The sequence below is a fragment of the Coregonus lavaretus genome, assembly GCF_964263955.1.
Source record: "Coregonus lavaretus genome assembly, chromosome: 10".
NCBI classification, from domain to species: domain Eukaryota; kingdom Metazoa; phylum Chordata; class Actinopteri; order Salmoniformes; family Salmonidae; genus Coregonus; species Coregonus lavaretus.
Window position 1 is genome coordinate 28,229,776 of NC_139997.1, and position 72,089 is coordinate 28,301,864.

Below are 72,089 nucleotides of genomic sequence, written 5' to 3' on the forward strand. Positions count from 1 at the left end.
TTCAAATAGCCACCCTTTGCCTTGATGACAGCTTTGCACACTTGGCATTCTCTCAACCAGCTTCATGAGGTAGTCACCTGGAATGCATTTCAATTAACGGGTGTGCCTTGTTAAAAGTTAATTTGTGGAATTTATTTTCTTCTTAATGAGTTTGAGCCAATCAGTTGTGTTGTGACAAGGTAGGAGGGGGTATACAGAAGATAGCCCTATTTGGTAAAAGACCAAGTCCATATTATGGCAAGAACAGCTCAAATAAGCAAAGAGAAACGACAGTCCATCATTACTTTAAGACATGAAGGTCAGTCAATACGGAAACTTTTACAGTTTCTTCAAGTGCAGTCGCAAAAACCATCAAGCGCTATGATGAAACTGGCTCTCATGAGGACCGCCACAGGAATGGAAGACCCAGAGTTACCTCTGCTGCAGAGTATAAGTTCAATAGAGTTACAAGCCTCAGAAATTGCAGCCCAAATAAATGCTCAAGTAACAGACACATCTCAACATCAACTGTTCAGAGGAGACTGTGTGAATCAGGCCTTCATGGTTGAATTACTGCAAAGAAACAACTACTAAAGGACACCAATAAGAAGAAGAGACTTGCTTGGGCCAAGAAACACGAGCAATGGACATTAGACCGGTGGAAATTTGGTCTGGAGGAAACTTGGTTCCAACCGCCGTGTCTTTGTGAGATGTGTATTTCCCACCGTAAAGCATGGAGGAGGTGTTATGGTGTAGGGGTGCTTTGCTGGTGACACTGTCTGTGATTTGTTTAGAATTCAAGGCACACTTAACCAGCATGGCTACCACAGCATTCTGCAGCGATACGTCATCCCATCTGGTTTGGGCTTAGGTGGACTATCATATGTTTTTCAACAGGACAATGACCCAACACACCTTCAGGCTGAGTAAGGGCTATTGTACCAATAAGGAGAGTGATGGAGTGCTGCATCAGATGACCTGGCCTCCACAATCCCCAGACCTCAACCAAATTGAGATGGTTTGGGTTGAGTCGAACCACAGAGTGAAGGAAAAGCAGCCAACAAGTGCTCAGCATATGTGGGAACTCCTTCAAGACTGTTAGAAAAGCATTCCAGGTGAAGCTGGTTGAGAGAATGTGAAGTGTGCAATGCTGTCATCAAGGCAAAGGGTGGCTATTTGAAGAATCTCAAATATATTTTGATTTGTTTAACCCTTTTTTGGTTACTACATGATTCCATATGTGTTATTTCATAGTTTTGATGTCTTCACTATTATTCTACAATGTAGAAAATATAAAAAATTAAGAAAAACCCTTGAACTGCTGCTACTGTTTATCTTGTTGCCTAGTCACTTTATTCCTAGTTATATGTACATACAGTATCTACCTCGTTCTCCTGCACATCGACTCGGTACTGGTACCCCGTGTATGTAGCCATGTTATTGTTACTCATTTTGTATATACTACTTTCCTATTTTCTTTCTCTGTTGCAAAAGGCCCGTAAGCATTTCACTGTTAGTCTTCAACTGTTGTTTACGAAGCATGTGACGAACAAAATTGGATTTGAGGTACACCCGCTTTTCTGGTGATATGATATATTGCCTGGGTATCATAAGCTTTAAAATAACACATTGTACAGTTAGTTGACTATCATATAACAAAAACTGTATGGTGAAAATACACCACCTGCCCTCCATCGCAGTACTGCAGGGCAAGGAAGTGTGCAAGAAAGATTATCGCTGACCCCTCCCACCCCCATAATAAATACAAATACCCTGGTCACCCCCTCTTCCAAAAACTCTCCTCTGGCAGGCGGTTCAGGTCAATCATGACCAAAACCACCCACCACCTGAACAGTTTATTTCTCTGTGCTTTGGCCCTCAACCGGCAATCTGGCACATAAACTAAAGGACTATGCATTCTGCTGCACCTCAAGCCAAACTGAACACAAAATAACTGCACTTGCACTCTGTTAATCATTATGCATTTAGATCTATTTATACTGATACTGTAAACTTGTACATCCACTATAGGCTATATCAACTGCATAGCCACTGTTCATTCCGTTATAGCTCTATGCTCACTACCTAGCTGTATATATTGTACAGTATGCACACTCCGCTATCTGTATTGTCGCTACGTGTTCCATCACTAGCAGCACCATATCACATAATTAAATTCTGAGTATGTGTAAATGTACTTGGTGAATAAAGGTGATTCTGATGAGTAAGCACTGCCTGGCTACAAGCACATCTCAGCTGTATCTCTATCAGACATGGGCGAGAACATTTACAGAGCAACAGCACCCTCTCATGGTTACATATAGGTCAGGCAAATATGGCATGGCAGAAGTGACAGGACATAATAATATAATATGCCATTTAGCAGACGCTTTTATCCAAAGCGACTTACAGTCGTGCGTGCATACATTTTTGTGTATGGGTGGTCCCGGGGATCGAACCCACTACCTTGGCGTTACAAGCGCCGTGCTCTACCAGCTGAGCTACAGAGGACCACGTAATGTATTTAAGCCTGAACCTCCTTAGAATCACATAGGATGACATCCTTAAATACACTGAATATTGAAAAATAATATGGAAAGCTATTTTCAGATACACATCTTAACATTGAGCAGGTATTGTCCATAAAGTTATTGACTCTTACTTTCCTGATTCCATTTGAAAAGTACATGAAAGGGGACACAGATTGCTTAAGTAAAAGAATCAGTCAACGTTTAGTTTAAATTTAATGTTTACATAGGTAATGCCTGAACGGTAACAAGCTGAAAACATGGGTATCCATCTGTACAACCAAAATGTTTATAGGTTATCTGGGTTAAGGGTTTTGTGGTTGGCTGTGGTAGATATCTCCATTGGAAAAAAGATAGCAGTGTCAGTCCATTATTCTTCTACCTCCCTCCATGGTTTAGGCTGGACCTTGCCGACTGGAGACAGATTCCATGTGATGCCGGTTTGTGTCAGTACCTAAAAAACGAGGAGAGACTTTGAGCATCACAAAACAACTGGTGTGTACATAGCAAGTGAAATAAATCCTCAAGTGAGGATTTCTGTATAAGCACTTTGTGACAACTGCTGATGTAAAAAGGGCTTTATAAATACATTTGATGTTGATGCATAGCTTGTGGGGAAGGAATAATACACACAACACTATACAAATCTATACATTGTTCTATATCACAAGGTGTTATACTAGAAAAGTGCACAAAGATTAAAACAAACGTACAAATCCCCAGACAGACACACAGAACGCGACTCCTCCGATCATCAGGCCAGTGCCATACTTGGCATGGAAGTCAGGGGCGTGCGTCGAACTGAGCCTCACTTGGCGGGCACCTTGTCCTGCTTTGAATATATAAAACAAATAGGAAGGGAACAACATCCACACATTGAGTTATCAGTGATTCAGAGGTTATGAGCCCTTGGTTATACTGTTTAACACAGGCGTAAGACAAGGGTTATGGAATGCAAACTTGTTAGCACCCCAGGACTTCTCATCTTATCCAAAGAGTGGTGGGATGGAATGTCAATTTGACTTCTGCACTGACTATCACATTGTCATGTTGGATTGTTCCCCTCTAATCTGGTGCCCTCTAACCTGTATCTTTAGTATCAGACTTAAACTGATGTATTTGTAAGATTTGTATACTAAACTGGTGCAATACCCAACCTAACACCTGCTCTGCGGATGAGGTGACGTGAGACTAGGTAGGAGGCAAGTTGACATTGGAAATTACCGTCTGATTGTGCCCCTCACTGCCTGTAAATGAGTGTCAAGGCAAGTTAAGCTAACAATGACAAAAGTTACAGAATAAAACAGACATGACCAATCAAGGTAAAGTAAAAAAAATATATATAAAAAAACGTAAGCAGCTAGCTAGTCAACTAGTAGCTCGGCTGCTACATTCACTCAGTCAAAATTACAAGCGCTAAAGTAATGTGCTAGGTAGGCTAGCGAGCTAGCTTCTTCAGACAGCTAGCCATGTTGCTAGCAAGGCTAAGCACAGTCACACAATAACTGCTCGTTTATAGAAATGTTCAAACGGACACAATATGAAGGACCAGACTTCTATAATTTTTTTAACGATCTCTTACCGGAGACGTTCAGAGCTGCTTTAACAAACCGAAACATGTTGGCTCAACTGTAGATTTGTGGATACCCTTGAAGAACAAAATGGAAGAACGTTCGTGATAAAATACCGGAAGCTGTTTAAAAAGCACTCCTACGCGCATGCGCAGAACTAAAATCATGCTAACCGTAATGAGCATTTTTGTTTTGTTTTTTTACTGTCGATTTTGGTCCGTAATGGCACTATATTGTAAATAAACATTCAACAATTTATGTAGTTAATAATGCGCAAAATAATAATTAGCTGAAATTATTAATGTGTCTACTCTTCAAATAATACTGTTTTTCCACTCTCAACATCAGTGTCAGGATGGCCGAGTGGTCTAAGGCGCCAGACTCAAGGATCAGCTCCTTCCGGATCAACGGGAATTCTGGTCTCCGAATGGAGGCGTGGGTTCAAATCCCACTTCTGACAGATGTTTTGTCACAATCTAAAATCTAAAACATGCAGGTTCTGTAATTACGTGATAAAAAAATTACGCACTGCAGAGAACTAGGACATTGTGATGTTAAAATACTTTGAAGTACTACTTAAGTAGCTTTTTGGGGTATGTGTACTTTACTATTTATATTTTTGACAACTTTTACTTTTACTTCACTACATTCCAAAAGAAAATAATGTACTTTTTACTCCATACATTTTTCTTGACACCCAAAATGTATCGTTACATTTGGAAATATATAGCTGGACAATAAAATGGTCCAATTCAGGCACATATCAGAGAACATCCCTGGTCATGACTCACTAAACACATGTGCTTCCCTTATTTTTTTATTTTTTATTTAACTAGGCAAGTCAGTTAAGAACAAATTCTTATTTACAATGACGGCCTACACCGGCCAAACCCGGAGGACGCTGGGCCAATTGTGCGAGTGTTGGAGTGTGCCTCTTGCTATCCATAAATATAAAAATAAAAAACATTGTGCCGTCTGGTTTGCTTAATTTAAGGAATTTGAAATGATTTATACTTTTACTTTGGATACTTAAGTATATTTTAGCAATTGCATTTACTTTTGATACTTACAGTGCATTCGGAAAGTATTTAGACCCCTTGACCTTTTCCACATTTTGTTACATTACAGCCTTATTCTAAAATGTATTAAATAAATAAAAAATTCCTCATCAATCTACACACAATACCCCATAATGACAACATGAAAACAGTATTTTTTTGTATTCAGACCACCTGTGGTAAATTCAATTGATTGATTGGACATGATTAGGAAAGGCACACACCTGTCTATTCAGTGAATTCGAAAGTATTCAGACCCTTTGACTATCCACATTTTGTTACTTTGCAGCCTTATTCTAAAATGGATTAAATATCCCCCCCCCCCCCCCCCCATCAATATACACCCAATACCCCATAATGACAAAGCAAATTTGTGCAAATGTATAAAATATAATAAATACGTAAGTATTCAGAGTGCCTTTACTCAGTACTTTGTTGAAGCACCTTTGGCAGCTATTAAAGCCTTGAGTGTTCTTGGGTATGATGCTACAAGCTTGGCACATCTGTATTTCTTCTCTACAGATCTACAGATCTCTACAGATCCTCTCAAGCTCTGCACAGCTATTTTCAGGTCTCTCCAGAGATGTTCGATCGGGTTCAAGTCCGGGCTCTGGCTGGGCCACTCAAGGACATTCAGAGACTTGTCCCGTAGCCACTTCTGCGTTGTCTTGGCTGTATGCTTAGGGTTGTTGTCCTGTTGGAAGGTGAACCTTCACCCCAGTCTGAGGCCCGGAGCGCTCTGGAGCAGGTTTTCATCAAGGATCTCTCTGTACTTTGCTCCGTTCATCTTTCCCTCGATCCTGTATAGTCTCCCAGTCCCTGCGGCTGAAAAACATCCCCACAGCATGATGCTGCCACCACCTGAAAATAGCTGTGCAGCGACACTCCCCATCCAACCTGACAGAGCTTGAGAGGATCTGCAGAGAAAAATGGGAGAAACTCCCCAAATACAGATGTGCCAAGCTTGTAGCGTCATACCCAAGAAGACTCAAGGCTGTAATCGCTGCCAAAGGTGCTTCAACAAAGTACTGAGTAAAGGTTCTGAATACTTACGTAAATGTGATGTTATTTTTTTATACATTTGCAAAAATGTCTCAACATTTGTTTTTGCTTTGTCATTATGGGATATACAGTGTATAGATTAGGGGAAAAAACTATTTAATCAATGTTAGAACAAGGCTGTAACGTAACAAAATGTGGAAAAAGTCAAGGGGTGTGAATACTTTCCGAATGCACTGTAAGTGTATTTAAAACCAAACACTTTTAGACTTTTACTCAAGTAGTGTTTTACTGGGTGACTTTCACTTGTACATGAGTAATTTTCTATTAAAGGCATCTTTACTTTTACTCAAGTATGACAATTACAATTTGAAAATACTTTTTCCACCACTGAGTAAATACTGTTCAGAATTGTAGACTAAAAACCACATATTATTTCAGATGAGCTCCATGCACACGATCATGCCCATCATCAATCAAGATCTTTGTAACTAGTGTGTACTGAATATATCATGCCCAGGCCCAACATTCACACACACAAAAAATAAACACTGACAAACACAGGTTGATTAAACATTTGGGTAGATTTATTTATCATATCAAAACATCAGTGTCATGATCACACAAACTTGGACATTCCTTTGTAATGCATTTTGTAGAGTTCCCTTCCTGTGTTTACCAGTATGTGAGTCCAGGTTCTGGCCAATTCCAGGGAGTATTTGCCATGGCATACATAAATGGGTACCGGCAGCACCTTAGTTCACTTGACATTTTTAATATTTTGTGCTACAGTATGAACATCCTAAAACCTACTTCATCCAGTGCAAGCCCTACACTAGTAGTGTGTGAAATTATCAGACCAATTGTGTTATTATTACAAAGGTATGCTGAAAGTGAATGCTAGAGTGAGTATATCAAGCATGATCTTCTCTAACACATTTGAGAAACACTAACTGCAGTTCAGTCAGACAGAGTATGTGATTTTTAGCTATGCTTAGTGATGGATAACTCAGAATGGCCAAGTCAGATATTTTTATGGATACTCTAACACCAGGGCCAAAAAACAAACTAAAAGATTTGTGATGGAATGTTATCAGCTTCTGTGTTGAAAATCTGTGGTCATCTCATGATTACAAAAAATGAAATAAGTTCATCTCAAGCTACAGTAATAGATCCTCCAACAGCATCTACATGACAACTAATACTACCTGTATAACTTTACAAAGACACCACAGAATTCAATAATTATTTTAACCTTAACCTAAAATCTGCTAGATTTTGGTAAATTAAGGTATGTGGCATATGAAATTAGCACAAGAGGTGATGGTCCATGAAAATGTGATAATACAAAAACCATACAGGAGAAAGCATTTTGCTCAAATGCAGCAACACAAGGCAATATCCATCACATTATCCTGACAAAATTAAGGCATCTGAATTTCCCTTGTGTACTTCTGAGTTCTAGTCCTTCTTTTTGTCCTTGACCTCCTCGTCATCTGTGTACTCGGTTGCTTCTTCTCCAGGTTTCAGAAGTTTGCCAACGTAGTCATACTTTTCTGTGAAAGGCAGGAAGAAGAAGAAAATGACATCGAGTCCCTCAGAGACCTTCGCCAGACACAACATCAGAGCCATTATCAAGGACATGGTAATCACTGGGTGGAGAACAGCCTTGGCCCAGAAAGACTCCCATGTGTGGGTTTAAATTCACAGCACTACTCAATGTAATGTTGATGAAAGTGTATCAAACAGATTCATTTTGATGCAAAGTACTATTACATTATGCCCTGGCATGGTCCTATACTATTGCTTGTGATGTAGCCAACTCTTCTATCATTGCCAAGCCATCCAACTGAGGAACACAGAGGAGTTGACTAAAGCACAAAAAGACTGGACCACCCCAACACTAGTTATGCCCTGAGGCACAATACAGAAATGCATTTTAAACACCAATCATTCTAAGTCATCAAAGCTGTTTGGTGCATTAACAACTTGCACTGTTGAGTGGAGAGTGTGTGTGTGTGTGATGTTCACTGCAAGAGGTCCATTCCGCTTGAAGTAGAAGTAGAAAATACAGTATCAGAATTTAGACCAGTGTTTTGTAGCCACTTCTATCAACTTCTGCATCAACTCACGAGTGAACTGGGTCTCCCATTCGTTGAGGCTCTCCTGCTGCATGGCGTTGAGGTCCGAGAGGTCGTCGTGGGTGTCTTTCAGGGCCTCCTTCTCCAGACAAAACGTGGCCAGGCCCCTGGAGGCATCTTTACCAGCAAACACTCCATAGGGACCCTCTGGAAACCATCACACAGACAGTTTGATTTGAAATTCAGCCAAGTATTTTATTAACTACAATGTGTTTGTGAATAGACAGGTTCTAACAAACTATTTATCAGGGTGTATACATTGGCTGATGACTACCATTTTATGAAAGTATGCAGTTTTTATTGTGCAAATTAAATTCCACATGCTCTCTAACAGACATAGCTTAATGTATTATATGACAGCTTCAGAGATAGCCACAACAGCAACCCCTTTTTTCTAGATGTTGAGGCTGAAAGAAGGGACAGCCTGAATGCTTGAAATGAGAACTAGCATTGCTCTCCAATAGGCCTCAACAAGCCTTACTTTGTGCAACCATCTGGTCTGGCTGAATTTAACTTTGAACCTTTGTGCAAGGCATTCACCTGTGTCAAACTATTCATTTTGAAATGGCATGAAGGCAACTGAAACAACCTCATAAACAAGGAGCAGCAATAAGGGACATAGCCTATAATAGACTAAAAAAATGCAATTTCTACAGATTTTCAGGGAGGGCGTTCCTCAGGAGGGGTTGCCTGACAGCGCAGGATCAATCAACTTGGTGAGAGGTTACATGCCAACTCGGCTGACCACGCCACTAGCAGCTCACGTGTTGTGAAATTCAAACGTGGGCAGATGATTCATGAATAAGAGAGAGGGGGTGTGGCGTTTTAGAATGGTCACAGTTACAATGTAACAACTTACTAATACACACACACACATATATATATATATACAGTGGTGTAAAGTACTTAAGAAAAAATAATTTTACTTAAGTCGTTTTTTGGGGTATCTGTACTTTACCTTACTATTTATATTTTTTGACAAGTTTTACTCCACTACATTCCTAAAGAAAACAATGTACTTTTTACTCCATACATTTCCCTGACACCTAAAAGTACTCGTTACGTTTAGAATGCTCAAGCAGGATAGAATTATGGCACCTATCAATTTAACGCTTTGTCATCCCTACTGCCTCTGATCTGGCGGACTCACAAAACACAAATACTGTGTTTGTAAATGTCTGAGTGTTGGAGTGTGCCCCTGTCTGTCCGTAGTTAAAAATAATACGTGCCGTCTGGTTTGCTTAATATAAGGAATTTGATGTATAGCATTTACTTTTACTTTGTACTTTTACTCAAGTATGACAATTGAGTACTTTTTCTACCACTGTACTTAAGTACATTTATAACCAGATACTTTAAGACTTTTACTCAAGTAGTATTTACTGGGTTACTTTTACTTTTACTTGAGTCATTTTCTGTTAAGGTATCTTTACTTTTACTCATATATGACACTTGAGTACTTTTTCCACCACTGTATATAATTAACAAATGTAGGAATAAAGTTGACAGACCAGCAACCACTTGGCTACAGTAGCGCCAACCATTCTTTTGACCGGAAATAGCCAAGTCGTTGCTCGACGGACAGCACATGAAAACAAATGTGAGACAACTTATTTTACCTGGCCCGTAGAACTTCTTTCCTCTGGTTACATCGAACACCTTAAAATTGACAGCCATGAGAATTCTTGGATTTTGCAGCCCATCGTACGGTTGCAGCTCCTCTAAAGTGAAATCTCTTTTCTTGAGTTTAGGCAGAGGTTCCTCGACCTCGCCCATATCTGCAGGCTTGTCTCCGCGGAAGATTTTGTACAAAAGAAATATGCAGAGGCCAAGCAGACTCAAATTCAACGGCGAAGTAAAAATTTCGTGCAAAATTCCTGGATGAATTTCCTCGGCTCCCTCTGTATCAGCCATGTTTGTTTCTCTATGCTTGGTTGGGACTGTACTGGTATATGAGGCTTATCGAGGGTGGGATCAATGCACCAATCACAGAGACCAAAAACACATTGTTATGCAGTTTTAACCAATGGGCTTCGGGTTGGAACTGTAGTTTTGACAAATGTATTACTTAAGCAATAATGCCTGAGAACCTGGGAATTATCGTCTGACAACTCCCGAGTCCCGACACAACCCAGTATCTCATTAACTATGTAATTTATGGACAAATAAGCAGAATGTTTTTATGTAGGCCTACTAATAGCACAAACTCATGGCACATCGAACGTTGCGACAAGGGATGTTCTGATGCCCGCCAGGATACAGCCCTGGGGGGGAGTTGTCACACGATAATACCTGCTTTCGAGGGCATTCTTGCTTTTATACACCGTTATTGCCATTACAAAAAGAGATTGCAGTTTTGAAACTGCAGTAAAAGTGCAGTAACTGCACTCGACTGTGGTATTTTGGACACAGTAATTGCAGAATAACTGCAGTTACACTGCAAAATTACTGTAGTAAAAAAACGGAGTTATTTTGGACGTAGTATTTGCAACATACTGCAGTTAGACTGCACTTTAACTGCAGTTATACTGCATTGTACTGCAGTTATACTGCTCTCTGACTGAAATCTTTTTTCGTAAGGGTGGTAGCTAACTCAGCCTGCACTCTTTTAAAAGAGGGCTGGTCGTTAGTTATTTTGTCATGTTTTGAGCAAGTCCTTAATTCTAATAATTCTATTCATTCGACGTTGCTATTCTAAACAAATCATTGACATGTAGCTAGCAAGCAGGTTAAACGACGATGAGAGACAATAACTACAATAAATACTGACCAATGGGCTTTGTGTTGGAACTGTAGTTTTGAGAAATGTATTACATCAATTTGATGCATATTTCAGATATTCATCTATTTTATATAAAATGTTCAAAGCATAAATACATTCAAATCGGAATTTTGGGAGCAACTCATATGACCGTAATTCATTGAAGAATGATAATCTTGCCTGGAGAGTAGGGCATGTATTTTATTTAATTTTTATCAAACAACAACATCAAACTGTAATTAAAATGACTTGAACTATTTTGGGTAAAAAAAAAAAATGGACTTTGATAACGACGTCATCGTAATGCTGATTAATGACATCACATCCTGTAGAATGTCTCTCCTCTAAGTACTTCCTCTTTTAAAAATGCTTCATACTTTAGTTCCCAATAACAAAGCCTCTTGGAATTTTGTGTTTAGCTTGCTTGCTAGCTAACGAATGAGGCTGAGCCTGCCAGAAATGCAAATCGAGTAAGATTTGCCATACGACCAGCAATGGCATATACAATATACATGTTAGGGATATTTCTGTAGCTTGTATGTAATTTTAGTTTGTAGTACAATTGACGTTGCGTAATCTGACAACAACAACAGCAACCCCGAGTGGCTCAAACACTGGCTAGCCAGCTAGTTAGATAGCTAACGTTAACTGTAACGAAATGTTCATATAAGAGCTAGCTATTAAATTTAGCTCAGTATAATCCGACTCGGTTCTCATTCTTCAATTTGAACACATTTCGCTGAATTTGCCAAGCAGGTAAGTGTTTTGGCTTTAGCAAACGTTACGTAGCAAGTCATCATTAGCTAATGTAACGTTGATGGCAAGCTAGCAAACGTTGGCTAGCTAGCTAATAATATTGCCACTGTCAAGCTAGCTAGCGAAAAGTTAATTCGCATTTTGTGTAATCTTTCAGGTCTGCTAATTGTGTGTACCATTTTGTTGATTGTTGAGCTCTCTAACGTTAGTTTATTGGTAACATTACGTGTATGTTAACTACCTAGCTACACACCAATGCCCATTTGAACTTCTTAGAAATTGTTGGCAGGAGCCACAAATGTAATGACATGAAATGTATGCTGCCATACTGCTCTCTTGGGACACATTCTGCTGTAGCGATTTGTGATACAGTTGCCGAGTTCACGTAGTAGTCGGAAGTAAGAAACTCGGAAATGTCTGACTTGCTAACTGCTTGAACGTGTATAACTACAACCAGTTAGTAAATCGGAAATTTCAGTTTCCTAGTTCCGACTAGCAGATGAACCCGTCATTCTGTTGGTACTGTGGGTGGCTGCCACCCATTTAAATTGAGTGTCACTTCTAATAATTTTTTTAAGTTATTTTCAATTGGAGATTACATTAAGTACCAAGCTTGAACAGACAGTTTGATACCACATCTTAAAAAAAAAAAAATCTTTATTTTAACATGGAAAAACAGACTGAGACCTGGATCTCTTTTACGGCTGTGCCCTGTGTAAACATGTTGACATGTACAGTTTTAGACATACAGACAAGAACATTTCAAACATGCAAAACAAAAACACAATTCAACAGAAACAATCACAGACAACATCATATTGATCCTCCATAACATTTTTTAAATGGGCAAGGGACACCAGAGTGTCTAACTTAAGTTGTATCTGCAGTTTGTTCCATAAATAAGGTGCAAAGGAAGTGAAGGCAGTCCTTCACTTAGTTGCTGACTAGAGAACAAGGCAACTTATTCCACAATTTTGTTTCTTCACACAGCATGGGTTTACAGTGCCCGACTTAATCATACTAGCTACTTGCTGCTGAATAAAATACGAATCGTTTTGTATTTTTCATCTGTTGCACAGCTTTTCAGCATCCTGGTCTACTCTTCTCCTGCTCCTCCTGTCCTTTCTCATCTTGGTCCTGTGCGCTATGACAATGCGTGTGGATGCCAAAGTAGTTATGCTTGGGAAGGAGAGTGTAGGAAAGACCAGCCTTGTAGAGAGATATGTCCACCACCGCTTTCTAGTTGGCCCCTACCAGAACGTGAGTATCAGTTAATTTCCTAGGGCAGTGTGTGATTCCAACTTGATGTGTGGGATGCTCTCTCTGCTTGTGTGTGAAGGCTCTTTCTCAATATTTGACTTGCTACATTTTTTTCTTGCAATCTGTCTTTCTTTGATAGACTATTGGTGCTGCATTCGTTGCCAAACCAATCCAGGTGGGAGAAAAGGTGGTTACCCTGGGAATATGGGTGAGTGAAGACGACTGATGTCATCCTATGTAAAATACAATGGGAAATACATTTTCATGAGTCTCTATACTCCTTATTGCATTGTCTGGTTAATTATAATCCCTGGGAAATAAATAAATGAATTAATGAATCCATTGTAGCCTGATATGGGGTAGCTACTGGCTATGTGTGCATAGACTATAAGTGATTCCTTCTCTGCAACCCAGGACACGGCTGGATCAGAGCGCTATGAGGCTATGAGTAGAATCTACTACAGAGGAGCCAGGGCTGCCATTGTCTGCTATGGTAAGTCCTTATCCCCATGGAATGACACTATCAATAGCACTCTGTCTAGGTTTATTATTGTCTATGTTTTTGACATTGTCTACAGTTTTGTTTTGCTACTATGGAGTTCTTATATCCTAAATGTTTAATTGAGGAAATTTTTGTTGAGAGCAATTAACGTTTCTGCATGTTGTGAATTGTGCTCACGTGTCCTGCACTCATATTTCCCTCATTGGGGGAATTTTCATAGTTTGGAAAATATCTGATGAGGCATTTACCACAGTTGATGACTAAATTTTCTTTTTTAGTTTTAGCTGGTTCTGTTTTTAGTGTGGTTTTTATGGGCTGATTTACATTGCAACAGTACTATTTAGTAATAGTAATACAGAATATTCTAGGTCGAATACACTTTTATAACTGTGAAAACATACATAATGTTTTAGTTTTGAGTCAAGTTTTGTGTTGTCATTGATCTTTATTTGTGTGACTTTCGCTCCTGTAGATTTGACAGACACCAGCAGTTTCCAGCGAGCTAGATTCTGGGTGAAGGAGGTGCAAAACTGTGAAGAGGTTAGAGACCCTTTCATAAAAACACAACTCACTTGCCATGATGGGTATTGCCCTATATATTATCCTATGTAACTGCTCACAATGACACTGATTTCCTCTATGATCTCCATTGAAGCACTGCAAGATATACCTGTGTGGCACAAAGATTGACCTGATTGAGAGTGACCGGGGCCTGCGGCAAGTAGACTACCATGATGTTCAGGATTTTGCTGATGGTAAATTGCTATGATAATCCTCATCACTAACTCCCACTTAATCTTACCAGACATCAATCAATCAAATCTATTTATAAAGCCATTTTTACACCAGCAGATTAGTATAAGGACTGGCTGTTTTAGAGTCATTTATGTTTATTATTTTTTCATTCTCATCTACAGAGATTGGGGCTCAGCATTTTGAAACATCCAGTAAAACAGGCAACAACGTGGGTAAGTGACACCTCATGGTCAGTTCATTTCAAATCTAGGTTGTAGTCTCATAAAACTACATTTCCCGAAAAATGCAGCAGTAGACTCATATTCTCTTTTAACCGCATTCCAGATGAGCTGTTTCAAAAAGTTGCAGAGGACTTCAACAGCATCTCCTTCCAATTCATGACCGGTGAGACTTTGGCTCTCTTCTTAGATATTGCTTCTATAGTTTACAGTTGAAGTCGGAAGTTTACATACACTTAGGTTGGAGTCATTAAAACTCGTTTTTCAACCACTCCACAAATTTCTTGTTAACAAACTATAGTTTTGGCAAGTCGGTTAGGACATCTACTTTGTGCATACTTTTTCCAACAATTGTTTACAGACAGATTATTTAACTTATAATTCACTGTATAACAATTCCAGTGGGTCAGAAGTTTACATACACTAAATTGACTGTGCCTTTAAACAGCTTGGAAATTTCCAGAAAATGATGTCATGGCTTTAGAAGCTTCTGATAGGCTAATTTACATCATTTGAGTCAATTGGAGGTGTACTTTACACTTTACACTTTAGTCATTTAGCAGACGCTCTTATCCAGAGCGACTTACAGTTAGTGAATACATATTTTTAATTTTAATTTTAATTTTAATTTTTGTATTTTTTTATACTGGCCCCCCGTATGTATTTCAAGGCCTACCTTCAGACTCAGTGCCTCTTTGCTTGACATCATTGGAAAATCAAAAGAAATCAGCCAAGACCTCAGAAGAAAAATTGTAGACCTCCACAAGTCTGGTTCATCCGTGGGAGCAATTTCCAAACGCCTGAAGGTACCGCGTTCATCTGTACAAACAATAGTACGCGGACCACGCAGCCGTCATACCGCTCAGGAAGGAGACGCGTTCTGTCTCCTAGAGATGAACGTACTTTGGTGCGAAAAGTGCAAATCAATCCCAGAACAACAGCAAAGGACCTTGTGAAAATGCTGGAGGAAACAGGTACAAAAGTATCTATATCCACAGTAAAACGATTCCTATATCGACATAACCTGAAAGGCCACTCAGCAAGGAAGAAATCACTGCTCCAAAACCGCCATAAAAAAGCCAGACTACGGTTTGCAACTGCACATTGGGACAAAGATCGTACTTTTTGGAGAAATGTCCTCTGGTCTGATGAAACAAAAATAGAACTGTTTGGCCATAATGACCATCGTTATGTTTGGAGGAAAAAGTGGGTGGCTTGCAAGCCGAAGAACACCATCCCAACCGTGAAGCACGGGGGTGGCAGCATCATGCTGTGGGGGTGCTTTGCTGCAGGAGGGACTGTTGCACTTCACAAAATAGATGGCATCATGAGGAAGGAAAATTATGTGGATATATTGAAGCAACATCTCAAGACCTCAGTCAGGAAGTTAAAGCTTGGTCACAAATGGGTCTTCCAAATGGACAATGACCCCAAGCATACTTCCAAAGTTGTGGGAAAATGGCTTAAGGACGACAGTCAAGGTATTGGAGTGGCCATCACAAAGCCCTGACCTCAATCCTATAGAAAATTGGGGGGCAGAACTGAAAAAGCGTGTGCGAGCAAGGAGGCCTACAAACCTGACTCAGTTACCCCAGCTCTGTCAGGAGGAATGGGCCAAAATTCACCCAACTTATTGTGGGAAGCTTGTGGAAGGCTACCCAAAACGTTTGGCCGAAGTTAAACAATTTAAAGGAAGTGCAACCAAATACTAATTGAGTGTATGTAAACTTCTGACCCACTGGGAATGTGATGAAATAAATAAAAGCTGAAATAAATCATTCTCTCTACTATTATTCTGACATTTCACATTCTTAAAATAAAGTGGTGATCCTAACTGACCTAAGACAGGGATTTTTTTACTAGGATTAAATGTCAGGAATTGTGAAACTGAGTTTAAATGTATTTGGCTAAGGTGTATGTAAACTTCTGACTTCAACTGTAGCTGTCAGTGCACATTTAGTCTGCAATGGTAGTATTACTATTATGAATTGTCACTCTCAATTGCCACTGTGGTGAATTATTGCTTTCCTGAATGGGTATGTTTGACACTTCTCTGCTCTCTTTACAGAAGAGACAGGTATTGACTTGGGTCAGAAGAAGGACTCTTATTTCTATTCCTGCTGCCACAGTTAAGCCTTTACTGGTAGACAGCGGTCACTTGCCCTAAAACCAACCTGGAAATGTTGAATGGATGCTACACATCCCACCTGGAGCCGTTCATTTAAAATCAGAGAAAGAAAGAGAGGAGTCCAAGCAGTACTGTGTTTTTTTTGGTTGCTTTTTTCAGTTGTGCCATAGAAGGCTAAATGCCTACTGCATTTAAAGGAGAGTTCATAATGATTGGACTTCCCCTCTCCCAGGACAAAAGACCTGCCAAGGGTGATATCGGAATGAAGCAGACAAGGAAATAGCACGTCAACCCCACTTAAAAAAAAAAAAAAGTTATTTTCCTCAGTGTCTATCAAACCACCTTAAGGCCGCTACACACTTCATGGAAACAGAGCGACGGAGCGTCGTATACAATCCATTCCCACATTTTTGCCACACAAAAGTACGTAGAACTATGTGTGAAAACGACTCTGTCGCTGCGTTTATGTAGTTGGCGTGAAGTTTGTAGGGCCCTTTAGGGACAGTTCAAAGTTTACTTGGGGGGGTAGGGTGTCCAACTCGAGGTCTCATAAAATAAAGTAAGTCCACAAATAACAAGAACTGTTTATAAATGTGGATGTCGACTTTGCCACTTCAGCATGCTTTTGTGGCACATACGATGCCACGCAGGGCTACAGGGGCAAGAAGGTTGAGGTACAACACATTTTCCACCAACAGGTTTCTGTGCCAATGCACCATAAGCAAAGCATACACATTTCAGGCGCTTCAACATCATGGTTTGCGTTTTCAACACCACAATGAAATATACTGTCAAACCCGCCCTACCCTGCAGGCCTACCCAGTATCAAAGGCTTGGCTTGATAATCTCCAAATGTCATTATGCTTTTTGTTGTTACACTTTTTGATGTTAAACAGATGTCTCTTTCCTTTCATCAAATGGCTGCTGCACAGTTTGGATGCTGGAATTATATTTTGGATGAACGTGCGCAGGTAGCCTACAGGATACTTTTGATTAAAACATTGTGACTGGTTGTGTTTATGCCACACATACAATTCAATACATTTTAAAAGTTAAATGACAAATATTTAAGCTATATTGAAGCGTTAGGTTCTAGGTGCGTGAGGAATAGCCGCTCTGATGGATCTCTCAAGGCAGAGCACGCGTTAAGCTTTCCTGAATAACTGGGCCTGCTGGGAGCATATGTGGCCACATTATTATTATTATTGTTATTATTATTATTATTATTATTATTATTATTATTATTTTAGAACGACTTGGGAGAATGATGATCCGCAACAGACAATGCATGTCAGTATGAGAACTTAAAATACAGCCAGACTGGCCTGTTACTCTGCCTTTCTAGACCTTATAAACTGTCAAGTAGACCCACAACTGATCCAAATGTAATGAAACATTTGAATCACAGGGCTTTTGCACCATTATTCAAATAACAGTTTCACTGCAGTTTACAGCCTAGAGTAGAATTTTGTACTTACTTGAAAACAATAATGCAATTATTCATTGCATTGTGGTGTTGTAGGCTAGTCTAGGTAGGATAATTTAAATTGTCCCTGAAGGAGATAAATACGGGAGCTTTTTGAGCTGCGCATCTCATTTCTTCACTGTTCTTTCATGTGCGATTACGCACCTGGCCTCCTGTTGATATTGAAAATTGGTGCAACTTTGAATGATTTTATGTGTGGTATGATGCTAGTTGGCCTATTGTAGATCTTGACAAATGATCCACCTAGCGCTATTGTCACTATGAGTGATGGATAGAGGGCAGGATAGACTGGTAGACTAAATTGACCTGTGGTATAGTAAGTGCGCGGAAAAAGCGTAGTGCATAAGAGAAGTACCAAAGCAACTTGATATAGGGGAGGAGCATTGAAGCAGATGAGGACTTTTGGCTAGGATGGAAGAAATGATATAGTAAAACCTGCAAAGGGGCGAATGTAAACCAGGGAAAAAACACACTACCCTCCCCAAAGAAAAAAAAAACAAAAGACAGACAACCCTCCCCTATTTTGGACCACCTCACCCCAGTACACATTTCGAACTGTCCCTTTTATATAAATTCATTATGCCAATGACATGTATGGCTTTTATCCCATAATCAAATGCCTTGAGTGAGTGTGCTTTTTAAGTACTTGATTTCAATTATTATTCTGTGGGTTTTGGGGCCTTGAACACTATTTTCAGTGTCTACTCTTTAGGTTGAAATGGACTTGCCATACTATGTACCTGCACATTTATTGTCATGTAACATATATTTTCTTTGGGTCATAAGCTCTGATACAGTTGAAAGTATGGAATGCAACTACAAAGATTGCACCAACACAGGAAACAGTTTATGGGTAAATGTTGTAAAAAGACAGTTATGTCGCCATGGCTAAAAGTACCAGATAATGCTGTTGCAGTAAGAAACCCTATATACAGACAGCTATGTGTAGCTAATGTACAATGTAATATCCAGCAAGTCACTAATTTAATGTTTTACGGACACTTCATCACACTGTGGCTGACCATTGTCATTACTTCACACACAATTGGAAGTTTAAGCTCCTGTGAATGTATTGTTAATGTTTACACCTTTGACCTTTCGAGAGAGTCTGGCTAATGGCTGATTTTTACTTGATTTTACTTGACCTCACTGAGGTTTTTTGTCAGTCCCACTGAAGTTGTGCCTGTATGAGACTAGTAGTAAGCAGCAGCAATGGGCCCACAGGCTGGTTTTCCCTTGAGTAATGAATCACAAATCCATCATTAGCGGTGTATAGCAGGCTCCATTATTGTTTACACACGCGGCATCTTCTATGTTGTCACTCCCCAAGGACGCAGACCTGGTGCCTGAGAAAGAGGGATAGTTCACATAGTTCATTTTATGAATGTTTTACAGGACTCCGTTATTAGAAGGTGCAAGGGGTACAAGCACCAAGCCAGAGGTTGTTTGCAGTCCCACATCTGTCTGAGGCCTTGTAGATAACATGCATATATTTCCAACACTACAGGTCCACAGAGTCCGCTGATATGATCATTCATTGTGTGGACTCCAGTGACCATGTTTTCTAGCATGTTGTAAATTGGAAAAATAAAGATTTGATTTCTGCAAGTCTCTTTGTTAGTGTGTCTGTGACACCTACAGTACATTAGCCTGGTCAACCAGACTGACCGCTGCACTCAATACTGTTTCACTTCACTATATCATAAATGTGAAGTGAAACAGTGGTGAGCACAGCGGTCAGTTTTATTAACAAGGCTAACAGTACACTGAGCAACTGTTAATGCCAGTTGCTATAACATAAGCACCTCTAAAGTGGACTATTATCTACCCCAGCCCAATGCAATCGTCTGTTAACTGTTATTACAGTAAGATGGCTTTTAACTTAAATATTCAGTCGGAAAAATAGCAATACAACCTCTGTCCCAAATCAAAATGCCCAAAACAGTTGAAGAAAAACATTCAGATCATGTATTTGCAACTTAGCTTTTTCTTTATTATGTACAAAGAAATACACCTTTCAATCTCCTCACAAGGCAGAAGGATATTCCTGAACTCTCAATAGTTACATTTTGAACAGATGAATTACACAAGGCTGAATAAGGCAGAGAGGGAAAGGAGTCAAAGCTAAGAAGCATGACAGCAACAAAAAAAAGAAGCTTTGTTACATGTGTAGGAATGTATGTATAAAAACAGTGATACAGCCTCCCAACTCTTCCTTTGTGACATATCAGAGAACCCTTCAAAGAGGACGGAGGGGTAACTGACAATGTAGAAACAGAAAATATTAAAGCAAAAAGATATACGGCTCATTATCGTATCACAAGTTCCAAAGTACTGTAGTGATAGTTGGGAGTTTCATCTCCCGACTCCCTACTCGTCATGTGACCAGAAATGACCCTCGACCTCCTCATACTGTGTGCTATCATAGCCTACTATTATCTGGTTGATGACTGTGATATTGTTACATCAATATAAAGTGTTATTCACCACATCTGTTGACAGCAACTCAACCGTATACAACACACAATTTTGTGTATTAAAGTTGAAGTGATCCTGTTTGTTGGACAGGTTGATGACCGAGCTGAGACCAGAGAACGCATATCCTCTGGCTCTAGACTTATTTTTGAAATTCTAGTTTTTTTCCATTCATCATATATAGCTTTTATATACAAATGTTATGTATATACATATTACATACGATTTTGGAAGGACAGGCACAAATATTATTCCAACAGATGTATTAATCAGTTAAGATCTTCTATCTGTGTTGTTAAAATTCGTAGACGTTTTAGTGCTATTAATATACAATTATGAGTTACTGTATAACTCCTGGGTGAAGATGTTCAAGTAAGATAAATATTTACTATTGGTGGCCATGATGATGGTGTCTGTATCTGTATATTGGAGCAACAGCAGGGGGCCCCATGGCAACTTTCACAGTACAGTATATGGACAAGAAGGGACAGGTCCGTTTCATCCATTTTTTAAATCATTAAATAACAGGTTGGCTTTCTATTCAAATGTAAGAAATTGCACATATCTTTTCATGGGCCTCATCTCATGCATGATGAATTAAAACTAAGCCAGTTAAGTTTTAATACATAAAGGCTGCTAGAGATACTTTGACATGACTAAAGTGACACAATTGGGCGATATTAAGCACTACAAATATTGCTTATTGTGCAGATTTATGGTAAAGGCATGATACAAGCTTCAGAAATGGAAACACAACATTCCCATAACTGGGAAATGGCAAATCCACTTAATTCTGTTCTCTGGCCAATCAACTTTACCTCCCTTCTTTCACAGAAACCCCAACACTGATTGACTCAATTGAAAAGGCATAAGCAGAGATTAAAAACTGACACAACAAAGACAGCGAGACAGAGACAAGTTTAAAGAGGGACAAAACATACAGCAGAGACATACATACTGTAGTGCAAGCATTTTAGTAGGGGAACAGACCAGATCTGTCCTTTGTAGTGCTAGACTAAAGCCTTTCAAATGGAAAGTATGAATGATATAAAGAGACACAGCAATGCCACTACTATAAGTCAGTCCCATCTTAATTTGTGCGTTATAAAAGTCAACATAAATACGTCATAGAGAATATAATTCACACACAAGAGCTAGCTATCTTAGTGATAAGGTTACATCAAGCAGCTTACTCAACAGCTGAGTACACTGGCACTTTCACATTGAAGGTTCAGTTTCTAGGCAAAGCTCCACCATGTGAGGAAGCTTGTGTTCAAATACCTACAGTACAGCCAACTGCACTCAAACAGATATCAGTACAGAAGAGCTAATGGCGATACAATGCCAGGGTTAGGGGAGAGCGCAAAGTGCTGTCATGGATTAGGATATGGGCATGTTCAATATCAAGTCATCTCCTTGATGTACTACCCAGATGTACTAACTAAGCCATTTGATTGTATGTGTATTGTCTACGTGTCTGTATCATTTATTGTGGTAAGGCAGAGGGCAGCAGAGACAGTAGATTAATCATCATCATCAAACCGGTATGGATAGACTGCACTGCACACCAATGACAATAATGAAATGACTGGTTGATAGTGTGACTAACAATTTCCATGGCTGACGTACTCATTTCACAGCATTACTCATTTGTGCCATGTAGGAGAGTTGCTACAGAGAGAAACAGTTTGACAGGCTCATCTAACACACTATAGGCTACTTGCTCATGAGGGGATATCCGTGCCTTTGACAGCACTGTCCCGCTTCTCTTCAGTCTCCCCTTTGAAAAAGATGAACCTTCAGATAAGTTAGTTGCTGTGTCCTCCAAGAGGAGGTGCAGAAGTGTAAACATGTTCTAAAACAAAAACCACAAACCAGCAGCTTTGACAATGAACCATGAAGAGATCCAAATGGGCCTAGCTATATGAATACAGTTCCCATCATACTCCATTGTGCCCTTAGGCACAGATCCAGGATCAGTGTACCCATCCCAAACCGTAACCTTGACTATTAGGGGGAAAACGCTAGACTTAACCATAAATCAGTGTCCAGGGGCAACTCCATCCTACTGCGTTTCGACACACCAGCTCCAGACCCCATTGTAACATCATGCTATTTCTCGGGAGTCTGACTGAACAAGGCGGTGTGCAAATGCACAGATCTATAAATCCTCTGGACATGAACAGATCCTTATATAGAAAGATGAGTGAATCTACATGATGCTGAGCTCAGGCCCACCCTCAAGAACAAGCAGGTAGCCCTTCTCCCCCTATGGTAGGCCTTCAGGACAATCACATGCTCACTGGACAATAAGAACAGTGATTGACAGGGCTATTCTGTGGTTTGGCTGATCATTGTCCGTGTTTTCTCCCCCTGTATGGACTGTGTGGAATGATAAGCCACCATGCAGAGAGTTGTTGAAAAATGATGTCTTTACTCCTCTTCTTCTTCTTCATGCTGCTCCTCCTCCTCTTCTTCTACTTCTTCCTCCTCCTCTTCATCTTTCAACTCAAGGCCCTCCATCTCTCCATCCTCCAACTCTCCCTCCATCCCCTCTCTATCCCCCTCTTCATCACCCAAAGGATCCTCCATTTCTTCTTTCTCATCTTCATAGGAAGAGATGGGTGAGTATTGGGGAAGGAATAGGTGAGAGCTATCGGCGGCCTCAGAGCTGGGTAGAGGGGTGCTGATGGGGCCAGAGATGGGGCTAGAGAAGGGGCCAGAGAAGGGGCCAGAGATGGGGAGAGGGGGGAAAGACTCAGGGCCAGGGCTAGGCTGGGGGTCCCCTGTCCCTGTGGTAGTGACTGTAGCAGCAGCACCAGCCACAGCATCACCAGGGATTACTACGCCAGCCCCCAGGCCCGGTGAGAGAGCACAGATGTCAGGTAGGTGCTCCCTGATCTCCCCTGGCTCCAGGGGGTCTGGTCCACAGGGGTCGTGTTCGCTGCAGGACAGCCGTCCGTCCAGCTTGGAGATGAAGAGCATGCCGTCACAGTGTAGTGTGCAGTAAGAGCTGGGACACATCTCACAAAAGGAGGCTGCCTCCTTACCACACAGGTCACACTGGTGCCACGGGCACTCCCACCGACCTGCAGCACAGAGCATGGAGATAGATACAGTATATCAGACAAGGCCAGTCAGACACAACTGCATCAGCAGTAACACAGAGAAGTAATCAGCACACTGAGACTGCTAACCAGGGATTTGCATGAAAATGCATGAAATACGTCATGTACACTACCGGTCAAAAGATTTAGAAAACCTACTCATTCAAGGGTTTTTCTTTATTTTTACTATTTTCTACATTGTAGAATAATAGTGAAGACATCAAAACTATGAAATAAGACATATGGAATCATGTAGTAACCAAAAAAGTGCTAGACAAATCAAAATATTTTATATTTGAGATTCTTCAAATAGCCACCCTTTGCCTTGATGACAGCTTTGCACACGCTTGGTATTCTCTCAACCAGCTTCATGAGGTAGTCACCTGGAATGCATTTCAATTAACAATGTTTTCCTTCTTAAAAGTTAATTTGTGGAATTTCTTTCCTTAACGCGTTTGAGCCAATCAGTTGTGTTGTGACAAGGTAGGGTGGTATACAGAAGATAGCCCTATTTGGTAAAAGACGAAGTCCATATTATATCAAGAACAGCTCAAATAAGCAAAGAGAAACGACAGTCCATCATTACTTTAAGACGTGAAGGTCAGTCAATACGGAAAATGTCAAAAGCTTTGAAAGTTTCTTCAAGGGCAGTCGCAAAATCCATCAAGCGCTATGATGAAATTGGCTCTAATGAGGACCGCCACACGAATGGAAGACCCAGAGTTACCTCTGCTGCTAAGTTCATTAGAGTTACCAGCCTCAGAAATTGCAGCCCAAATAAATGCTTCACAGAGTTCAAGTAACAGACACATCTCAACATCAACTGTTCAGAAGAGACTGTGTGAATCAGGCCTTCATGGTCGAATTGCTGCAAAGAAACCACTACTAAAGGACACCAATAATAAGAAGAGACTTGCTTGGGCCAAGAAACACGAGCAATGGACATTAGATCGGTGGAAATGTGTCCTTTGGTCTGGAGTTCAAATTGGAGATTTTTGGTTCCAACCGCCGTGTCTTTGTGAGATGCGGTGTGGGTGAACGGATGATCTCTGCATGTGTATTTCCCACCGTAAAGCATGGAGGAGGAGGTGTTATGGTGTGGAGGTGCTTTGCTGGTGACACTGTCTGTGATTTATTTAGAATTGAAGGCACACTTAACCAGCATGGCTACCACAGCATTCTGCAGCGATACGCCATCCGATCTGGTTTGGGCTTAGTGGGACTATCATATGTTTTTCAACAGGACAATGACCCAACACCTCCAGGCTGTGTAAGGGTTAATTTACCAAGAAGAAGAGTGATGGAATGCTGCATCAGATGACCTGGCCTCCACAATCCCCCGACCTCAACCAAATTGAGATGGCTTGGGATGAGTCGGACCGCAGAGTGAAGGAAAAGAACAACAAGTGCTCAGCATATTTACATTTTACATTTTAGTTATTTAGCAGACACTCTTATCCAGAGCGACATAACAGTTAGTGAGTGCATACATTTTTCATATGTGGGAACTCCTTCAAGACTTTTGGAAAAGCATTGCAGGTGAAGCTGGTTGAGAGAATGCCAAGAGTGTGCAAAGCTGTCATCAAGGCAAAGGGTGGCTATTTGAAGAATCTCAAATATAAAATATATTTTGATTTGTTTAACACTTGTTTGGTTACTACATGATTCCATATGTGTTATTTCATAGTTTTGATGTCTTCACTATTATTCTACAATGTAGAAAATAGTAAAATAAAGAAAAACCCTTGAATGAGTAGGTGTTCTAAAACTTTTGACCAGTAGTGTATATAATTCTCCAATCACACAAACCTACAGTAACAGAGGGGAAACAGAACAAACCACTACAAGCTATGATACTACGATATCATCTCCTCTGACAGGAATCTAACTGTGCCACTGACCTGCAGGCCTCTTGGTGAGGTTGAGACAGTCTGCGTGGTAGACCTTGGGACAGCCTGGTCTCTTACAGGACACAATCTGTCCCCCGTCCCCACAACTAAAGCACTCGTCCTCCCTCTCCTTGGTCACCTCCATCTTGTTCTTCCGTTTTGCCAGGACCTTCTTCTTCAGCTTGCGGACCTTGTCGTCTGCTGGAGGGTTGTTCTGGGGAAGGACGAAGAGTCAGGATGTTGATAGAGACACAGAAACCCAAACTTTCTCCTAGATGGCCCTTTCATTCAAATATCTCATTCCCGTTGACATGACTACTATTTTGACTACTGTATCAAGGGCCTCTTGGATTTGTGGAAAGAGATTTTAAAATAGCTATCAAGATTGTTTCTACTATTGATGTATCATTCTGTGGATCATATCATCAATAACAACATCTGGTTCCAGTGTCTCCTCTCACCTTTGGCCGGACTCCTAGGAAGCCGCTGCAGTTTGGGGCTTCACATTTACACACAGTCTTCCCATTCCCCAGACACTCCAGGTTGTAGTTGAACGTCAGCTCTGTGCCTGGAGACAGACAGAATGACCCATAGAGGACAGATATAAACCAGTATCCACAATTAGAGATTGATGTGAACTGCTGATGTGATTACCGTGTAAAAAAACGTGGTACTGTAAATATACTACTTATGGACTACTTTGCCCTCACAGTGGTAAATATTATGCAACTTCCCTTTCTTCCATACCTGGTGCAATGCTACCCTTATACACTATATATGGAAAAGTATGTGGACACCCCTTCAAATTAGTGGATTCGGCTATTTCAACCACACCCGTTGCTGACAGGTGTATAAAATCGAGCACACAGCCATGCAATCTCTATAGACAAACATTGGCAGTAGAATGGCCTTACAGAAGAGCTCAGTGACTTTCAACGTGGCACCGTCATAGGATGCCACCTTTACAACAAATCAGTTCGTCAAATTTCTGCCCTGCTAGAGCTGCCCCAGTCAACTGTAAGTGCTGTTATTGTGAAGTGGAAACATCTAGGAGCAACAACAGCTCTGCCGCGAAGTGGTAGGCCACACACAAGCTCACAGAACGGGACCGCCGAGCGCTGAAGCGCGAAGCCGTAAAACTCGTCTGTCCTCGGTTGCAACACTCACTACCGTGTTTCAAACTGCCTCTGGAAGCAACGTCAGCACAAGAACTGTTCGTCGGGAGCTTCATGAAATGGGTTTCCATTGACGAGCAGCCGCACACAAGCCTAAGATCACCATGCGCAATGCCAAGCGTCGGCTGGAGTGGTGTAAAGATCGCAGTGGAATCACGTTTCACCATCTGGCAGTCCGATGGACGAATCTTGGTTTGGCGGATGCCAGGAGAACACTACCTGCCTGAATGCATAGTGCCAACTGTAAAGTTTGGTGGAGGAAGAATAATGGTCTGGGGCTGTTTTTCATGGTTCGGGCTAGGACCCTTAGTTCCAGTGAAGGGAAATCTTAACGCTACAGCATACAATTACATTCTAGACGATTCTGTGCTTCCAACTTTGTGGCAACAGTTTGGGGAAGGCCCTTTCCTGTTTCAGCATGGCAATGCCCCCATGCACAAAGCGAGGTCCATACAGAAATGGTTTGTCAAGATCGGTGTGGAAGAACTCGACTGGCCTGCACAGAGCCCTGACCTCAACCCTATCGAACAACTTTGGGATGAATTGGAACACCGACTGCGAGCCAGGCCTAATCGCCCAACATCAGTGCCTGGCCTCACTAATGCTCTTGTGGCTGAATGGAAGCAAGTCCCTGCAGCAATGTTCCAACATCGAGTGGAAAGCCTTCCCAGAAGAGTGGAGGCTGTTATAGCACCAAAAGGGGGACCAACTCCATATTAATGCACATGATTTTGGAATGAGATGTTCGAGCAGCAGGTGTCCACATACCTTTGGTCATGTAGTGTAGTTCTCCTGCCAATGCCTATATAATGAAAAGTGTTGCCAAAAACCAAAGCTGTAATAAAGCACCAAATCCTTAAGCCAAAGCGCCGCTCACCTGCAGGGACATCTATGAGAGTGAAGAGCCCCACACGTGTATCTCCATTCACCGTCCACTTCTGGGTCTCACAGTTGGGCCTGCAGCTGTGGTTCATGAAGCGGGCCTGGTTCCCCTTCGGCCCGGCATCAATGATCCGATCCTGATCAACACACCGACATGGACAACACTGTTCAATCATCATTACTTTTGGGTGTCTTTGTGTTACCATGCAAAGCAGATGCAATTTTCTGAGATGAAATACAGTAAACCAAAATAATCCCCTCTCTTGAATGATAGGGAAAAATGTAGATTTCTGCCTAAATAGACATACTCAAAAGTAAATATTTTTCATTAGATGGCCATAAACATTAATGGTAATGCTGCATAGTTTTAGAAAGGTGTAAAACTCACCCCTCTGGTAATTGTTCACAAATTAATAGCTGAGGTGTACTCACGTTTGAGGACATAAGCTCAAGTACATAGTACAAATATTATGGATTATGAAAAATCATAAATATGACAGGGCTGCCAACTTTTGAAGAAAGCTTGGAGTGAGGTTTTGCTATGTGAATTTCATTGCCCACTGGCACAACCCCTAGATGGGGAACTGGGTGTCCTCCCCCAGGAAAATGTTACTGTTTAAAACTAATTTCCTGCAATTCTACGTATTTTGACATGGCTTAGGCCTATGACCAGGGTGGAAAAGTTAAACATAAAAACCACAGGTGAGGTGTATTCAGGATGCTTTCAACATTAAATGAACACTCAATTCGATGACTTTGTTACTTTGAGATTTTGGGGGGATGAAATTTAAAGTATGCTGATATTTTTTTGTAAACATATTTGTAGTTGGTTTGACACTTTATTCAGACAGTAATGAAGTGAGATAGGGAGACAGGCACATTCTAGAAACAGTGGGCAGGTTCGAAAAAGGGATTGAGCCCTGTTCTCAGGTGGAATGTTGTAGTGTTACCACTTCACCAAGGCTCTGCACAGGAATTGTTAATATTAATGGTTGATGGCAGTGGGTAACCAAATCATAGATTGCAGTCTCCTTGTCCATAGACTGCTTTCAAGGTAAGGACACAAACATTTTGTCATTTGGGTGAACTATCTCTTTAATGAATATCAATATTCAGGTGGTTTATGCCTACTAGTTGAAGATCCTTGCCATCATCTTACTGTACATAGACAAAATATGATGTGTTTGAGTTGTGTCCCCCTACCATCTCTGCCTAGCATGTGCACAATACTAACGTGACAAATTACATTTGATTCCTGGAGCATTTAATATCCAATGCTTATTTGTATGACTTATTGAAAACTGTCCATGAATGGCTGCATTAATACATAGCCTTGTACAATTCATTTTCAAAAGACACAAGTAGTCATATCAGATTTCAAATATGTGATTCCACTGGCAAAATTGGGAAGAAGTGTTATAATAAAATAAGTGTGGGGAATAACAGTAGTGTTCTTGCTGACAAGCACACTAATTACCCTATATTTTAGCCCATTGTTAAGAATGACAATTGTTCCACTGATTAGACTAAATCAAGTAAATACTGTAGATAATAAAATCTCCTGAAGACAAGATGACATAAATCTGCCCCTACCAAACTTCCCTGATAAAACATACTGTAGGACTGTCTGCTGCCTTTTCGTTGTCAATCTGGCCTCTGCATTGGCAGTGCAGCATTATGGCGATACGGCCTCTGCAGAAGTCAGGGCATTCATACTTCTTGCGCTTCGCGTAGCAGCACAGATCTGTTGAGCAGAGCTGTGTCAAGGAAGTTGTCAAGGAAGGGAGTTTGTGTTTATACAGGACCTCCCGCACCCAACTACCGTCAACCAATCATGTCAATGCGGAGCTATACTGAGCTATAAGGAACCCCCCGCATTGTTACTGAATTTGGGAGTCGCACAGCAATGCTGTATGGAGCACAATTTGGCCTCTGCATGTCTCCAGAGGCTCCACAATTGCGTTACACCATCCATACGGAGCCTCTGACCACATTGTAGAGCATGGCGCTTGCAACGCCAGGGTTGTGGGTTCGTTTCCCACGGGGGGCCAGTATGAAAATGTATGCACTCACTAACTGTAAGTCGCTCTGGATAAGAGCGTCTGCTAAATGACCAAAAAATGTAAAAAAAATATTTTTATATATATATATATGGATAAAGCATAAATTGGCTTGTAGCCTAAATGCCAATCACCAAACGAGGGGACTAATGCAAGTGTGGATTAAATCGACTTTAGTACATGCTGTCAGAAGGCTGCATTCTGCAGTAGGGACCAGAGTAACAGCACCCTCATTTTGTTGACAACATTGTACATAAAACAGCGCTACCGTGCTGCTCTTTTTAAACTAATCTTGAGGGGCGTATCTTTAAAACATGCAACCAACCCCCTTGATCGCTTACATATCTAGACCAATCATATACTTCAATGTGCCGCGGTTCACAGTGCTGTGACATGACAGGCCAATGATAGAGGTTCCGCTCTTGATGATGTTAAATTGAAGGCGCAGATGCTCCGATTTCAAAACGATTTGGAGCACAGTTGAAAGGTTAACACGCTGACTATACAATGGACTACATAAAAGCAGTACTTTTCAATGCGTGAAATATAAGAGGTGTGCGGTGAGAGCGTGAGAAGAGGGGCCAATGCGTGAGAGTTGGCAGCTCTGTATTATGATTTTTTCCCCTATTCAACAAAAGTGGAGCAATAGGGCTTGAAAGGACTTAAATGCTTTCTAAATATAGTAACAATCAAATTATAAATGACTTACTATACGATTTCACCTTTCTTATAACTGTAAAATAAATATGATCATACTTAGTGACAGTACTATATTGGCACTGTTTCATATTGCTGACGACAGAGCTTTTCTGTCAAACGTCCTCTGAGCGGCGTTGAGACACCATTCAAATGTGTGCAGACTCGTTACAATTTCAGAGCTATAAATCCACCTGAGAACATCACAGCGAGACGAAACCACTGTTGTTACATCAGCTTCACTTTCCCATTTTATATGTGCTATTGCAAGCACAGCTGTGAGATTCACAGGCACAGAAAATGTGACGTGTCGCTCCCTATGCAAATACCCGATTTCCTGTGTCTGTGAAACTCACAGCTGCGCTTGCAATAGCGCATATGAATCAGGACAACCAGCGCTTTTAGGGAGTGTACGGCAATTGATGTAACGCCGTTCACAGAGCGCGTTGTTCATATAAATATCGGTCAGAATCTGTCCAGAACCGGTCCAGAATCTATATAGGGGACTTAACATCTAAGAGAACAAGAAACCAAAAATGGTCAATAGTAGTGATAATAACCAATAACGTAACCAATATTAATAACCCATGACAACTTCCTGTAGCTAGTTACAGAAATCGTGGTTAACGGTCATAAGATTACAGAGATAACTTCAGGCCAAGAGACAGTCCCATGAGAGCTCTTAAATCCTGACTCCTGAGCCCCACCTTGTCCAGAGTCAGCATATAGAAGTTACAGATGTCGTTATCCTGGGCATGTTTGATCCTGACCCGACACTCCTCCTCATCGATCACCTCTCCTACGTACTCATTCACAAACTCCCCCTAAGAACACACAACCATGACCATCAGCAGGAGAGATACAGTGGAACACTCATTCTACTACCAATCATTCTACTACTCAAAGAAGTACTCTTGGATTGGACTCAAAGAAGTACTCTTGGATTGGACTCTTGGATTCATCTGAGAGCTCCATTGGGTCTAACTGACTTTTGAAAGGGTAATTTACATGTAAAGATCATAGCAGATAGATTTGTGCAAATCAATGTTTCAAAGCCATGATGGCTATTGATGACAGGGCTTCGTCGCTTTATGGTTTGATGATTCAATTAACATAGCACTGATTACCATTTCAAAAGTCATTATACTTGATCTTTACATGGAGAGGATTCCTTTAATAATAATAATAATATGCCATTTAACATCCAAAATATTGCTTACACTTTCTAGAAAAAAAGTATGCTGGGACTGAAATCTGTCTGGATAGAAGAGGAATCAAACAAAGCCCCCTTTCAAATCCATAGCTTTTTGAAAATATAGTTTTAGCCCCATTGGATACAGTTTCATGGTGGCACATTGATCTCTACGTTACATGATTCATGGTAAAACCTCCACCATTACCTTCTTGATGTCATGGGCACAGCGGAGGCCCCAGCCTCGTGCCAGTGTCCTGAAGATCTCCACCTGGCTATACTGGCGCTTGCTGAAGGCCTGGTTCTGGCAGCCCTCGCCCGCCGGGCACACCTGGGGGTGGCACTCGTACATCAGCATGCGGTTAATACACTCAGAGTCAATGCCACACGGGTTCTCGTCCGATGCCTTGCAGTTACAGCACGGGATCTCTGATAGGTCGGCCGTGATGAACTGCACCTTCCCGATTGGCCGATTCACCTGAGGGGTTAGGAGAGTGACTTCAGAGGAATGAAGTTGTCAAGGGGATGTGGTAATACTTCTGCAACTGAAAACTGAAAGTTAAAGGTTCAACGCAGACTTTTTTTTATCTCAATATCAAATCATTTCTGGGTAACAATTAAGTACCTTACTGTGATTGTTTTCAATTAAAATAGTCAAAAATGTACAAAAATAGCTTCTTAGCAAAGTGCAATTTCTCAAGCAAGACTTTTGCTAGGAATGTCTGGGAGTTGTCTGAGTGGGGAAGGGAAAACTGAAAACTAGCTGTTATTGGCAGAGAGGTTTGGAACTCTCTTTCTTATTGGTCTATTAACTAATTTATCGCCTGGTGATGTCACTAGGCAGGCCAAAACTTCATCCCACCCAAACAGGCTAAAATTTCAGGCAGTCTTATCAAACTGCTTTTACACTAAAAGGGCATTATTATAATTTTCACAATTTTACAGTATTATTTCAACCTCATAGTGGAAATATACACTGAGTATACAAAACATTAGGAATACCTGCTGTTTCCATGAAATAGACTGACCAACTGAATCCAGGTGAAAGCTATGATACTTTATTGATGTCACCTGTTAAATCCACTTCAATCAGTGTAGATGAAGGGGAGGAGACAGGTTAAATAAGTATTTTTAAGCCTTGAGACATGGATTGTGAATGTGTGCCATTCAGAGGGTGAATGGGCAAGACAAAATATTGATGTGCCTTTGAACGGGGTATGGTAGTAGGTGCCAGGCGCACCGGTTTAAGTGTGTCAAGAACTGCAACGCTGCTGGGTTTTACACGCTCAACAGTTTCCTGTGTGTATCAAGAATGGTCCACCACCCAAAGGACATCCAGCCAACTTGACACAACTGTGGGAAGCATTGGAGTCAACATGGGCCAACATCCCTGTGGAACACTTTTGACACCTTGTAGAGTCCATGCCCCAATGAATTGAGGCTGTTCTGAGGGCAAAAGCGGGTTCAAATCAATATTAGGAAGGTGTTCCTAATGTTTTGTACACTCAGTGTATATAAAACGCAGGAAAGTCATGTTTTTGACTGCAATTGGCCTGTAATGTATACATTTTGTGTGGCAAGAGGTGTGGCAGTTGTGGTACCTTGATGTGTCTGTATGGAGGGGGTTTCTTGTCATTTCTCCTGTCCTCCTGAAGCTGTCTCAGTTCTTTCTCTGCCTGCAGTTCCAGAAACCTGCTAGCAGCTTCCTCCAAAGCTGGGGAAAGATTAACATTAAGTCAACAACAACCTTGTCACAATTCATTTCGACAACACACTCTTACTCTCTGTACACACCCACACTACAAACACTTGCACAGCTCAAGCCTCCCGTTCAAATTTCCTCTACTGCCAATCAAAGTTGGTGTGAATACCTTTCTTGTAGATGGCGTCTACACCCTTCCCCATCTTCTCCTTGTTGTTGGTGTCTACGTCCATGTAGGGGAAGACTCTGGCTTGGTAGGTCCACAGGTAGTCGTTGGAGCCAAAGAAGTGCACAGGGAACTCTCCTACGTCGTGCCTCACACGTAGGATGTTCTCCGGAATGTTCTTGGGATGGTTGACCTCCGCAGGCCACCACCTAGACAGAAGATAGAAAGGGAAAAGACGATATGAATGAGAAAAGAAAATGGGCCATGGCAGAAAAACCACTACCATTTGCAACCACTGCCCTATTGTGAAGAGAAATGCAGGTGCATTTCGGTTCTCAGTACCTTTGTTGTTTTGTAATGTCAGAACACCTATAGGATACTTTAGCATGAGGAATGTGGTTTAGGTAGGGGAGGACTATTACTAATATCCTGGATGCCAATCTGTTTCTGCTTTAGCCAACTTGTTGTTGTTTTGCCAAACCAATGGTGAGCCAGTGAGGTTGGTACCCAGGCGGCTGTACTGACCTGTACCGGCCCACTTTGACCCACAGGATGTCCTTATAGTGGGGCTTCTTCCCGGCCTGGCAGTCGTTACAGAACCAGCTGCCCTCGGGCATGTCGATGTTCAGACACTCCCGGTGGAAGGCAGCAGGACACGACTCACAGCACAGCAGACTGCCCCCTGGAGCAGGGGAGAGGAATAACAGTTTGTCTACTGAACTGGTCTATGGGATTGAAAACTCACATGAGTAAACAGAGATGTAACTGGGCTCTAGTACATACGAACTCTGATCATGTGTTCGGAGGAAATTGGACCCTGATCATGTAATGCATATGTGTATCTATGCATATCGGACTCTAACAACCCAACATATGTGGAGGCCGGCGTACCTTCAGAGCAGACAAAGCACCAGCTGACGTTGACGTGTTCATGGTTGCGGACTCCCTTGCGGGGGGTGAAGTGGTTGGGACACAGGAAACTGTTGTTGGCCAGGACCACACTGCCCGCTGCCATGCAGTAATCATTGGCATGGTACGCCACGGGGCAACGCACACAGCGCATCAGACGACCTACAGGACACACAACACAGGGGAGACAGAGGCACAATGAGCTGTTAGTTAGAATATCTGGTATACATATATTTACTTCCCACAGCTCATTTCAAGTAGTTGGTCTTTCTATCATGGCGTCGAATTGAACTAACTGAATTTCTTGTACAAAAAATATATATACATATATTTTGCTAAAATTTTTCAGTTTTCCAACTCCAACGTCATCCCTTTCTCCTGTAGAGTTACCAGGGTAAGGTGATTGCAATTAAGCAGATTTGCATAAAATCGAATGAAACTGAACTGTGCTGGGTGGAGCAGAGCAGCACACACCTTTGGGGACGGAGGGGTTGACAGGGTTAGTGATGAAGCAAGACAGACAGACGTGGAGGGAGCAGCGGAAGCCCCGGTGCAGAGGGGCAACGGGAGCGTGGTTGGCGATACACTCTCCATGGTAGAACTTCCCACACACTGGAATCATACAGCGCCTCACGTCCTCCCCTGGCTTCTTACACCCAAAACAGGTGTGGACACCTAGCAACAAACACATCAAGTTTAATAAACTGATTTGCTTTTACAAGCCAGAGAGAATGGTGGACGTTAGGATGAGAGGATGACTGAGGGGAGAGAATCAGCAAAATTGCGTGATACAATCAGATAGCACACTGATAACTTTAAATGCAACTAATAATAGTCTTTCCACAATTTTGTCTGAGCAGGAATGAGGCATAAAAACGTGTTAATGAGGATAAAGTGGTTGTGTTTTTACAGAATATGTGCTTGACCCACCAGACTTGCACTCCTGGCAGACAAACTTCCCTTTAGGAGGCTCTATGAGGCCGATACACTGGAGGTGGAAGGCCCCACAACACTGGCCTTCACACAGCAGAAGCTCCCCAGTCTTCTCACATACCTACCATACAGTCCATAAAGGTTTACACAACATTAGAACAACATGTACACAGCTATCTGAAACTTTCTGATGGGCAAAGAGGAAATAGATTCCAAAATCACTTATAGCACTTTAACCTTTTCACGTGTGAGTTCCAAATATCTAACGGTCACCCCAGCGTGAGTTGTTTTATGCACATTCAAAAATGTGATTGTTACGCAATGCGACAGTTAACCCGTGCTGCCTGCTAATTATCTGTAGGCTATGTTTCAACTTGTAAATTTCAAATTATTTTCTAATAGGTTTTATTTTCTAACAACAATTTGAATTGAGGTGTGTTCCGCCTCCTCATTAATTCACGTAGAAGTAGCCCTGTGATGAGGTGTGAATGACGGAGTCAGGCGCAGGAGGGAAAACACAGAAATCCAGAGTTTATTCAGTGTACATGAATAAAGCGCAGCAAGCGTCAAAACGAAACTAGCACAAGGGAAAAATTCTACTTGGCTACATACAAGGAAAGAGTAGCTCAACCGAGCTACTCACTCTCACAATGAACAATCACTCACAAAGGACAAGGCGGCAGAGGGAACACTTATACACAGACTAATGAGGGAATGAGTACCAGGTGTGTGTGTGATTGACAAGACAAGACAAGACAACTGGAGTGATGATAAATGGAGCGGTAGTGGCTAGTAAGCCGGTGACGACGAACGACGAAACCTGCCCGAGCAAGGAGGAGGGGCAGCCTCGGCTGAATTCGTGACAAGCCCATTTCACTGTTCCGGACAATTTATGTTTGAGGCTTTACTGAGCTGGTCTAACTTCTTCAAGGAGAGCCCAAGCACTTCCCCAGTGTTTACGCAGATCAAGTATGCAGACATTTGCGCTGTCTTGCACAAACTTTTTCCCCCTGGCACATTTTCTGGCTGGCGCTCGCATTGCCTTCATTGTTGAATTCCTAACAAATAATAACTTTGGACATGTGTGCATTCCTTTCAAAGTAAGTGCCTTATTTTCTGTATATTGTGTTGTCGTTTCCACTGTAGCATACAGTATGTACAGTACCAGTCAAATGTTTGGACACACCTACTCATTCAAGGGTTTTTCTTTATTTTAACTATTTTCTACATTGTAGAATAATAGTGAAGACATCAAAACTATGAAACAACACATATGGAATCATGTGGTAACCAAAAAAGTGTTAAACAAATCAAAATATATGTTATATTTGAGCTTCTTCAAATAGCCACTCTTTGTCTTGATGACAGCTTTGCACACTCTTGGCATTCTCTCAACCAGCTTCACCTGGAATGCTTTTCCAAAAGTCTTGAAGGAGTTCCCACATATGCTGAGAACTTGTTGCCTGCTTTTCCTTCACTCTGCGGTCTGACTCATCCCAAACCATCTCAATTTGGTTGAGGTCGGGGGATTGTGGAGGCCAGGTCATCTGACGCAGCACTCCATCACTCTCCTTCTTGGTAAAATAGCCCTTACACCGCCTGGAGGTGTGTGGGGTCATTGTCCTGTTGAAAAACAAATGATAGTGCCACTAAGCCCAAACCAGATGGGATGGCGTATCACTGCAGAATGCTGTCGTAGCCATGCTGGTTAAGTGTGTCTTCAATTCTAAATAAATCACAGACATTGTCACCAGCAAAGCACCCCCACACCATAACACCTCCTCCTACATGCTTTACGGTGGGAAATACACATGCGGAGATCATCCGTTCACCCACACGACACGGCGGTTGGAACCAAAAATCTCAAATTTGGACTCCAGACCAAAGGACAAATTTCCACCGGTCTAATGTCCATTGCTCGTGTTTCTTGGCCCAAGCAAGTCTCTTCTTATTATTGGTGTCCTTTAGTAGTGGTTTCTTTGCAGCAAATCGACCATGAAGGCCTGATTCATACAGTCTCCTCTGAACAGTTGATGTTGAGATGTGTCTGTTACTTGAACTCTATGAAGCATTTATTTGGGCTGCAATTTCTGAAGCTGGTAACTCTGCAGCAGAGGTAACTCTGGATCTTTAATTCCTGTGGTGGTCCTCATGAGAGCCAGTTTCATCATTGCACTTGATGGATTTTGCGACTGCACTTGAAGAAACTTTCAAAGTTCTTGAAATGTTCCGTATTGACTGACCTCCATGTCTTAAAGTAATGTTGGACTGTCATTTCTCTTTTCTTATTTGAGCTGTTCTTGCCATAATATGGACTTGGTCTTTTACCAAATAGGGCTATCTCCTTGTCACAATACAACTGATTGGTTCAAACGCATTAAGAAGGAAATAAATTCCACAAATTATATTTTAGGAAGGCACACCTGTTAATTGAAATGCATTCCAGGTGACTACCTCATGAAGTTGGCTGAGAGAATGCCAAGAGTGTGCAAAGCTGTCATCAAGGCAAAGGGTGGCTACTTTGAAGAATCTAAAATATTACATATATTTTGATTTGTTTAACACTTTTTTGGTTACTACATGATTCCATATGTGCTATTTCATAGTTTTGATATCTTCACTATTATTCTACAATGTAAAAAACAGTGAAAAATAAAACCCTTGAATGAGTAGGTGTGTCCAAACTTTTGACTGGTAGTGTATGTACAGTATATATGGAGCATAATGTATTTACAGTTTTATTCACGTTTTCATGTACTGGTGACAAATAATGCATTCCGATTATTGCATAGATTGTAATGGACACCTATGATGTGTGTAAAATACTTTTTTGAAGGTTGTATGATGAGCTAATGCTAAGCTATTTGCCAGCTATGTGTAGCACTATGTTTGTTGACATTATACAATGCATTCTGGGTGTCACGTAAACGTCTGTCAGACCAAAGATGTTATAATGAGGTGAAGGAGTGGTTCTCTCATCTTTGAAGTAAACTTCTGTAATTGAATGGAAGTGATTGCGTCAATCGAAACTGGACGTTCAAAATAAACTTTCTAATCACACAGGTTTGAGCGTATGCTGCAGGGACCACATGTCAAAGGGTTAAAAAAACATAAGGTAACTACTCTTACATTGGTGATGTGAGGCCTACTCACCTGACACACATTCTCCTTCAATGTGGCCGCGCCCCCTCTGTCCCCTATGATCTTCTTATTGGGGAAGAGTGTGTCATCACACAGTGAAGACTCCTCCCTCATGGATGAAAAGCTGCCATCGAAACTGGATGTAAAACCCTGAGGAGCAAAGAAGATGAAAATCAGCAGGACAGTTTAAGCACCAAAAGCCACATTGCAAGCAATCATGCCGTAACACTATTCGATGCAGAAACATTTCTTTCAGGTACGTATTGGTGCTTGTTTTAGTGTTTTTTTTAATTTGATAATTATTGTGTTTTTACAATTTTACCATATAATTTCTATGTTATTATCAGGTAAAATGTATGAACCATAAAATAAAGCTGCAGATTTAACCTCTTGTCTGATCTCTGGGTCTATGGTGTCCCGCCCATCGTCATGGAGATCAGTGTCCTTAGTGGGGGGCGTGGTGAGGTCGAAGTCTGACCCCCTCGCCAGGCAATTCGGGGTCTGGGGGCAGGGTGCAGGCGTGCAGGGCAACGGCATGGAGGATGCAGGGGTGGATGTCATTGGTTGCTTGATCTTTGATTTAAAGGAGTGTTGTCCAGAGCCTGGGGGAAAAAACGGTCAAGTCAACTTTGACCCCAAGACCAATCAACCCTCTGAATTGACAATCATGAGGTAAATGAAAGCAGTATCACAAAGCCTTGTGACAAACAGTGTTTAGCCTTAGATTTCTTAATGCTTTTTCCGTACTCATCTTACACAAAAGTGGGAAAGTCACTTAAGAACTGTGTAATGCGGACAGTTTGAGGGAGATCCTTCCTGTGTAGACTGACCTGAATGAACAGCATGGCTTGATGAGTTCAGGGACTTGACCTGTAATACATAATTAACCAGTCAACCCCTGCTGTAAGGCCTTCATTACTGTGAAAATCAATGGACCCATCAGATACAAAAATCCTTAAAGGGGCAATCTGCAATTGTTACATTTTTCTTTTAACTTTAAAATTAATTATATATAGCAATTTATTCTTGAAGAATGTAATGTATAAATGCCTCATGAGCTTAGTTCAACTGTCTAACCCATTCAGACCCAAAATATAACATTTTTCACTATAACATTTTTCACAAATGTAAACAAACACTGTATAGCTTCAAAACATGGTTAAAACTATCATTTTGATCTCATAGATGGTCAGTCCTTGCATCCATAGACCCATCTATGAATTTAGTGGTTACATTTCTCCAGCTCCATCCCTAAGCTCTTTACCCAAAAAGGTGGCGGGGTCTGCACTTTGTTGTTGTTTGAACTGCAGATTGTCCCTTTAATGAACAAAGCACAACCATTCCCTAACCCCTCCATACCTTCTTCTTTGGGATTGTGGCAGCCTCCGAGTATTCCAGAATCTTCAGAGTGGGTTTCCTCTGTCTCTTACGGATGGTTTCCAAGTAAGGAACGTCACCTGCCACAGGACAGTGTTATTATGGACCTTTACACACATCTGGGATAATGAGGTGTTTAGGATCTAAGACCCCTACTACAGAGGAGTAATGTAATAAAAACATTCCTTGCTTTCACGGTACATTGCTTAGCAAAAACATTTTGTAATTTTTTGCAAATCAACCAAAGTATACATTTGATGTGTTAAAGGGATGTAGCTCAGTTGGTAGAGCATGGCGTTTGCAACACCAGGGTTGTGGGTTTCATTCCCACGGGGGGCCAGTATGAAAAAAAAAAAAATAATGTATGTACTCACTAACTGTAAGTCGCTCTGGATAAGAGCGTCTGCTAAATGACTAAACATTTAAAAATGTTAATGTTGGTTAATGGTTTCTCACCAACATTCTTTGTCAGACTGTCGCACAACAGCGAAGGGTCTGCTTCAGGAGGCAGGGTTAGAGTATCTATGGACAGGATAGGTGCATCCTGAGGAGGAGTGTTCTCTATTGGGGGAGGGACTTGTCCATTCAGAGTCTTGGATGGTTCAGGAAGTGGGTTCAGAGGGGCGTGGTCATGTGTGGTTTTCCCTGATGGTACGGGATATGGTTTGTTGCTGTTGGACTGTGCCACCTGGAAAAACATGAAGAGGGTATAAAGCTGGTACAAAACCCTGAAAATCCAAGAGATGTAATACTGTATGTTTGAGTGAGCTACCTTTCCCAAAGACTGGAGGGCCTTTTTCTGTTTCTTCCTTGTGGAGAATATCTGATCATAATCTTCTGTCCATTCTATGAGTCTTTTGCTTGGTTTTCTAATTCGTTTATGTGCTGATGGAGGACAAGTGTGCAAAAAGTATGAATACATGTAAAAACCATGAAATGTCATGATCTACAGAAAATTAGGCATCATGGCCCTGAATTGGACGCTTTTACTTCATAGCTTTTGATATTTTCCTTATGGTATAATTCCTGAAGCAAAGTCAATGCATTGATCAGTAATAATCTCCTTTGGGATACCATTCTGTCAAACCAAGAAAAAAACCCTCTTCCTTACCTGTGGGAGCCTCCAGGCGTTCCCCAGTTCTTGGTGTAGTGTTTGCAGTATTGGTGGCAGGGATAGTCTGCTGGTCCAACCCTGTCTTTGTCTGAAAGGACACCGATGGGTCTGCACCACCCTGCTCCAAACGCACCATGTTCTGTAGTCTCTCATTCGTTAGCCCACTGCAGCCCTCCCCCACCCCCCCTAATGTTCCTGAATCCTGGTCAACCTTCTGCCAAGCATTGCTCGGAAGGTGGTGTGAGGTCTCCATCTCAAGGTAGCCAGGTCCAGGAGACCTCTTACCACAAGGCACTTTTCCATTACGTTTATTTTTAGTCCCAGACAAGCCTCTCTTTTTGGCTGGCCTTTTCAAGTCCTGGTTTGTGCTGCCTTCAAGTTGTGGGGTTTCTACTTTCAGAGAAGACTTGAGCTTGGGTTTGGCCTTTGTTTTGCCCTTGCCCTGTTGACTTTTACTGAGACTAGGGCCTTGACCGAGTGACTCCTCTCCCAGTAAGGGTGGACTCACTGATGGCTCCTCTTTTACATGGGCACTAGGTGGTCCGATTTCCAGCTCCAAGGGTGTACCATCTTTCTCCCTGGTATCATGCATGTCCTTCAGCAGCATGAGGATAGTACTGAACTTGTAGTTAGTGTTTGGTTTAAAAGACACATGTTTTCCATCACCATCACTTGATTCCAGGGACTTGAAGGATAACTCTTTGATGTCTTTGAAGGCGTCCATGGGAGAGAAGCATGGCGAGGGAGAGGAACAGGAGGAGATGTGAGACAGACAGTTCTCTTTCTTTGCCTTCCCAGAAGTTAGAGGTATGAAGTCCACAGGCATCTGGGATACCAAGATGCCCTCATTTTCCGTCTTAACCTCTGCCTCAAAGTCCTTCGACCTGGTGAACTTTGATGAGGAGCAATTTGGCAAAGCTGTGATCTGATTATCGTTGTCAACCATTGAAGATTTGTCCTCTGTATAACAGTCTGTTTTGGTCTCTGGTTTATCAGAGGTAGTGTTTGTGGAAGATGAGACCTTCCGCTCAGCTTCCTCCATAGCTTTAAGTGCTCTGGTCATCAGGTGGTTGCTAGCGGGCAGATGCGCAGGCTGCTTGCCCAGGGCCTTCGACTGATCAGAGAGCTTGGGCACACTTAAGATTGGAGTATTAAACTGATCACCAGTCATTTCTTGGACTGTTGCATTGGACGCTGGAGTCTTCGACTGATCAGCAGGGCGTTCTTTGACTATTACACTGGACACTGGAGTCTTCAACTGATCACTAGAGCATAATTTGATTGCCACACTGGACACTTGAGTCTTTCTGTTGACAGCAGCTGCAGTTTGAGTCTTTTTCTTGCAGAGGCCCTTGCTAAAGGAACTGTGTTTAGATATGGAGGTGGTAGTGTTGAGTCGCCTGTCTTTTCCTGGTTTGCTGAACCACAGGCCAGTTTGGACTTCAGGCTGCTTCTTCACTTCTTTTACTTCTGGAACTGAGGGATGAGTCTGAGAGGGCTTGGATTGACGCTCAAGTGTTTTAGGACACAAAATATTGGGGATAGAGTCTAGGTCAGAATATGGACATTCTTCTATGTCCCCCTCTGGCTTGTCAGTGCTGCCAAATGTTTTGGTGTTGAAGAACTCATTTTTAGCTTTTGATGCTTTACTTTGCTTCTTCTTCCTCTGAGGCTTCTTGGAAATGCTTCCTTTCGTTGAGGAAGGTTTACTTTGTGGTGACACAGTTCCGTTTGTTAAGTGACTTGGTGCAGGGGGTATAGAGGCGGATGGAATGGAGGAAGGGGGAATTGGAAGGGCCTTGTCCTCATTCTCTGATGTGAACCCATCATGGAGGGTTGTATCTATGGAGTCAGGTATAGAGGAAACCATTTTGGGCCGCTCTGGGAGGACAGCTTCTGCCTCAGCCACACTGGTTTTCCAAGACGCCTTAAAACGCTTGGGTATCTATGGAGGAAAATAAAGTGTTTTTGTAATCACAAATATTTGTATTTTAGATACATTCAGGTAAAACATGATTGATTATTGTCCAACATACAAAAAAGCTGTGCCACATGTTTGATTCACATGAATAATTACAGTGTATTTGTAGTCTTTGTCTCTTTGCCTTCCTCTCCTGCGTATCAAGGGGAGCTGTTCAAACTCAAAGCCTCCATGAAAAGTGTGTGTAGCTTTCCCTGCGACCCAGGCCAGTTCGACAGGCTCCCCAAAGGTCCTGATGTGGTACTGCCGACACGGCCTATCACTGGGCTCTGAAACATCACCACACAGGAGCAAAGGACCAGGGCCACTAGGTATTAGTGTTTGTAGATTTCATATTAATTTAACCTTTATCACAGGTATAAAATACATTTAGCAAGAGAGATGTGTCAATTTCAATGTAAAGTGGATTGTGAAATATAACACATCCAAGGTAGTGCAAATCTGTTCAACAAGATCAGTTCAAACCAAACAATGGCTTGTTAAAATAATACCCAGGACCAGGGCCTACCTTTCATTTTGTGGTAGGTTCCCTGTACTGGGTCAACTGTCATCTCACAAGGCCACCAGGGTCTTCGGTTGAACTTTGCCCATATAACTTCACCCTCTAAAAACTTTACAGGTGGAAGGGACTTCTTCTTTGGGCTGTCCATCTGTTGACAGACACCAAATAAATCAATATTTAAATTACCTCAAGACATGTTTAAAAAGGTTTAAATTCATGTTATATTATATATATATATATATATACAGTGGGGAGAACAAGTATTTGATACACTGCCGATTTTGCAGGTTTTCCTACTTACAAAGCATGTAGTGGTCTGTAATTTTTATCATAGGTACACTTCAACTGTGAGAAACGGAATCTAAAACAAAAATCCAGAAAATCACATTGTATGATTTTTAAGTAATTAATTTGCATTTTATGGCATGACATAAGTATTTGATCACCTACCAACAGGTAAGAATTCCGGCTCTCACAGACCTGTTAGTTTTTCTTTAAGAATCCCTCCTGTTCTCCACTCATTACCTGTATTAACTGCACCTGTTTGAACTCGTTACCTGTATAAAAGACACCTGTCCACACACTCAATCAAACAGACTCCAACCTCTCCACAATGGCCAAGACCAGAGAGCTGGGTAAGGACATCAGGGATAAAATTGTAGACCTGCACAAGGCTGGGATGGGCTACAGGACAATAGGCAAGCAGCTTGGTGAGAAGGCAACAACTGTTGGCGCAATTATTAGAAAATGGAAGAAGTTCAAGATGACGGTCAATCAACCTCGGTCTGGGGCTCCATGCAAGATCTCACCTCGTGGGGCATCAATGATCATAAGGAAGGTGAGGGATCAGCCCAGAACTACACGGCAGGACCTGGTCAATGACCTGAAGAGAGCTGGGACCACAGTCTCAAAGAAAACCATTAGTAACACACTACGCCGTCATGGATTAAAATCCTGCAGCGCACGCAAGGTCCCCCTGCTCAAGCCAGCGCATGTCCAGGCCCGTCTGAAGTTTGCCAATGACCATCTGGATGATCCAGAGGAGGAATGGGAGAAGGTCATGTGGTCTGATGAGACAAAAATAGAGCTTTTTGGTCTAAACTCCACTCGCCGTGTTTGGAGGAAGAAGAAGGATGAGTACATCCCCAAGAACACCATCCCAACTGTGAAGCATGGAGGTGGAAACATCATTCTTTGGGGATGCTTTTCTGCGAAGGGGACAGGACGATTGCACCGTATTGAGGGGAGGATGGATGGGGCCATGTATTGCAAGATCTTGGCCAACAACCTCCTTCCCTCAGTAAGAGCATTGAAGATGGGTCGTGGCTGGGTCTTCCAGCATGACAACGACCCGAAACACACAGCCAGGGCAACTAAGGAGTGGCTCCGTAAGAAGCATCTCAAGGTCCTGGAGTGGCCTAGCCAGTCTCCAGACCTGAACCCAATAGAACATCTTTGGAGGGAGCTGAAAGTCCGTATTGCCCAGCGACAGCCCTGAAACCTGAAGGATCTGGAGAAGGTCTGTATGGAGGAGTGGGCCAAAATCCTTGCTGCAGTGTGTGCAAACCTGGTCAAGACCTACAGGAAATGTATGATCTTAAATTAATTACTTAAAAATCATACAATGTGATTTTCTGGATTTTTGTTTTAGATTCCGTCTCTCACAGTTGAAGTGTACCTATGATAAAAATTACAGACCTCTACATGCTTTGTAAGTAGGAAAACCTGCAGAATCGGCAGCGTATCAAATACTTGTTCTCCCCACTGTATATATATATATATAAAGTACTATATCAGAATTGACATGCCAATTTAAATATGCAAATGTAATATTCTGTCAAAACATATACAAGCATTCCAATATTTTCCAAGACTATACAGTTGCTGAGTGGCCAGGACCACAGTCATGATACATCAACAACCAATCTGGTTGCTTTTGAAGTGTATTAGGAGGTAAATTAGGTTAGGTAAAGTTAAATCCCTGCAACTCTATCCTAATTTTCACCAGATGCAAGATAGTGCAAACCCACATTATATTACCAACTGTCTTTTAAAAAATCTCGAAGGAACTTTTTTTAAACATTAAAATGCATATATCAGCTCTGTGCACACTCTCTGGCCTAGATGTCAGTCAACCTTACTAAACTTGTATCAACTGATCATGCATAACATCCCAGCCACTAAACAAAGCTCTGGATATGGCCTGACTAATTACTTTTCTCTGTGCAGGTGTTATTATTGATTGCAATTCACCATATGATATGCTGGAATTACATGGATCCTCTCCAGCTATGAGGATCTTATCTATTATAGAGGAAGTGACCTTGCTTGACCTTTCTGGCTAATTAGTTAGGATTTAGGCCTCTCACTATCTTCATTGACATTTCACATATAATCAAAACCAATAAGCTTGACAATTTATGTTGCGCAGTAAAACTGGACTCACTGGACCCTAGTGCCGGATCATCGCAACTAGCTAGCTGCAACCGAATGGCTGTTGACGTTGGCTAATTACCATTGCCCCTTAGCAAGCACCAGTTAGCCTTGAGCTAGCCTCGAGCCAGGCCCATCTCCCAGCTATCTACCTCTCTGTCAACACCTCCTAGTGTTGACACGGAGCCCCGCCGATCCAACACGACTGGTCTGCCGACGAAATCGTCTGATGTGGTTTCAAAAGGCTTCCCGTTACGACGTCGACCACGAAGACCCATCTGCTAGCCCCGGCCCGCTAGCACACGCAAGCCGTGGCTTCTTGCTCGCCAGTGCTGTAGCAGCCCCCGAACTACCTCCGAACTCTCCTATTGCTGTTCACCAGACCTTATGATAACTCAGCTATACAGCTGATGCCTGCTGGACTATTCCTTTATACGGTACCGCATCCTGTTTATGTTTAGCCTCAGCCGAAACTTTGTCCCCATTACCAACTGTTGTCTTAGCTCTCTTGAATAACACCTGTGATTGCTTTATGCCTCTCTCCCATGTCAATATGCCTTGCTTATTGCTGTTTTGGTTATTTCTTATTGTACTATTTCACTGTAGATCCCCCAGCCTAGCTCAACCTGCCTTAGATAGCTCCTTTGTCCCACCCCCCATACACGTGGAGACCGACTCAATCGGTGCCTCCAGTGATGCTATCTCTTTCATCGTTACCCAACGCTTAGGTTTACCTCCACTGTACTCATATCCTTCCATATCCTTGTCTGTACATAATGCCCTGAATCTATTCTACAATGCCCGGAAATCTGCCCCTTTTTTTCTCTGTACCCAACGCACTAGAAGACCAGTTCTTAAAGCCTTTAGCCATTTCCTTATTCTACTCCTCCTCTGTTCCTCTGGTGATGTAGAGGTTAACCCAGGGCCTGTAGCCCCCAGTATCCCTTCTACTCCCCAGGCGTTATCATTTGTTGACTTATGTAACCGTAAAAGCCTTGGTTTCTTGCACGTTAACATCCGAAGCCTCCTCCCTAAGTTTGAGTTATTCACTGCGTTAGCACACTCCGCCAACCCTGATGTTCTAGCAGTGTCTGAATCCTGGTTTAAGAAGGCCACTAAAAATTCAGACATTTCCATCCCCAACTACAACATTTTCCGTCTCGATAGAACTGCCAAAGGGGGTGGGGTTGCAATATACTGTAGAGATAGCCTGCAGAGCTCTATCATACTATCCAGGTCTGTGCCCAAACAGTTTGAGCTTCTACTTCTAAAAATCCACCTTTCCAGAAATAAGTCTCTCACTGTTGTCGCTTGCGACAGACCCCCCTCAGCCCCGAGCTGTGCCCTGGACACCATATGTGAACTGATTGCCCCCCATCTATCCTCAGAGTTCGTACTGCTTGGTGACCTAAACTGGGATATGCTTAACACCCCGGTCAACCTACAATCTAAACTAGATGCCCTCAATCTCACACAAATTATCAATGAACCTACCAGGTACAACCCTAAATCTGTAAACATGGGCACCCTCATAGATATCATCCTGACAAATTTAACCTCTAAATACACCTCCGCTCTCTTCAACCAGGATCTCAGCGATCACTGCCTTATTGCCTGCGTCCGTAATGGGTCCGTGGTCAAACGACCACCCCTCATCACTGTCAAACGCTCCCTAAAACACTTTAGCGAGCAGGCCTTTCTAATTGACCTGGCCCGGGTATCCTGGATGGATATTGACCTCATTCCGTCAGTATAGGATGCCTGGTTGTTCTTTAAAAATGCTTTCCTCTCAATCTTAAATAAGCATGCCTCATTCAAAAAATTCAGAACTAAGAACAGATATAGCCCCTGGTTCTCCTCAGACTTGACTGCCCTTGACCAGCACAAAAACATCCTGTGGCGTACTGCATTAGCATCGAACAGCCCCCGCGATATGCAACTTTTCAGGGAAGTCAGGAACTAATATACACAATCAGTTAGGAAAGCAAAGGCTAGCTTTTTCAAACAGAAATGTGCATCCTGTAGCACTAACTCCGAAAGGTTTTGGGACACTGTAAAGTCCATGGAGAATAAGAGCACCTCCTCCCAACTGCCCACTGCACTGAGGCTAGGAAACACTGTCACCACCGATAAATCTACAATAATCGAGAATTTCAACAAGCATTTTGCTACGGCTGGCCATGCTTTCCACCTGGCTACCACTACCCCGGCCACCAACTCTGCACCCTCCGCTGCAACTTGCCCATGCCCCCCCCCCCCGCCCCCCCCTCAGACAGCTGATGTTCTGAAAAATCTGGACCCCTACAATTCAGCTGGGCTAGACAATCTGGACCCTTTCTTTCTAAAATTAGCCGCCTAAATTGTCGCAACCCCTATTACTAGCCTGTTCAACCTCTCTTTCGTAATGTCTGAGATCCCCAGAGATTGGAAAGCTGCCGCGGTCATCCCCCTCTTCAAAGGGGGTGACACTCTAGATACAAACTGTTACAGACCTATATCCATCCTGCCCTGCCTTTCGAAAGTATTTGAAAGCCAAGTTAACATACAGATCACCGACCATTTCGAATCCCACCGTACCTTCTCCGCTATGCAATCCGGTTTCCGAGCTGTTCATGGGTGCACCTCAGCCACGCTCAAGGTCCTAAACGATATTATAACCGCGATCGATAAAAGGCAGTACTGCGCAGCCGTCTTCATCGACCTGGCCAAGGCTTTCGACTCTGTCAACCACCGCATTCTTATTGGCAGACTAAATAGCCTTGGTTTCTCAAATGACTGCCTCGTCTGGTTCACCAACTACTTCTCAGATAGAGTTCAATGTGTCAAATCGGAGGGCCTGTTGTCTGGACCTCTGGCAGTCTCTATGGGGGTGCCACAGGGTTCAATTCTCAACTCTATTCTCTGTGTATATCAATGATGTCGCTCTTGCTGCTGGTGACGCTCGGATCCACCTCTATGTGGACGACACCATTTTGTATATATCTGGCCCTTCATTGGACACTGTGTTAACAAACCTCCAAACGAGCTTCAACGCCATACAACACTCCTTCCGTAGCCTCCAACTGCTCTTAAACACTAGTAAAACTAAATGCATGCTCTTCAATCGAACGCTGCTTGCACCCGCCCACCAGACTAGAATCACTACTCTCGGCGGGTCTGACCTAGAGTATGTGGACAACTACAAATACCTAGGTGTCTGGTTAGACTGTAAACTCTCCTTCCAGACTCACATTAAGCATCTCCAATCAAAAGTTAGATCTAGAATCGGCTTCCTATTTCGCAACAAAGCCTCCTTCACTCATGCTGCCAAACATGCCCTCGTAAAACTGACTATCCTACCGATCCTTGACTTCGGCGATGTCATTTACAAAATAGCCTCCAACACTCTACTCAGCAAATTGGATGTAGTCTATCACAGTGCCATCCGTTTTGTCACCAAAGCCCCATATACTACCCACCATTGTGCCCTGTACGCTCTTGTTGGCTGGCCCTCACTGTATATTCGTCGCCAAACCCACTGGCTCCAGGTCATCTATAAATCACTGCTAGGCAAATCCCCGTCTTATCTTAGCTCACTGGTCACCATAGCAACACCCACCCGTAGTCTGCGCTCCAGCAGGTATATCTCACTGGTCATCCCCAAAGCCAACACCCCCTTTGGCCGCCATTCCTTCCAGTTCTCTGCTGCCAATGACTGGAACGAACTGCAAAAATCTCTGAAGCTGGAGACTCTTATCTCCCTCACTAACTTTAAGCGTCAGTTGTCAGAGCAGCTTACCGATCACTGCACTTGTACACAGCCATTCTGAAATTAGCCCACCCAACTACCTCATCCACATATTGTTCTTTATTTTGCTAATTTGCACCCCAGTATCTCTATTTGCACATCATCTTTTGCACATCTATCATTCCAGTGTTAATACGAAATTGTAACTATTTTGCACTATGGCCTATTTATTGTCTTACCTCCATAACTTACTACATTCACACACACTGTATATATATTTTCTGTTGTATTTTTGACTTTATGTTTTGTTTACCACATATGTAACTCTGTGTTGTTGTTTTTATCGCACTGCTTTGCTATATCTTGGCCAGGTCGCAGTTGTAAATGAGAACTTGTTCTCAACTGGCTTACCTGGTTAAATAAAGGTGAAATAAAAAAATAAAAAAATTAAAAACAGGTGATCTGGACTGAAAAGGAAGTACCCAGGCCAGAACTGTGACATGTTACAGGATTAAATATGAGGGCTGTTGGGTACTATATGATGTTGCTGTGAATAGCCATGTTATGTAAAAGGTCATAACAGTAGTAGGACTTGCCATTGCAGGCCCAGAGGGGCTATTCCTAAAAGAGAGCGGCTCACAGTCACTCCCCCAGACCCCGTCTGAACCTTCATGTGCCGTTAATGGGGGGACACTAGGGGACTGCAAGCCTTTACCCACAGATAGCCCTGGCTCCAGTAATTGTTTTACCTTAAAGTTGAAAAATTCAGGAAGTGGTTCAGGTGACTTTCCAACTTTTCTTTGTCTGTCTGTCAGAGGTAAAGCTGTATCGTCATCATCATCCTCTTCATCATCATCATCATCAAACAAAGTGGACTCAAAGGGCAGGTAGCCATTCGCAAAAGGGCTATTGCTATCCAGTGAGAAGGCTGGACTAGATTGGTCAGAGAAGCAACAGTCACTCTTCTTCTCCACACTAGGATTAGTCTTACTGGTGTCTGTGTCTCTGCTGCCTGGCTGGGGAGCTGTGAGGGCCAAGGAATTCCCAAAGTCAGTTTTCCCAACAGCATTCCGGGTGTGCGAGTCCTCCCTGGAGCCCTGGGAGGCCCTCTCCCCCTCTCCAAGCAGTACCAGGTCCGGGTGGCTGACCATGGTGGTCAGGTGCTGTAGCCTTCTCAGAGGACTGTAGGAAGAGGATAGGTCCTTGTGCATGAACCCATAGGTGGATGGAGGTTTGAGGGCAGGGGCGGTGGACAGCTGCATGGCATGTGAAGGGTCTAGTCTAGAATTGGGGTTATTGTGCTTTGAGGAGGGAGAGACGGGGTCATTGGGGGCAGAGGTCAATGTTGGGTCAGAGTGACAGGCCTGAGCATCGCTGATGGGCAGTTCATAGGGCCAACTCATCCTAGCAAGGCTCCATCCTAAACATAAAAAAAACATTAATTGTATGGATTTGCAATTATTGATCACATACAATTTGTTTTATTGTTCGTTGTTAGCTAGTATAGAGAGTGGCAAAATGGGGATGCTAAGAAGTTATATTATTGAAAAGTTATCAAAAACAATAGTGTTGTAAAATTGGGAAGGTTTTAAATTACTGAGTTTCGTTATATATAAAAATGTGAGATGGTTTTCTTGCCCCACCTCAAAAATGAGAGAAAATAAAGTATTAGGCAACAGTGTCATCATCATTCCACTCCTCGCTACACCGCCAAGAACGTGGACCTGTGGCAACCTATTGCGCGTTTGGCAGGCCGCTGGTTATGTTAAAATTAGACCAGAGTAACTGTAATGACACGCTGTCCTGCCCAGCGACAACGAAGGGTTAAGTTGATTTCAAAAGGCTGGTGTAGAAATAGCGAAACCATGAATAAAATGGACAGCTCTTGACAGCGCCTGTGCATCAACTCTGTGTGCCACGGCTCACGAGGCACCACAGAGATATAGGTTTAGTGCATAGCTGGCACGCGAACATACAGTATCGACACACAAGTTCACACTGCCACACATACGTACAGACTTCCACCGACAGACGTATACTGTACACAATGACGGAATGTTTAAACAAATAAAAACGCGTATGACAATGATATGCCGCAAGAATCTTACCATTTAAATGTCGGTCACCGCAAAAACAACTGTCAACCCTTTCATTTCTGTCATTAAATATGCTATTTTCGAATTTTGTGAAAGCGGATGAGGAGAATCCCAGCAGCAGCAATACTAGGCCAGGATCCTGTGGACATACACTCTCTCTACTTGCGATAGCTCTTACACCACCCGCGGCCCCTTCAAACGATAAATATATGCATGCATTTCACTTACTGAGAGAACCACCCCTTTACAGCGACATATCATACAGTGCTATAAGTTTCTAATTCCTTGTTACCTCATATTCAATGCATTATTAAATTATTACTATTTCCTAGCTGTCGACCTGCCCCTTGCAGCCCCTGCCTGCCCGTGTCTGTGTGAGAGCGGACCAATCCGCACTGCCTCCCAACCCCCAGCTTGAAGTATTGCTGAGGCTTTGAGTTCCACCAAAAATCCAAAAATATGTGGGATGGAAAAAATACGGACATATTCCTCTCTACTGGTCTTTAATTATCACATACATGTTCAATTACTGTCATTCACATGAATCACTATGACATGCCTGTCATTTGCTAAACTTGTGCCAACAATGGCATCATATCATAACCCATATGGACACCTCATGCGCTTTTAAATTATAGGATTAGAATATCTTCATGTAAATAGGTTCTAATATAGGCTACCCAGAAAACAGATGGCTTCCTTTTCTTTAGATGAGTTGCAAAGCCTTTTCTCTGCTCACCGGGTCCTTCAAAATGGAGTCTGTTCACAAAAAACAGGCCACAAAGTGTTAAAATATGCTCGATATGAAGTTCACATCAAAGCAAAAAAAGATTGAACCGCAATTACGCACACATTTCCAATCCATCCAAAACATTCCAAAGCCTCAATGCAAAGCTGCATTCATTCATTAAACACCGTTGAAGAAACCACTTTCCACAATAATATTTAGTGTATATCATATGTCAGGTTACAGAAGAAAGGCTCACGACGGGTAAATGTAACTGGTGTGTGTAGTAGGGGGACAGTGTGCCATAATGCGCAGGAATTTCCATAAAGACTCCATCATGCCCTGAACATCAAAAGAGAGTTTGACTCACGTATTGGCTTATTTGTGTGGATTGTTGGAAAGGAAATGATATGGTAGAGACCTTGGATAGGGGGTGGAGTGGAGTCGTCCTAGATAAATACACAACCATTAAATATGCTAAGATGTTAATCAGATAACAGTTCTATATTTCGAGAAGGCAAGATATGTCTTCACACTCTCCATAAGACGAATATGCGACATTTTTGGTCGAGGGGAAAAGCTGGAGCCTACGGAAGAACTGCGCTGCCTGCTAAGCCTCGTTCGCATAAGCCTGGTGGGAGAGAGGGCCTGCAGTGTACGGCGCTGGGCACACACACAATCAAAACAGCGCCCCGACAGATCAGACACGTTCATGCGTCTACAAGCCCTGCTAAACGCGTATTTCTTTCCTTTTTAGACTGCACTGTAACGAGAAAAAATAAAACATAACATGATGTAATGCCTATCTATTTACATATCCGTCAATAAATAGACTTAAAGTAAACTCTTACATCATCATCTTGTTATGTGCCTTGTGTTCCTCTGTGCTGTGCTGTCTCTGTGTCTGTGCAGTTCGTAATGTTGGCAAAGTCAGTCATAGCAGAAGACAATGGTGGTTTGAGACAGGAGCACATGAGTTCCTGATGAAGTTAGTCAGGTTTAAGTAAGCCTTTTTATGGACCACTCTATTCTTATCTTCTTTTACACCACAGGCTGCCATGCCTGGTTTATATACCTGTGCTCCTCCATCTCTACCCAAGCTGTAAACTGTGTTTTCACTCTTCCCCAGTACAATGTGGACTCTTACCAGTATCTTATCTGTAAACAAGTCCAGCATGCCTTCTTGTGGGAGAGTGATTGACAGGCCTATTCTAAAGTATGTCACTGTCCATTAGCCTACTTACTGACAGCTTAATGTTGTCACTTATGTTAATGAACAGTTCTCTATGATTCCATGACATGACTATAATGTAATTCAGTCATATGTCAGTATTAATTCTCATGCTTTATTTGGTAACTTGAACTCTCTGTCATAAGGGCTACATAAGACTGTTAGGCCTATAACACGTTTGACACTGCCATATGTTATAAACAGTAAGCTTTTGAAGTCAGCTTATAACCACCCTTAGCGGTGTTGGAAGAAAGCGGATGTTGCCGGTTTTCAGGGATACAGTATTTGAAACCTAACTTCCATTTCCCCTGAAAAAGGGAAGTGGGGACTCCTACATTAGGTTAGCTTATATGACTTATGACGACATATGCCACGATCAGGTAATTTTTTTTGGGGGGGGGTAGATCAGCTTAATATTGCAGATAGATTTTAACTTCCATCAATGTAATTGTCTGCATCACTTCCAATCCCCATGTTTTATATATATACACATACACATACACATATACACACATACACACATACACACACACATACACACACACATACATACATACACATACATATCCTTTAAAAATATATACAGTCATGGCCAAAATTGTTGGCACCCCTGAAATGTTTCCAGAAAATGAAGTATTTCTCACAGAAAAGTATTGAAATTACACATGTTTTGCTATGCACATGTTTATTTCCTTTGTGTGTATTGGAATAACACAAAAAAAACAGGAAAAAAGCAAATTTGACATAATTTCACACAAAACTAAAAAAATGGGCCGGACAAAGTTATTGGCACCCTTTCAAAATTGTGGATAAATAAGTTTGTTCCAAGCATGTGATGCTCCTTTAAACTCACCTGGGGCAAGTAACAGGTGTGGGCAATCTAAAAATCACACCTGAAAGCAGATAAAAAGGAGAGAAGTTGACTCAGTCTTTGCATTGTGTTTCTGTGTGTGCCACACTAAGCATGGAGAACAGAAAGAGGAAAAGAGAACTGTCTGAGGACTTGAGAACCAAAATTGTGGAAAAATATCAACAATCTCAAGGTTACAAGTCCATCTCCAGAGATCTAGATGTTCCTTTGTCCACAGTGCGCAACATGATCAAGAAGTTTGCAACCCATGGCACTGTAGCTAATCTCCCTGGACGTGGACGGAAGAGAAAAATTGATGAAAGGTTGCAACGCAGGATAGTCCGGATGGTGGATAAGCAGCCCCAAACAAGTTCCAAAGAAATTCAAGCTGTCCTGCAGGCTCAGGGTGCATCAGTGTCAGCGCGAACTATACGTCGAAATTTGAATGAAATGAAACGCTATGGCAGGAGACCCAGGAGGACCCCACTGCTGACACAGAGACATAAAAAAGCAAGACTACAGTTTGCCAAAATGTACATGAGTAAGCCAAATTCCTTCTGGGAGAACGTCTTATGGACAGATGAGACCAAGATAGAGCTTTTTGGTAAAGCACATCGTTCTACTGTTTACCGAAAATGTAATGAAGCCTTCAAAGAAAAGAACACAGTACCTACAGTCAAATATGGTGGAGGTTCAAAGATGTTTTGGGGTTGTTTTGCTGCCTCTGGCACTGGGTGCCTTGACTGTGTGCAAGGCATCATGAAATCTGAGGATTACCAAAGGATTTTGGGTCGCAATGTAGGGCCCAGTGTCAGAAAGCTGGGTTTGCGTCCGAGATCATGGGTCTTCCAGCAGGACAATGACCCCAAACATACTTCAAAAAGCACCCAGAAATGGATGGCAACAAAGCGCTGGAGAGTTCTGAAGTGGCCAGCAATGAGTCCAGATCTTAATCCCATTGAACACCTGTGGAGAGATCTTAAAATTGCTGTTGGGAAAAGGCACCCATCCAATATGAGAGACCTGGAGCAGTTTGCAAAAGAAGAGTGGTCCAAAATTCCGGGTGAGAGGTGTAAGAAGCTTATTGATGGTTATAGGAAGCGACTGATTTCAGTTATTTTTTCCAAAGGGTGTGCAACTAAATATTAAGTTAAGGGTGCCAATCATTTTGTCCGGCCCATTTTTTGAGTTTTGTGTGAAATTATGTCAAATTTGCTTTTTTCCTGTTTTTTTTGTGTTATTCCAATACACACAAAGGAAATAAACATGTGCATAGCAAAACATGTGTAATTTCAATACTTTTCTGTGAGAAATACTTCATTTTCTGGAAAAATTTCAGGGGTGCCAACAATTTTGGCCATGACTGTATATATTCCCCTTTATTACTTTCCAACCCCGCCACCCTTTCCCCACTTGGAGTAAACTAGTGAACAACAATGCTTCTCGATCAGGTAATTGGCTAGGTTTAAAATTGCCCAACTGGCTTAGGCAATTAATGGTGTCATGATGACAGTGGAAAGTCTGCTGTCATAAGCTCACACCAACAGTCATGACTGTTAATGACATATGTAATGTGATTTTTATAACAGTGTTATATGTAGTATAAAGTGTAACTCTTTGTTCAATATACTACTAAAAGTATTGAAAACTGTAATTGGCCCATTGATAATTCTAGGCCAGTGGGTCAATCAGATCTAACCCTACATGACCTCTAACCCCACAGCTATTGGTGGTGGAGGTGGTGAATACAAAACCCTGGAAAGTAAACAACTAAGTCATGATGCATTGATAATACATAATAAGGGCTCATGATTGCGTGAGTGTAATTGTGTAACTGCAAATTATAACTTTTTACAGCAGTTACTTTTTAATTTAGGTTTTGTGCTGAGGATGGTGACAGTCAACTCTTCAAATCCACTGTGACACTGTCACCTTAATGATGATGCCACACTCCTCCCTACCCACCATCACCTTCCCAACCTACTTATGAGTTATGACTCATCTGGGGAATAAACAGAAACTGTTCTTGTTACTAATAAATGACTTCCCTCAGAGGAGTAACAGTTTCTATTACTGTCATCTGTCACATTGCTACCAGTGTCTTTGAACAAAACAATCTCTCCTTCTCCTCCATAAGAATCAGTGCTTCATCTGAGTCATTGATTTGGAGCATTATACCATAGTGTTTTTTAAGAAGACACTTATTCAGGTGAGGAAGGAAGTGGGCAGAACAACCATATGTACAGTAACATGTTGTTGTGTGTAAAAAACTGTGCATACATTGCATTATTATTGTTGTCTGTTTGTGCGGTGGATGCAGCAGTTTGTTAAAGCCCTGGTTGGTTTACTCACAGGCTCGTGCCAGGCTATGTCAATCCTGTGGAAGCAAGAGAGAAAGGGAAAAAGGGAGGACTGAGGGAGGTTGTTTCCCGCAGCCTTGGGAACAGAAACTAGGCCGCCCCTTAATTAGTGGCATGCCATTTATCCTCCCTCCCACCTGCAGCATTATGTATGAGACATGAGCCCATTGGCTCAGAGGATATGCAGCTGTACTTATGAACTTCTGTACTTCTGAACATTAGAATCACGAATGTCCTACAACTCCTAGTCTTAATTATTTAAACATCCAGTGCAATAGAATACATTTTTAGATGAGATCCTTTAAAAAACGTTTTTGCACTTTAACCATAGGTTGTTTGGATACATAGAAAGCACTATACCTTTTCTTTATAACATATATCTATTAAATAACACTATTATAGTAAGATTTCTACTATATTAACAAAATACAACCTCTCTCATGCACCTAAAAAAAGAAGTAGAGACTAGAAGTAGAAGAAGTAGAAGAACGGACATACTGTACTTGATTGGCGTTTGTATGGCCTGTCAGGTCACTAAAAATGTATTTAATTCAAGTGTGGAGGCCAAATGTCCCAGACATTCAGACCTGATCTAATGAGGCCTACTGGGCCTGCGGCCAACAGGCTCCACAGCACAACTCACTCCTTACTCCACCTGGTGGTCACATATAAGCTTGACCTCTGCCACCCAAAGCTCTAAAGCGGCTGTTATTGTTTCAGCAGGCCCTAAAATGCCCTATAAGGGATGAATAGAAATTGCTTTTTTCTGTAAAAACAAAAGTATTCAGTATGATATTATCACATAAGCATAAGGAATGTAAAGATAATCATTTTTTACATTTACATTTTAGCAGATGCTCTTATCCAGAGCAACTTACAGTTAGTGAATGCATACAAAAAAAAGATGTATCAGTGCCTTAGACCACTGCGCCACTCGGGAGTCATCAGAGGTAATAGTACATGTTTAGACATATATTATTTCCAGAATCAACATCGTCGATCTACAGCAGAAGTATGTTGAATATTGGGTCCTCACTGAAATTTTTTAATAAAAAGCAATACAATACATAGGCCTACTTTAAAAATACTACTTTTAATTAAACCTGTGGTGGCATAATTCTACCACCAAGGGGCAGCACAACACAGGGTAAAGGTGGAGGACAATGTTCCATCTGTTGCGTGTCGCTCATACCAGTCCAGTGATCTGAAGGACAAGACATGATGATGAAACATCAATGAAATTAACATGAATTATTTCAAACCTCATCTATCTACACTTGGAATTGATCTTATTGGCAAATATGCATAATATATACTTGAACCTTTAGACCCTTTTGCTATAAAAAACTGTATATATTATTCATGGCAGCATCCCTCCCACTACATATATAGATATCCCCTCTGTAAATTGTATATCCTTCTGTAAATCAGCTTATCCAGCCTTTTATGTTTACTGTATTCATATTCTATTCTGTATGTTGACTATGTTCACTTTATGTCTGTATTCTGTCTGTACATAGTCTATTGCTGGCATCATCTATTCACTAAGTCAAATTCCAGTTATGTGTAAATGCACTTGACAAATAAAGTGATTCTAATTCTGAAAAACAATACATCCATATGTTTACTCATGTAACAACACAGAAGTTGGTTTAACAAATATATGTCAGGTCGTTATTGTAAAACAGAATGTGTTCTCAATGACTTACCTGGTTAAATAAATACATATTTTAAATATATACATTTCATTTGATGACACCATATTGAAATCAGATATGTGTAATACCTGTGTTATGTATTATGTGTAATAATGCAATATATACCATTGTAACAAAAATGGGGAACAAATAATAATTATTGTGTATTTGCCATATAGATTGATTAGAAAAATAAATGATCGATCTCACATCAGGAATTATTTGAATAAGGCCCCAATGAATACATCAGTTCACAAACGACAGAAACATTATTTCCAACACGACAATATCTGAGTTTAAACTTTCATTAGGCACTGAATAGCAACTATTGCATTAACCTTTGCACTGAATCACTAATGGGGTGATGATTGGGTGTCTGTAGGCGTGCATGCATATCTAAGTACGTGTGTGTATGCTTATGTGTGTGTTTGTACGTACATATGTGTGTGTATGTATGCATGCATCCATGCATGTGTGCATGTGAGTGAGTGTGTGTGGGGGGTGAGGTCGCTCGCTAATTAAGTTTTAGGTGTCTCTCTGTTACTATATCACAAAGGAGAGTTTCTGGAGGCCAACGCTGTCCTCCTCTCCTTCCCGGAACACAGTGTGTGGAAGACTCTTCCTGTTGTTTTAAATTCCGCTCCACTCCCCCACTGCTTCCAACCCCGACGATTCACCTCCCCAATCCCAGCTGTCAGCTGTCCGTGCCTGTGACAGCTCTCTTCTCCTCTTTCTCCCTGACTATCTCACTCTCCCATTGTATTTCTCTCTCTCTCTCTCTCTCTCTCTCTCTCTCTCTCTCTCTCTCTCTCTCTCTCTCTCTCTCTCTCTCTCTCTTCTCTCTCTCTCTCTCTCTTTCTCCCCCTCTCTCTCTCTCTCTCTCTCTCTCTCTCTCTCTCTCTCTCTCTCTCTCTCTCTCTCTCTCTCTCTCTCCCATTCTATTTCTCTCTCCCATTCTATTTCTCTCTCTCTCTCTCTCTCTCTCTCTCTCTCTCTCTCCTTCTCTTTCGCTCGCTCTCTCTCTCTCTCTCTCTCTCTCTCTCTCTCTCTCTCTCTCTCTCTCTCTCTCACTGTAAACTGGGATTTGATTTGATTTATTAGGATCCCCATTAGCTGACGCCAATTGCGACAGCTAGTCTTACTGGGGTCCGACACATAACGATTTACAATTTACATACATTTAAAAACATTAACATGTAGTGTGTGTGTGTGCATCTATCAGTTACACATACATGTCAGTACATACACACAACAAGTAGGTCAAATGGGGGAGAGGCGTTGTGCTGTGAGGTGTTGCTTTATTAGTTTTTTGAAACCAGGTTTGCTGTTCACTTGCGCTATATAAGATGGAAGGGAGTTCCATGCACTCATTTCCTTGAATTTGTTCTGGACCTGGGGATTGTTTGGAGTGCATCATGGTGAATTCATAGAGAACATGGTGACTAAAAGGAACATACAGTGCCTTCGGAAAGTATTCAAACTTTTCCACATTTTGTTACGTTACAGCCTTATTCTAAAATGGATTAAAAATAAAAAAATCCTCAGCAATCTACACACAATACCCCATAATGACAAAGCAAAAACAGGTTTTTAGAAATATTTACATAAGTATTCAGACCCTTTGCTATGAAACCCGAAATTGAGCTCAGGTGCATCCTGTTTCCATTGATCATCCTTGAGGTGTTTCTACAACTTGATTGGAGTCCATCTGTGGTAAATTCAATTGATTGGACATGATTTGGAAAGGCACACACCTGTCTATATAAGGTCCCAAAGTTGACAGTGCATGTCAGAGCAAAAACCAAGGCATGAGGTTGAAGGAATTGTCCGTAGAGCTCCGAGACAAGATTGTGTCAAGGCACAGATCTGGAGAAGTGTACCAAAACATTTCTGCAGCATTGAAGTTCCCCAAGAACACAGTGGCCTCCATCATTCTTAAATAGAAGAAGTTTGGAACCAACAAGTCACTTCCTAGAGCTGGCTGCCCGGCCAAACTCAGCAATTGGGGGAGAAGAGCCTTGGTCAGGGAGGTGACCAAGAACCCAATGGTCACTCTGACAGAGCTCTAGAGTTCCTCTGTGGAGATGGGAGAACCTTTCAGAAGGACAACCATCTCTGCAGCACTCCACCAATCAGGCCTTTATGGTAGAGTGGCCAGACGGAAGCCACTCCTCAGTAAAAGGCACATGACAGCCCGCTTGGAGTTTGCCAAAAGGCACCTAAAGACTCTCAGACCATGAGAAACAAGATTCTCTGGTCTGATGAAACCAAGATTGAACTCTTTGGCCTGAATGCCAAGCGTCACATCTGGACGAAACCTGGCACCATCCCTACGGTGAAGCATGGTGGTGGCAGCATCATGCTGTAGGGATGTTTTTCAGTGGCAGGGACTGGGAGACTAATCAGGATTGAGGGAAAGATGAACGGAGCAAAGTACAGAGAGATCCTTGATGAAAACCTGCTCCAGAGCGCTCAGGACCTCAGACTGGGGCGAAGGTTCACCTTCCAACAGGACAACGACCCTAAGCACACAGCCAAGACAATGCAGGAGTGGCTTCGGGACAAGTCTCTGAATGTCCTTGAGTGAGCCCGGACTTGAACCCGATCTAACATCTCTGGAGAGACCTGAAAATAGCTGTGCAGCAACACTCCCCATCCAACCTGACAGAGCTTGAGAGGATCTGCAGAGAAGAATGGGAGAAACTCCCCAAATACAGGTGTGCCAAGCTTGTAGCGTCATACCCAAGAAGACTCAATGCTGTAATCGCTTCCAAAGGTGCTTCAACAAAGTACTGAGTAAAGGGTCTGAATATTTATGTGGAACTATAGTTTGTTGTGGCAGTCTTTTCTCTAACATAGGCAAACTTTGTGAGGCAATTAGGGAAAGCAAATTATATACTGTCTGTGTTTGTAATCGACATGCGGATAGCCCATGTTGAAATTCTTCAAGAGTTATGCTAATCAATCAGTTAATGTTAACAAGATTGCTTTTAGCTTTCTCCTGTAGGTATGTGAATTCATCATGAAGGGGAGGTAAGGGCATCTCTTATACAGTAGCTGTGTTTACAAAATGACAAGAACAGAGGGGAATCTGAGCACTCCATCAAATTCCATTAGTACTGTATATTCAAAATGCAGTTGGAATAAAGCATTGCGTTTTTTTTGTTTGTGCATTTTAAACAGTGTCAACAGACTGGGATGGACAGGACACATCAACCCACTTATGTAATGAAGCATTAGAATCGTTAAATAAAATATATAAATCAGCGTCTTTGGGATTTTGGCATCTTATGTTTATATATCAGCAAAAAGTTAGAAGCAGTAATAATGCCCTCGGCTGAATAACTAGCCAGAGATGTTTTTAAAGTCTGTCATCCTCTCTGCCTTTCTCAGAGCTCTTCACTTTCTTCCATACACATGCATTGAGCCTATCGCTAACCTGAGTCAAGGCGCAAAAAAACATATTGTTTGATATGAGTGTCCGGATGAATCCGCCCTCGCTGCTTCCACACCAAATATCTCAGGAGACCATAAGAAAATGTCACTTCAATTACTATTTTTTCTCCAACCCAAAGCTTGAGCCCTTCCACACACCCATACACACACACTCACACATGAAAATAAAGTGAAAAGAAGAGGAAGTCTTGAGGGGCTTTGAAAAGCGCGATTGGGAGAAGCCTCTTGTGCTGGGAGAAAGGGAAGATGTGAATAACACGCATTGGGAAACAGCAGCTAACACAAAGTGGACTGGAGTAGCCATTCTCTCTGCCCGGGTTGAGTCTCCTCAAGGGGGGGCCGGGGTCTTCAGGAGCCCGAGACCTGCGCTTAATGAGAAATTCCTGGGGATTTAGAGGGGAGCAGAGGTCTTCATTTTCTCACTGCGCCCACGGCCCCGCAATACCGGGAGGTGCGGGCTCCTTTTGAACAGCTCATTCAGAGAGCTGGGGGCCTGCTGGATTATGCATATGAGCTGTGTCTCATAGAGCCACAGCCTGCCACCTCGCTGAAGGAGCCCACGTAGGGCAGGGGTGCGGGGGGATGGAGGGGGGGGCAGGGTGGGGCGGTGCTCCCAGGAGCTAATTCTCTGAGTGTCTAATTAAAATAATAAGCAGGCTGAGATGAGAGTGCTTGATACTGCAGCTGCCTGCGTTGTGATGGTGAGTGCCCAATGCTGGCCCTGGGGGCCCCCTGAACCAGCAGGCTGGACATTGTGTCGGTGCTTTATTGTGGACCGACTCGGACCCGTCACAAACAAACCCTACTGGGCAGCTGATGGCTGCATGGTCGGGCCTGGATCTGGAGAGGTTGTTCCCCCAGGACCCTGCTCCTCAGGACCCCAGAGAGAGTGCCGGTGCTGGCACGCATGGTGTCTGTCCAGTCAAAACACCGTGGACAGTGATGCCTCTGAATGAACAGTAGAGAATTTAGCTTCAGGTGTTTTTACATCGATCAGACACAAAAAGAGAGTTGATAAGATGTTGAAAATCAAACCTCTATGTTAAAAATGTTAGAATACAATTGCTTATATAGTTGTCCGAAAGACATTTATGTTTACATTTATACTTAGTCTAGAATAAGATCGGCCAAATCTTCTCTCACCGTGACTCCTAAATGTCCTTTACATGGCCTCACACATAAACTCAGTCACCTGATCCTTTATTCATATCATCCTTTATATCACCCTTTTTTTAAAAGTATAATGATATATGATGATAAATGTTTTTATTTGAACAGTTTTTACCTGTTTACCATGGAATGTACAATTTAGGGATTTTCCTTAATTGTCTGGAATTGAATTGGAATTGACCCCAACTCTGATAAGCATCATAATCTCTCTAAAATAAACTGTCTGTCTGGGGTGGGTGACGGTGGACATCTTTAGCAGACACTCTTTTACCCCTCTGTCTCTTCAGTGACCAGAACAAAAGCGTATGGTGGGTCGTTTAACCAGCGCGTCTCTGAGACCAAGGTGTCAGTCTATTACTACTCTCACCAAAACAAAAGTACCAGATCTCAATCTGGACTGGAGCCAGACAAAGTCACAGATACAGACCGAGCACTATTCTCTCTCTCTCTCTGTTAAAACAATAAACATCCTATTTCTTTACAGGGTACGTTTTACCATTGGGTACAAATAAAGAGATTTGCACTAAGAGGTCGTTCTTCTAGAAACGCGTAGTCCAATTAATTAGTTTATTAAGGAGAGAGAGAAAAAGTTTTTCGCCTCCTTTCGCTTGTTTCCAGACAGGTTTAATGTGCATTTAGGCCTGGACAATGGCCTGCCCATTCATATGTAAAGGCAAGGTATATGGAGCGAGCCAATTTTGCGGCCAGTGACTCAGACTCTGATTGAGGGGCGCTGGGGCATGACGGTGCCCCCCACCAACTCCACCCGCATCCTCCTTCAGCCCGTTGTGGTCACCCCCCCACCCTCTGACCCCCCAAAAAAACCAGAGGCTCTGCCCAGAGGGGTGCAGGGGGACAAAGCCTGCAGCCGTGAAAAGGTCCTAGTAAAAGACTGGCGCTGGCCTCTCATTGAGATGTCAATCTGCATCGCAGCACTGTGAGATGAGCTCTGTCATCTCTGTCAGAGATGCACTTATAGTAGGCAGTCTAGATTGGGGGCTGGTGTATAAGGTGTATAGGGGGGGTGGTGATGACCTAATGCTAACCAAGCCCCTCTGTATTCTTCCCTCTGGCTCTGCTAAAGAGGCCTGACTGACACTCCCACCGCCTCTAAATACAATCCCTGCAGTGCCATGGTTACAGAGACACCAGGTCCAAGTGTGGGGCGAGGAGGAGAAGAAGAGGCAGATCGTATAGGCTAGCTACCATACAGAGCCTTTCTCTTTCTCTTTATTCATGTATGTATCCAATGACATACTGTATATAGACTCAGCACATGGGAACATACTTGGGAGAGAAGCAAAACAATATTGCAAGATCTTATCTATTGATACTCTTATTTTAGCGGTCTAGTCTATCTCCTGAACATACAGAAATGCCAAGACAAAAGTAGGGTTAAGTCATCAGGATGTATATTTTTGGCTCAGGAGTAATAAGGACTAGTCTGAGAGAATTCTGAAATATTCAAACCATATTTAAGGTTTCAGTTGCTGGATTATAGTTAAAAAATTCAGGGTTTAGGGTTAATCCAGGACCATAGTCTGGCTGTGCAGCCTGGTCTCATAAATTAGACATAACATAGTAAACAAAACATCCGGGAAACTAAATGTAGTTACATTTGGTATGGTTACATAAGATAGGATGGACTTAATCCGAACGTCTAGCAACCCAAAGGTTAAGTGTTCGAATCTCATCATGGACAACTTTAGCATTTTAGCTAATTAGCAACTTTGCAACTACTTACTACTTTTTAGCTACTTTGCAACTACTTAGCATGTTAGTTAACCCTGCCCCTAACCCTAACCTTAACCCTTTAACTTAACTCCTCACCCTAACCTTAACCCTAACCTTAACTTTAACCTGAACCCCTAACCATAACCCCTAGCCTAACTAACGTTAGCCACCTAGCTAACATTAGCATTAGCCACCTAGTCACCTAGCTAACATTAGCCACACAAAATTGGAATTCGTAACATATCAAATGAAATGGATGATGGACATCCACAAATTAATACACAACATGCCAAACATAACATATCATACTAATTTGAGTGTCCCAGATTTTAGTTTACTATGTTACGTCTACCCCTGAGTCCAGGTTGGGCTGCTGCAGGGTTAAATCTTCATCATGGTTGTCAAAACTGATTGACATGTAACCTTTGAAAGAACGTCTGTCAGACCCCAGACAATTGGATTTGCCGGACTGTGACGGGAGGGCAGCAGTGTGTGTGTGTGTGTGTGTGACCAAGAGAGAGGGAAAGAGAAAGAAATAGAGAGTGACCGAGAAAGAGGGCATGCGAGAGAAAGAGACATGTCAAAATCCCACATCTATCAGGACAATAAGGCTGGCTGGGAATAGAATGTGGGAGAGACAGAGACAGACAGAGACAAAGAGATAGTGTGGGAGATGGAGACAGAGAGAAAGAGAGAGAGAATTAATTAAGGATCATACCCTTTTTTTCAATTTTCGCCTAAAATGACATACCCAAATCTAAGCAAGGATATGCATATTCTTGGTACCATTTGAAAGGAAACACTTTGAAGTTTGTGCAAATGTGAAACTAATGTAGGAGAATATAACACATTAGATCTGGTAAAAGATAATACAAACAAAAAAACATGCGTTTTCAATTATTTATTTTTGCATCATCTTTGAAATCCAAGAGAAAGGACAGACAGTGATGTAGGAATCTAGGTGTAATTTAGATTATGTCCACAAGATCGCAGCATTGTGTGTGCAAAGCTTCAAACTGATCCAGTAAAGAATGATATTACTACACAACAATTTGTATCAAGTCTGCCAGGAGTTTTCCCAAATGTTCCGAATTGGTAATATTACACATTTTCAAGTACATAACTATAGAGAACATACAAAAATGCTATGGTAATAAAACATGTAAGTTTACACACTCCCAGGAACGTCATACATGATGGATCATTAGCTTCCCTACAGAAAATACACTAACCTTCACACAGAGACAGAGACAGTAGGGGGTCAAACTGTAGAACCCAGTTCCTACATTTGAATATAAAAATTGATTTTATCAAACAAAACGATGCTACATTTTATTTCTGGGATGCTCAGGATGACAAATCAGAGCAAGATTACTGAATGTAAGTACATTATTTACATTCAGAGGTGAATGTATCAAACCAGTTGCCGTGACAAAAGTGTTTTGTTGTTGTGCACTATCCTCAAACAATAGCATGGTCTTTTTTTGCTATAATAGCTACTGTAAATTGGACACTGCAGTTAGATTAACAATAATTTAAGCTTTCTGCCCATAAACCCTCAAAAACTTTTACAGATGCACAATTCAGAGCATCCTGTCGGGCTGTATCACTGCCTGGTATGGCAACTGCACCGCCCGCAACCACAGGGCTCTCCAGAGGGTGGTGCGGTCTGCCGAACGCATTACCGGGGGCAAACTACCTTCCCTCCAAGACACCTACAACACCCGATGTCACAGGAAGGCCAAAAAGATCATCAAGGACATCAACCACCCGAGCCACTGCCTGTTCATCCCGCTATCATCCAGAAGACGAGGTCAGTACAGGTGCATCAAAGCTGGGACCGAGAGAATGAAAAACAGCTTCTATCTCAAGGCCATCAGACTGTTAAATAGCCATCACTAGCACATTAGAGGCTGCTGCTGCCTATTGAAATTACTGGCCACTTTAAATAATGGAACACTAGTCACTTTAATAATGTTTACATATCTTGCACTACTAATCTCATATGTATATACTGTTTCTATTCTATAATATTCTACTGTATCTTAGTTCATGCCGCTCTGTCATTGCTTGTCCATATATGTATATATTGTTAAATTCCATTCCTTACTAGATTTGTGTTTATTGGGTATATGTTGTGAAATTGTTAGATATTACTTGTTAGATATTACTGCACTGTTGGAGCTAGAAGGGACACAGGATTGGATGAAAATCCTAGTGACAGAGACTGTATCAGAGGTAGAGATAGACATATACATTGAGTTTACAAACATTAAGAACGTCTTCCTAATATTGAGTTGCACCCTCCCCCTTTTCCCCGTCCGAACAGCCTCAATTTGTCGGGGCATGGACTCTACAAGGTGTACAAAGCGTTTCACAGGGATGCTGGCCCATGTTGACTCCAATGCTTCCCACAGTTGTGTCAAGTTGTCTGGATGTCCTTTGGGTGGTGGACCAACCCTTGAAAAAGAAAAGGAGAGCCACACACTCTAAGAGCTCAGATGCAATATTTAAGAAGCAACATTTCGACAGACAAGCTGTCTTCATCAGAGTGTGAAAACCCCGCAGTGTTGCAGTTCTTGACACAAACCGGTGTCCCTGCCACCTTCTACCATACCCCGTTCAAAGGCACTTAAATCGTTTCTCTTGCCCATTCACCCTCTGAATGGCACACATACACAATCCATATCTCAATTGTCTTAAGGCTTAAAAATCCTTATTTAACCTGTCTCCTCCTCTTCATGTACACTGATTTAAGTGGATTTAACAAGGGACATCAATAAGGGATTATAGTTTTTACCTGGATTCACTTGGTCAGTCTGTCATGGAAAGAGCAGGTGTTCTTAATGTTTTCTATACTCAGTGTATAGAGAGAGACAAAGAGATGTATTGCATTGGTTTCATGGAAATATCTGTATTTGTTTAATGTAAAGTGCAGCCTATGCATTCAAATGGGAGACTTTTAATTGCATTGAAGTGAGCTGGTGCAGGAAGGAAAGAGTCAGAGTAAGAGATTGACATGGCAGCATGTATTTGCATGGGGCCTCTGAGTTAGTGACAGGGGGAATGTGAAAGGAAGACAAATGTATCCACTATTGGATCAATGAATGTGGGATGCTATGCTGACAGCTTTTGCATGGGACTAACTCATGTCAAGACATCTCAGAGAGAGAAGGAGAGAAATAAAAAATAGAAAATAACAGAAATAGATGATAGACAAGGTTAAATGGCAGTGGACAGCTCACGTCCCTGGGCAGTATAGGCTTAAGGTTAGATACACACACACACACACACACACACACACACACACACACACACACACACACACACACACACACACACACACACACACACACACACACACACAAACCCATTGACACCTGAGATGAGGCTAAGATGAGCAGGGCTGAGCTGACCCCTAAACTCTGACCTTGGCCACAGCCGGTGGGAAGACTCTCCCTTCCTGTCCCTGTATCCCACTGGCAGTCCTGACCCACCGGAACACCGTCCTTCTCTCCCAACGGGCTCACTATTACCTCCTACAAACACATGCACACATACACACTAGCCTATCTCATCCCATCCTCCAGTCATAACCCATAAATCAATCAATCAATCAAATTCTATCAGTGGAGGATCCACAGAGGAGGGAGGGAACCATCCTCAGTGAATTTCATTCAAATAAAAATATTGAAACATTAAAAAAGTTATCCTTTTAAGATAAAACTATACAAACTACTGTGTATTCACGTCACCAAATAATTGATTAAAACACACTGTTTTGCAATGAAGGTCAACAGTAGCCTCAGCAGCACTCTGTAGGGTAGCACCATGGTATAGCTGGAGGACAGCTAGCTCCCGTCCTCCTCTGCGTACATTGACTTCAATACAAAACCTAGGAGGCTCATGGTTCTCACCCCTTCCATAGACTTACACAGTAATTATGACAACTTCCGGAGGACATCCTCCAACCTATCAGAGCTCCTGCAACATGAACTGACATGTTGTCCACCCAATCAAGGAATCAGAGAATGAATCTATTACTGAAAGCATAAGATACAGCTAGCTAGCACTGCAGTGCATACAATGTGGTGAGTAGTTGAGTCAAAGAGAGAGAAATAAAATAGTTGAACAGTTTTGAACAAATACATGTATTCAAAAATGAAGAGAGAGATTTTGTCATTTTTTTCCACTTTCACTTTCACTTTCACTTACTTACAGTACCAGTCAAAAGTTTGGACACACCTACTCATTCAAGAGGTTTTCTTTATTTTTACTATTTTTTACATTGTAGAATAATAGTGAAGACATCAAAACCATGAAATAACACATATGGAATCATGTAGTAACCAAAAAAGTGTTAAACAAATCAAAATATATTTTATATTTGAGATTCTCCAAAGTAGCCACCCTTTGCCTTGATGACAGCTTTGAACACTCTTGGCATTCTCTCAACCAGCTTCATGAGGTAGTCACCTGGAATGCTTTTCAATTAATTTGTGGAATTTCTTTCCTTCTTAATGCGTTTGAGCCAATCAGTTGTGTTGTGACAAGGTAGGGGGGGTATACAGAAGATAGCCCTATTTGGTAAATGACCAAATCCATATTATGGCAAGAACAGCTCAAATAAGCAAAGAGAAACGACAGTCCATCATTACTTTAAGACATGAAGGTCAATCAATCTGGAAAATCTCAAGAACTTTGAAAGTTTGTTCAAGTGCAGTCGCAAAAACCATCAAGTGCAATGATGAAACTGGGTCTCATGAGGACCACCACAGGAATTAAAGATCCAGAGTTACCTCTGCTGCAGAGGATAAGTTCATTAGAGTTACCAGCTTCAGAAATTGCAGCCCAAATAAATGCTTCACAGAGTTCAAGTAACAGACACATCTCAACATCAACTCTTCAGAGGGGACTGTGTGAATCAGGCCTTCATGGTCGATTTGCTGCAAAGAAACCACTACTAAAGGACACCAATAATAAGAAGAGACCTGCTTGGGCCAAGAAACACGAGCAATGGACATTAGACCGGTGGAAATTTGTCCTTTGGTCTGGAGTCCAAATTGGAGATTTTTGGTTCCAACCGCCGTGTTGTTGTGAGACGCGGTGTGGGTGAACTGATGATCGCCGCATGTGTAGTTCCCAGCCTAAAGCATGGAGGAGGAGGTGTTATGGTGTGGGGGTGCTTTGCTGGTGACACTGTCTGTGATTTATTTAGAATTCAAGGCACACTTAACCAGCATGGCTACCACAGCATTCTGCAGCGATACGCCATCCCATCTGGTTTGGGCTTAGTGGGACTATTATTTGTTTTTCAACAGGACAATGACCCAACACACCTCCAGGCTGTGTAAGGGCTATTTTACCATGAAGGAGATTGATGGAGTGCTATCCCATCCCTCACACTACTTATTAACCACTACTCCTAAGCATCTGTTCTAACCCACACCTACTGAAATCCCCTGATCCACTCCCCATAGCAATCAACCCCTACCCCCTCTTACCCCCTTCTTCTCCTCTACTCCTCCGACACTAGATTAGAGCTCACGTGTTCATGCAAGGCTCAATGTCTCCATCAGTGACCAGGGGACGGTTGACTGAGCCCCAGCTCTCCCCAGCCTTTGTCTTCTGTTTGGGGGTTCCGGTGGGACAATCACTGGGTGTTTAACTACCCTCTCAGTCTGCTCTTTGTGCCAAGCCACCACATCATTTCAAGACATCATTTAGAAACTGGAACACCTCCTGAGGTATGAGACTCGGACTTGGGACCTGGCTGCTGCAGCTGATGGAGTTGTCTTCCTCTGTTTGTTGTTGTAAGGAGACACAAGAAGGGTTTTGGAGGGAGATCTGCAGAGAAAACAAAGTCTAGTGTCCTTCAAGGACGACAGAGTGACGTAGCGTCAATGTGGCTGGGATTTTGTTTGTTGAATAAATGAACCAGACTACCATTTGAGGAGTCAGGAGTATAAGATAGGCTCTCTTTAGTATTGTTAACCAGGCCCATTTTTTCCAGATGGTGGATGAGGGAGAACAAACATTCTTTAAGTGGTGAAAGTGTTTTTCATTGCCACACTGGTTCTTGAATCTTGGCACAATCAAATTTGTGTGAGGAAATTTCAAGAATATTTTAGAAAAAAATGGTCTTGTAAAGTTTTATAGTATATAAAAATTCTGTGTCCCAGTTTTTACAGGCATACTCTGCCTCTGTGAGCCCCCTTTGTGACACACATCTCTCTGTCTCACTCTCTCTCTCTCTCGCATGAATGCACGTACACACTCACACTGACAGAGAGAGAGAGTGGCTTGTGAGATATCCCAAAGCAATGTAATGAAAGCTAAACATCCCAAGGAACAAAACCTTGTAATGTGACATGTGGAAAACAACTTTGGTCTTGGGCAGTGTGACAGAAAAATGCCGAACTGTTCCCGAATCCCGCTTTTAAAAATGGACAATGTATATTTGGGTCCTGTTGGTGGCTAGTCTTCTGGGACTGGCTTGTTTGTTTAGACTGGAGGCAGTAGTAATGTGGTGGACAGCAACCCAGGAGACTGACCAGGAATGTGGCCCATAGCGCTCCTCAGGCCCCATCAAAGACTCCCTGCACCTCTCCCTCCCGGCCCAGGACACTACAATTCCTCTCAGGAGTGTCCCGTAACTCCTGTCTCCTCGTCCCCCCTCTCGCCGCTTTCTCACTCCCTCCATCCCTTCACCCATGGACAAGAAAGGGGGGCTTTTCTAGGCCCTCTCCTCCCTTTCTCCTCCTCCCCATGCAGTGACGCCTGCATGGGCCTGGAATAGAACAATGAGGGACAGTGTGGAGGGATCCAAGGAGCTCGCCTCTGGCTACCAACATCCTGGACTTCCTCCCCTCGCCCCTTTTAATTGGTCAAACTGCCTGGTGCTGTGTGACGCCTGTGTTTTCCACCCAGTGGCATTGGTTGCGCTAGGCTGGGGCCTCTGAGCCTCCAGACAGAGGGGCTCCTGTACTGGCCTTATTGGGCTTTCCATGATGGAGCCTTGCTAGTTATTTACCTGTCTGTCTGTGTATTATTGCTATTGTCAGTTATGGGTTCATATAAAAGTGTTAAGGGGGAAAAATATTAATTAGGCGTGTCGTTTTAAATGCTTGAGCAAGGTAATGGCTTGTCCAGCCTTCATCGGAA

General features: G+C 42.2%; 3 protein-coding genes and 1 long non-coding RNA gene across 5 annotated transcripts; 1 reads left to right on the top strand and 3 right to left on the bottom strand.

The window, feature by feature from the left end:
* Nucleotides 1–2,704: 2,704 nt before the first annotated feature.
* On the bottom strand, nt 2,705–4,182 carry LOC311136141. The gene is made up of 3 exons (XR_014613846.1): nt 4,090–4,182; nt 3,221–3,339; nt 2,705–2,961 (listed from the first exon to the last, which is right to left on the bottom strand). It is a non-coding gene; the product is annotated as an uncharacterized lncRNA (long non-coding RNA).
* Nucleotides 4,183–6,700: 2,518 nt separating this feature from the next.
* Nucleotides 6,701–10,536, bottom strand: LOC311135994 (membrane-associated progesterone receptor component 1-like). Its single transcript, XM_084170044.1, has 3 exons — nt 9,896–10,536; nt 8,268–8,423; nt 6,701–7,691 (listed from the first exon to the last, which is right to left on the bottom strand). Exons 1-3 carry the CDS (start codon nt 10,188–10,190, stop codon nt 7,597–7,599), a joined length of 546 nt encoding a protein of 181 aa, XP_084026170.1. The 5' UTR covers nt 10,191–10,536; the 3' UTR covers nt 6,701–7,596.
* An 841-nt stretch (nt 10,537–11,377) lies between these two features.
* On the top strand, nt 11,378–17,665 carry LOC311136178 (ras-related protein Rab-24-like). 2 transcript variants are annotated; one of them, XM_084170278.1, is made up of 9 exons: nt 11,378–11,793; nt 12,873–13,053; nt 13,193–13,261; nt 13,468–13,546; nt 14,028–14,095; nt 14,211–14,310; nt 14,473–14,523; nt 14,636–14,695; nt 16,598–17,665. In XM_084170278.1, the coding sequence occupies exons 2-9, from the start codon at nt 12,940–12,942 to the stop codon at nt 16,660–16,662; spliced, it is 606 nt and encodes a 201-aa protein (XP_084026404.1). In that variant the 5' UTR covers nt 11,378–11,793; nt 12,873–12,939; the 3' UTR covers nt 16,663–17,665. The 2 variants fall into 2 exon arrangements, with proteins under 2 accessions (XP_084026404.1, XP_084026403.1); XM_084170277.1 differs by having other exon boundaries at nt 11,411–11,507; nt 16,598–16,956.
* Nucleotides 17,666–22,342: 4,677 nt separating this feature from the next.
* On the bottom strand, nt 22,343–42,831 carry LOC311136285 (histone-lysine N-methyltransferase, H3 lysine-36 specific-like; the record flags this gene model as incomplete). Its single annotated transcript, XM_084170417.1, has 19 exons — nt 22,343–22,398; nt 23,195–23,707; nt 25,627–25,828; nt 26,076–26,182; nt 27,667–27,808; nt 31,135–31,251; nt 31,828–32,097; nt 33,221–33,333; nt 33,491–33,696; nt 34,013–34,169; nt 34,379–34,558; nt 34,871–35,071; nt 35,327–35,450; nt 38,483–38,620; nt 38,858–39,043; nt 39,830–39,927; nt 40,304–40,535; nt 40,620–40,732; nt 40,959–42,831. The coding sequence occupies 19 exons, from the start codon at nt 42,829–42,831 to the stop codon at nt 22,343–22,345; spliced, it is 5,028 nt and encodes a 1,675-aa protein (XP_084026543.1).
* Between the last annotated feature and the right edge of the window lie 29,258 nt (nt 42,832–72,089).

Excerpts from the sequence above, each read along its gene's own strand:
- LOC311136178 (XM_084170277.1), top strand. The coding sequence starts at position 11,476 with ATGAGGCTGAGCCTGCCAGAAATGCAAATCGA. Across the intron at positions 13,262-13,467 it reads TGGTTACCCTGGGAATATGG|GACACGGCTGGATCAGAGCG; the intron begins GTGAGTGAAGAC and ends TCTGCAACCCAG. Across the intron at positions 13,547-14,027 it reads GGCTGCCATTGTCTGCTATG|ATTTGACAGACACCAGCAGT; the intron begins GTAAGTCCTTAT and ends TCGCTCCTGTAG.
- LOC311135994 (XM_084170044.1), bottom strand. The coding sequence starts at position 10,190 with ATGGCTGATACAGAGGGAGCCGAGGAAATTCATCCAGGAATTTTGCAC. Across the intron at positions 8,424-9,895 it reads AAAGAAGTTCTACGGGCCAG|AGGGTCCCTATGGAGTGTTT; the intron begins GTAAAATAAGTT and ends GATGGTTTCCAG. Across the intron at positions 7,692-8,267 it reads ATGGGAGACCCAGTTCACTC|AAAAGTATGACTACGTTGGC; the intron begins GTGAGTTGATGC and ends TGCCTTTCACAG.